Source organism: Rutidosis leptorrhynchoides, chromosome 8, assembly GCF_046630445.1.
Source record: "Rutidosis leptorrhynchoides isolate AG116_Rl617_1_P2 chromosome 8, CSIRO_AGI_Rlap_v1, whole genome shotgun sequence".
Classification (NCBI taxonomy): Eukaryota; Viridiplantae; Streptophyta; class Magnoliopsida; order Asterales; family Asteraceae; genus Rutidosis; species Rutidosis leptorrhynchoides.
The window spans coordinates 32794141-32866229 of record NC_092340.1 but is presented as its reverse complement, the minus strand read 5'-3'; the positions used below and the strand labels follow the sequence as shown (position 1 = coordinate 32866229).

General features: G+C 33.5%; 1 protein-coding gene across 1 annotated transcript; it reads left to right on the top strand.

The window, feature by feature from the left end:
- Positions 1-44066: 44066 nt before the first annotated feature.
- LOC139861247 (protein phosphatase 2C 37-like) lies at positions 44067-45760 on the top strand. Its single transcript, XM_071849564.1, has 4 exons — positions 44067-44609; positions 44709-45026; positions 45200-45305; positions 45398-45760. Exons 1-4 carry the CDS (start codon positions 44217-44219, stop codon positions 45727-45729), a joined length of 1149 nt encoding a protein of 382 aa, XP_071705665.1. The 5' UTR covers positions 44067-44216; the 3' UTR covers positions 45730-45760.
- The last annotated feature ends 26329 nt before the right edge of the window (positions 45761-72089 follow it).

Here is a 72089-nt window from a genome sequence, read left to right as displayed (position 1 = left end):
CACGCAGTCGATAACCTGGTGTATTCATTAAACAAAGTATTAAAACCTTGTTACAATTCGAATCCCCAATTAGTTGGAATATTTAACTTCGGGTATAATAATAATTTGATGAGGACACTCGCACTTTATATTTATGACTGATGGACTGTTATGGACAAAAACCAGACGGACATATTAAATAATCCAGGACAAAGGACAATTAACCCATGGGCATAAAACTAAAATCAACACGTCAAACATCATGATTACGGAAGTTTAAATAAGCATAATTCTTTTATTTCATATTTAATTTCCTTTATTTTATATTTAATTGCACTTCTAATTATCGCACTTTTATTTATTGTTATTTAATCGCACTTTTAATTATCGTACTTTTTAATTATCGCAATTTTATTTTATCGCATTTTTATTATTCGCAATTTCATTATCGTTATTTACTTTACGCTTTAATTTAAGTCTTGTATTTATTTTATATTTTACATTAGGTTTTAACTGCGACTAAAGTCTTAAAATCGACAAACCGGTCATTAAACGGTAAAAACCCCCCTTTTAATAATAATATTACTTATATATATATTTGTATTTTTATAAAAGTAAACTAATATAGCGTTGAGCTTTGTTTAAAGATTTCCCTGTGGAACGAACCGGACTTACTAAAAACTACACTACTGTACGATTAGGTACGCTGCCTATAAGTGTTGTAGCAAGGTTTAAGTATATCCATTCTATAAATAAATAAATATCTTGTGTAAAATTGTATCGTATTTAATAGTTTTTCCTAGTAAAATATAAGCTATTTTATATACACCTCGCATGACATCAAGTATTTTTGGCGCCGCTGCCGGGAAATTATCTTAAAAGCCGGAAGCGCAACGCTAATATTATATAAAAAAAAAAAGGATTTTTAGTTACTTTTATTAAAATTCGCTTTTGTAAAAATACGTTTTAATTATTCAAAAATATAAAAAGAAAAAAACAAAAATATAAGTATTTTTAAGATTTTGTTAAATATTTAAGTTTTATAAGTTTCTTTATTTTTATTTTAGTTTATAAAAATATAAGTTTTATTTTAAAATCTTTTATTTATATAAAAATTAAAAACATAAAACATAAAATAAAAAAAAAAATAAAGAAAAACGCGTAAAAATTGAAAGCTGTCAACTGAAATTCTGAACCCCGCGACTCGCGGGGTTTTCTTCTTTAAATACCGCAACTCGCGGAGACCATCTGACACGCGCACAGAAACCCTAATCCTGCATTAATTACGATTTTTAATTAATTATTATTAATATTTAAACCTAATTATTATTATTATTATTATTAGTTTTATTTTTATTTTTACTTTTTATTTATATATTTTAGTTAAATTAGTTTTATTAAATTGTAAAATTAATAGTTTAATAAAATAAATAATATAAAAATAATATTTTTATAAAATTGTACTTTTTACAACTTTTTGTATATTTTTATATTTTGTCCCTTTTTAATCGTTGTAGAGTAATATTTGTATTTTTAGCTCATATTTAATTTTAAACTTAGTTTTTGCTATAGTTATTTTTACTCCTAGATTTTTAGGCTTTGCCGTAGAATTCCTTAAGTGCTTTTTCTTTAGACTAAGATTTAGGTGCTTTAGAATTTTGCGACGCCTTTTTAAGTTTTAGTTTCTTTTTAAGTTATTTCTATTTGGGATTTAGTTTTTCCTGTAAGCTTTAATATTTTTATACCTTTTACTATGTACCAATTATCATTCCAATTAGTAATTTCAATTTGCGATTATAATTTTAAGTTAGTTGTAGTAATAAGGTTAGGTTAGTTAAGTATTTTTAAGTTTTTATAAGTTTCTTTTATTTTTCCGTCACCTTTTATTTTTCAACCATTTTTTCTTTTTCAACCTTTTTCGACGAACTCTTTTTCTCTCTTATTTCTCGCTATTCTAGTTTTTAGGACTTAGAATTTTTTTTTCTACTTCTTATCTAAATTTCTTAAAATTACGAAAATTTATTTTAAGTGGTTAAATTAATAGACATCAAAATTTTCTGGTTCGTAGTAATAGTTGGATTTGTACGTGGACCGGGTTATTGGAGCCAAACAGTCCTCAATTATATTGAGACCAAACGAATCCTGCCCCTCTGCTGCATCTTTTGGCAATTCGAAACGTGGGCAAAATCAGAAAAGTCTATTAATTGGATAACTTATTATAATTTTTCTTTCCTTTTTAAAAACTAATAGGATATTCAGTGAATGCACCGAGCAAGACGTTCGCCGCCGGTCATACGTTCACCACCTGTAACTCGATCAAGACATCGTTTAACGAATATCGCCGCCATTGATTTTTCTTTAGAATCGTCATCAAGTCGACCAAATCCTCAAACTCAAATTTCCGATAATCCAGTTTTTGAAACAAACCTCACAATTGAGAATCCAGAGAATATTCAGGAACGGTTCGTAGATCCTGAACCATTAAACTTTCCTCCGGAACCACCAATCATTCAAACAGAGATTGTTGAGGAACGAACTATTAAATCAGAATCATCTAGTGATACCGATTCAACAAATTCAATTATGGAGAATCTGGAACCTTTAAGTATGGAAGACCGAATGAGAGCTAAACGAACTGGCCAAGGTCACGCAATTACTCATCCAGACATTAATGCGCCAGATTATGAAATCAAAGGACAAATTCTACACATGGTGACTAATCAATGCCAATTTAGTGGTGCGCCGAAGGAAGATCCAAATGAACATCTACGTACCTTTAATAGGATCTGCACACTATTTAAAATACGAGAAGTGGAGGATGAACAGATATATCTCATGTTATTTCCCTGGACTTTAAAGGGAGAAGCCAAAGATTGGTTGGAATCGTTACCTGAAGGGGCGATTGATACATGGGACGTTTTAATTGACAAATTTCTTAAACAATTCTTTCCTGCATCTAAAGCCGTAAGACTTCAAGCAGAAATTGTTACGTTCACACAGAAACCAAATGAAACTCTATATGAGGCGTGGACAAGATATGGAAAGTTATTAAGAGGATGTCCGCAACATGGTTTAGACACCTGTCAAATAGTACAAATATTCTACCGAGGATGCGACATCACTACAAGAAAAGACATAGATATAGCAGCTGGTGGTTCTATTATGAAGAAAACCGAAACTGATGCTTACAAAATTATTGATAACACTGCTTCCCACTCACATGAGTGGCACCAAGAAAAAGATATCATTAGATCATCTAAAGCAGCTAGAGCCGATTCTAGCCATGACTTAGATTCCATTTCCGCAAAGATAGATGCTGTGGAGAGACGAATGGAAAAGATGACTAAGGATATTCACTCAATACGAATTAGTTGTGAGCAGTGTGGAGGACCACATTTGACAAAAGATTGTCTCAGTATTGAATTAACAATGGAACAAAGAGAGAATATTTCATACATAAACCAAAGGCCTGGAAATAATTATCAGAATAATTATCAACCGCCAAGACCAATTTACAATCAAAACCAGAATTATAACCGAAATATTCCATACAACAACCAACAAGGTCCTAGCAATCAACAAGTATCCAACAATACTTACAATCAGCAAAGACCTAATTTTCAAAATAAACCACCACAACAAACCGATGATAAAAAGCCGAATTTAGAAGATATGATGACAAAGCTAGTTGAAACTCAAACACAGTTTTTCACATCTCAGAAACAAACAAATGAACAAAATGCTCAAGCATTTAGAAATCAACAAGCTTCTATTCAAAATCTGGAACAAGAAGTAAGTAACCTAGCAAGGTTAATAGGTGAAAGAAAACCGGGAAGTCTACCTAGCGATACAAATGCTAACCCCCGGAATGAAACAGCTAAAGCTATTACCACAAGAAGTGGTACAACACTTAAACCACCTGAAATACCTGTAACTTCTGATGAAACTATTCCTACTCCACAAGAACCACAACCTGACCAAGATAAGGAAAAAGAACCGGTAGTTGAAAAGGTTAATGAAGATAACACAGTTAAGGATAAACCTTATGTTAAACCATACCAACCACCACTTCCTTATCCGAGTAAAATGAAGAAAGAGAAACTTGAAGCCGAGCAATCCAAATTCTTGGATATGTTTAAACAGATAAATGTAAATCTTCCTTTCATTGATGTGATTTCAGGAATGCCAAGATATGCTAAATTCTTGAAAGATCTAATCTCAAATAGAAAGAAAATGGAAGAACTCTCGGCTGTTACTATGAATGCTAATTGTTCAGCAGTGCTGTTGAATAAGATACCAGAAAAACTATCTGATCCAGGAAGTTTCACAATTCCATGTTTTCTGGGTAGTCTTAGTTCAATAGAAGCATTGGCAGACTTAGGTGCTAGTATAAATCTAATGCCGTATTCACTATACGCTAAACTAGACCTTGGAGAATTGAAACCAACCAGAATAAGCATACAACTAGCCGATAGATCAATAAAATATCCTAGAGGGATAATGGAGAACATGCTAGTTAAAGTTGGTACTTTAGTATTTCCAGTAGATTTTGTTGTTTTGGACATGGAAGAAGATTCTCAAGTTCCTCTCATATTAGGAAGACCATTCTTAAACACGGCTAAAGCAATGATAGACGTTTTCGGTAAGAAACTGACCCTAAGTATAGAGGATGAGAGTGTTACCTTTTCAGTTGATAGAGCAATGCAACAACCACAATCTGCAGATGATACATGTTATTATATTCAAACTGTAGATGCACATGCAGAATTATTAAAAGAATTTCCAGAATTACAAGGAACAGGAGAATGTTCTTTAGGAGAAGGTAATGAACCAATTGATGAAGCTGAAATGTTAGCTACACTTATAGCTAATGGATATGAACCAACAATAGAAGAAATTCAAATGCTAAAAGAAGAAGACAGATATCGATATAAATCATCGATAGAAGAACCTCCGAAATTAGAGTTAAAGCCACTTCCAAACCATTTGGAATACGCTTATTTACATGGTGAATCTGAATTACATGTAATAATATCGTCTTCTCTTACTGAAAATGAGAAATCACAACTCATTTCTGTGTTGAAAGCTCATAAACCAGCCATTGCATGGAAGATTCATGATATTAAAGGAATAAGTCCTTCGTATTGCACACATAAAATCCTTATGGAAGAAGGTCATAAAACGTATGTGCAACGCCAACGAAGACTAAATCCTAATATGCAAGATGTAGTTAAGAAAGAGATTATTAAACTGCTAGATGCAGGTTTGATATATCCAATTTCTGATAGTCCATGGGTAAGTCCAGTTCAATGCGTGCCTAAGAAGGGTGGCATGACTGTCATTACAAATGAGAAAAATGAGCTTATTCCTACTAGGACTGTAACAGGATGGCGTGTATGTATTTATTATAGAAAATTAAATGACGCCACCAGAAAAGATCACTTTCCCTTACCTTTCATAGATCAAATGTTGGAAAGATTAGCCGGAAATAGTTACTATTGTTTTCTAGATGGATTTTCCGGATATTTTCAAATTCCAATAGCACCCGAAGATCAAGAGAAAACCACATTTACGTGCCCTTATGGTACTTTTGCTTACAAACGCATGCCATTTGGACTTTGCAACGCCCCTGCAACCTTTCAAAGGTGTATGATGGCGATTTTTCACGACATGATAGAAGAATGCATGGAAGTATTCATGGATGACTTTTCAGTCTTCGGTGATACATTTAAATCATGTCTAGTTAATCTGGAACGAATGCTAATTAGATGCGAAAAATCAAATCTAGTACTTAATTGGGAGAAATGCCATTTCATGGTTAAAGAAGGCATCGTTCTTGGACATAAAATTTCAAAAGAAGGAATTGAAGTGGATAGAGCTAAAGTAGATGTAATTGCTAAACTTCCACATCCCACCAATGTTAGAGGAGTTAGGAGTTTTCTAGGGCATGCCGGTTTTTACCGACGTTTCATAAAAGATTTTTCTAAAATTGCCACTCCTATGAATAAACTCCTAGAAAAGGATGCTCCATTCATCTTTTCAGATGAATGTATCATATCTTTTAATATTCTTAAAGAAAAACTCACTAATGCACCGATCATGATAACACCAAATTGGAATCTACCATTTGAACTAATGTGCGATGCAAGTGATTTTGCAATGGGAGCCGTTTTAGGACAAAGGATTGAAAAACGATTTCAACCTATATATTATGCTAGTAAGACATTACAAGGAGCACAAACGAACTATACAACTACTGAAAAAGAACTCCTTGCTATTGTCTTTGCTTTTGACAAATTTCGATCATATCTCGTTCTAGCAAAAACGGTGGTCTATACAGACCATTCTGCTCTTAGATACCTATTTTCAAAACAAGATGCTAAACCAAGATTAATCCGTTGGATCTTACTCTTACAAGAGTTTGATATTGAAATCCGAGATAAAAGAGGAGCAGAAAATCTCGCCGCTGATCATCTTTCTCGTCTTGAAAATCTCGAATTAGAAGTTCTGAATGAATCAGCCATACAAGACAACTTTCCTGATGAATATCTATTGAAGATAGATTATAAAGAAATCCCATGGTTTGCAGACTATGCAAATTATTTAGTATGTGGATTCCTTGAAAAAGGATTATCGTACCAAAGACGAAAGAAATTCTTCAGTGATATAAAACACTATTTCTGGGAAGATCCACATCTGTTTAAAAGTTGTCCCGATGGAATAATACGCCGATGTGTATTTGGAGATGAAGCTAGTAAAATTTTAAACCATTGTCACACAGGACCAACAGGAGGGCATTATGGGCCTCAACTAACAGCAAGAAAAGTTTATGAAGCTGGATTCTATTGGCCTACAATTTACAAAGACGCACACCTTCTTTGCAAATCCTGTGATGCATGTCAAAGGGCCGGAAAAATAAGTCAACGTGATGAAATGCCACAAAATGTCATCCAAGTATGTGAAGTATTTGACATTTGGGGTATTGACTTTATGGGTCCATTTCCAAAATCTCATAATAATCTATATATACTCGTAGCCATTGATTATGTATCTAAATGGGCGGAAGCACAAGCTCTCCCAACTAACGATGCACGAGTTGTAGTCAACTTTTTAAAACGTCTTTTTGCAAGGTTTGGAACACCGAAAGCTTTAATAAGTGATCGGGGTACTCATTTCTGTAATAATCAACTTGAGAAAGTTCTTAAAAGATATGGAGTAACTCATAAAATCTCCACCGCATATCATCCACAAACAAGTGGACAAGTTGAAAATACCAACCGAGCTTTAAAACGTATTCTAGAGAAAACCGTATGATCAAATCCGAAGGAATGGTCCATTAAATTGGAGGATGCACTCTGGGCTTTTAGAACAGCCTACAAAACTCCAATTGGAACCACACCTTTTAGACTTATTTATGGAAAAGCATGTCATCTTCCAGTAGAAATTGAACACAAAGCATTTTGGGCTTTGAAGACATGTAATCTTGATTTACATGAAGCCGGACGTCTACGATTAAGTCAACTAAACGAATTAGAAGAATTAAGACATGAAGCATACGAAAATTCGTTAATCTATAAAGAAAGAACGAAGAAATGGCATGATAAAAGAATCAGAAGTTCAAAAGAATTTAAAGAAGGAGACAGAGTTCTTCTTTTCAATTCACGATTCAAGCTATTTCCTGGAAAATTGAAATCAAGATGGTCTGGACCATTCATAGTCAAAAGAGTTTTCCCATACGGAACGATAGAATTAATAAATTCAAATGGGATTGAATTTAAAGTTAATGGTCACAGAGTTAAACATTACATACATGGTCCGATGGAAGTCGACAATGAAGTTAATCACAATTTCGACACCACAGCTAACTAAGTATGGGGAGAATCAAGTCTTTAAGGATAATATGTATTTCTGTTAGAGTTAGATTGTCTGTTTTCGTGTAGTTCTCGAAAATGGAACACGGATGGTCTTTCCCTAGCAGACCCTAAAGAACTAGTCTTCTCCCCCCATTCTGAATTTTTATTTTTTTTTAGGTTTTTACAAAATGAAGACTGCCTGTGAACTAAACCATGGTCTAATGCTACATGCTTTGATCACTAAATGTAATAATGACATACTACTGAGCGAATTAGTATCAGTAATCAGAGAAAGAATGGACGGAGTTAGAAAAGAATCCAGATGCGAAGATAATAAGTTACAATTTGGTAAAGGAAAATCAAAATCCGCAGCGAAAAGAAGAGCACGACACCTAGAACGATGTCACAAATGCGGAAAATGGTCACATGGAGGTAAATGTTCAAATAATCAAACCTATTCAAATACCGAATTTGTTACTTTATGCAGAGACGGACCGTTCATATGTTTAGAAGAAAAGACACTGAATGCTCGAGGTTATGCCTATGTAGCCATGGAAAACCAATTAAACCGACTATCTTATGAATGGAATAGATCATATAACTAAGAAATCTATTTCACAGGTATGTCTGTACAGTTTTTATTTTTATTTTTATTTTTAACCTTTTGATAATAAACGCTAATTTGTTCGCTAAAAAGTATTAAATTGGTATTAAATAAAATTAGGTTTGGCGACCGAAATTATTGATATCATTCAAAAATTTATTACATCACTGCGAAATTTAACGTTTATTCTTAAGGTATAAATATCTTTAAACAATCAACCCAAAATATTTCAAAAATTCGTCATGAGTTAAATTAGGTCTTGGAACCGAAATTACTTTACCGAAAAGAGGGGCGCATATTTTTGATAATATTTGATTGATTAAAGTGGGATAAAAAGACAAAAAGATTTTTAATTTTATTTTTACCATGTTTTTAAAATTAATATTTAAATCTTAAATTAATATTGTAAACTTTATAAAAACAATATATTTAAAATTGTAAATATTTGAAAAATTAATATAAGTTTGATATGAATTTATAAATTTTTAAAATTAAGTTTGGTATAAATTTTTAATTTTTAAAATATTAATTTTTAATTTTATGCATTTCAAATTTTAAGTTTGGTGTGAATTTTTAATTTTAATTTTGAATTTTATATTTAAGTTGTGTGAATTTAAAAACAAAAATTTACTTTATCTCATTAAGTTAAAAATATGATTTTTAAAAATTCGTCGTAAGTTGAAGACTAGGTCTTTGAACCGAAATTGCTTTACCCAAGGAAGGGACGAGAACTTTTATTATCATTATTTTTAATCTTATTGATTTAAAGTATGCCAAAAATATTAAAAAAACCCAAAAATCTTAGCTTTTAAAACAATCGCTACAAAAAGACAAATTTTAAAATTTTGTCGAAGGACGGACTAGGACATCGATCCGAAACGACCTCGTCCTAAATAACAAGGGAAACAAAATTTTAAAATTAATTACTAAATTGTTTTAATAAGTTAATGATTATAAAAAAAAAAAAAAAGAGCAAACTCCGCGACTCGCGGAGTTTGAAAGGAAAATCTCCGCGACTCGCGGAGAGACTAAAAACCGGGAAAAAAATATAACTGAACAACAGATCAGTCCCAACTCCCCCACACAAAACACTGCGAAAAATAACAGCGAAAACCCACGAAAAAACCCGAAAAACACCCCCAAAAATCCCAATTTTTAACCGTTAATCACCAAATTTTTTGCTAAAATCATGTTGAGAAGGATGCTATCTAAGAATTACTCAAGAAAAACGGTAAATTTCTACACCTAAACACCATTAATTCGAAATTAGGTGTTCTTGAGCTATTTTTTTCCCCAATTTGATTTTGATGCTTTTTAGTGTAATTAGACTTAAATTGTTTATGTATTATGCTTGTATAACCTAGATTGATGCTGTTTAACATGATTAGAAGCCTTAAACTTCAAATTTTGAATAATCTAGGGTTTGTGTTCTTGAGCAAATTTGGGGTTTTTGATATAAACAGGTTATGGCCGATTTTTGTCATGAATTGTTGCTAAATTGAGTAGTGTAACATGTCTAGGTAGTTAAATGATCCAAACTTTGAGCCTAAACATGATTTTGAGAATTAAAGTGGACTTTTTCAAGTCTAAAATTCATGAACTTGATTTTTTAAAGATAATGCCATTTGAGACTTGTTTGATTGTTGGTAATGATTATTTTGACATGTTATTTGAGTTGAATGCTTATGAACTTGGCAAAAATTTTCGTATATGCTTATTTGAAAAAGTGTAGATTTGATAAAAATGTGAAAATAAGCTTAAGTTTGATATAAATTGATAATGTCATTGTAATTATTTTGATTGATGATTTTGCTGACACTAATGCATATTTGGATGCACAAAAATTGTGTTTGATGTGTTTTGCAGAATGAAAGGGGTGAATCTTCATCCCAAGCCCGCAATGCTCCTGCCGAGAATTTGGAACAACAGGAGGTGGATAACTACTACAAGCAGGATGTACCTCATCCAGTCATGACCTTTTCAGATATGCACTTGGAAGAGTTGCACCCGAACATGAGATTTGACAGACTTTGGATATATTATCCAAAATATCAACGGGGTTTGCATACTCTTCATTCCAAGGTTGTTGAGGTACCGAGGGTCATAGAATGGGGACCCTTAGAAGCTGTAGAATTGGCCGGGCCAATTAGGGAATTACTTGTACAGAGGTATGGTAATTCTTCTTTTAATGACTGGATATGTTTATTCACCATACGCAGACCTGTATATAAAGTATGGTGTGAAGAGTTGTTATGTAGTATAGAGTTGAATGATCGGGTAGCTAGTTTAACCGATCGTTCTTTTATTAGATTTTTATTAGGCGGTTCGATGCGCCACATGTCTTTACTGGACATGGCTCAGGCTTTACGTATATATACGCCTGAGGAGTTAGCGTCTGCCGATTGTAGAGGATTGATACTAAACGGTAGAAAGATAGATGAGAATTTTGATACACACGGTGTGTGGAGTCAAATGACAAGCCATCACCGTTTCAAAGGGGGAAACTACTCTTATTTGGATATAGATAGAGCCGAATTAAGAGTGATACATAGGTTTTTAGCTAATTCGATTACACAAAGGGGTAAAAACAAAGAAAAGGTAAATGAACAAGATTTGTTTTACCATATGTGTATTCGAGACCCACAGAGCGCTGTAAGTATACCATATTGTGTGGGTTATTATTTATCAGCTATGGTTCGGGGGATGCGACCACATAGCATAATAGGAGGTGGTATTTTTATTACTTTGATTGGTGAATATCTCGGTGTGGATATAAGTCGGGGGGGATTATTACTAGAAGAGCCGGAACCCCGCGACACTATAGGTTTAAATGTATACCATGGTGCGAAAGTTTTGAAGAGACGAAATAACGCCGCAGTACGATACCATGGTAGACATCCACAGGTGGAGAGAAACCAGCAACAAGGTAAAGAAGGAGGGGGGAATGAGATGCAAGAAATGCATAGGTTTATAGCTTCTCAGGAATACGAAAATGCTAGACAGAGAGCATTTGAAGATTGGCAAGTTCATCAGAACCAGATCATAGCTCATTGCCAACATATAGGTAGAAACTATATTCCTACACCGAAACCCGTCTTCCCTCCTTGGTCGATAGAGATGCAGCCACCATATCCTACGTATGACCCTGCCGAAGCATTCTATAGCACTTATGGTTATGCCTGGAACCCCTATTGGTACCAATATCATCCTTAGTTTACTTATTATTTTTTATTATTTTGTAATTTGTAATTATTGATACATTTAATATTTTTGTTAATATTGTAATCATTTTTATAATTATCTAACTTTTATTCTTAGATTTTAATAATTTTTGAATGTGGGGTAATAAACCAAACTTCAAAAATATGTATATATGTTTGCAGTTTATCTTATGTACACAACAGGGTAAACCAACGCATTTTCAAAGACTGGCATTAAGTTCAGCAAAAGCAACTAATTTTGACGACAAGATGCAAAATATATGTGAAATAACAACAAGACGGAATGAACAAATGATGTGCACCATTTATCATTCAGCAAACAAACGCCAATATATTTGGAAACTTTGGTAAAAATTTAATCATTTTCACACAAATCACCCTCAATAATTTAAATTGTTACTGATTTCTTGCAAATGAGGGCATTGCAAGATCTTAAGTGTGGGAAGGGGTTAAATTCTTTCGGATTTTAAAATTTTTATATTAAACACTTGGTTACCATTAAAAATACTAGTAAAGCAGTAGTTGTATTAGAATCTAGTGCTCTCTGATAAAAAAGAACAGCCCTAGTCTTATATACTGACTACCCAATTCTAGTAAAATTTTTCAAAATTTTCAATTAAATGAATTCAAAATCATGTTTATACATATTTATGAACGATAAAACTAGGTTTTAACACCGAAATTATTGTTACCTCGGAAAGGACATAAATTGAGAAACAAACTAAAATGTTAAAATTCATTTAAAATGGAATAGAGGACGATAAAAAGAAAAATAAAAAGCCAAGTGTGGGAAAATTTACCAAATTATTTTAAACATATGTCACATATATCTGTAACAAATAACTGAAAATACTTTTGCTTTGGACTAAACTAAACTGTTTTACCCAATGAAAGAAAAGAAAAGATGGATCTACATGATGAATCAATTTCATCATTAAAAGGAAGTAAAGTCTTCCGAAAAAGACACGCGCTTCTTGATTTAGGTCATGAAGTTGTCGTTCAGACCAGCTGTAGGTTGACGAAAAATCTAGAAAAGTCATCTCTAAAATCAGCAGGAAATCCACGGACCTCAGCATTAAACAGGGTCGCCAAGTGGTCAGATTTATCCTAACCATGAGAAGGATTTATCTCGTACAATGGGGGGGCACCATGCAAATTAGCTGGATAAGACTAATGAATCAGATCCCCAGAAAGGATAATCTCCTTAAAGATTAAAAATCAGCTTTTAAGACTGATATTACTCAATCCTAGAGATTGACCTTAAAGATTGAGAATTCAAGCTCATGGAATTCAATGATATCTAAACTCGAGCTTAAACGAGAAAATATTTTGATCAAAATTACAAACCGATTTGTTTTCTGAAAACCCTATTTTCAATGCGTTCATTACCATTGAACGTAAAATCCTAGGAATTCACCTGGAATTCATTAGGTCACCTGAACTAAATCGGGTGTCAATCGTAAGAACGGTGGTTGCATAGTGGTCAAAGACATGACCTTGTGCCAGACCGAAAAAATTATTAGGGTGAGCTTTACTATTGCTCCTACCAAGGATAGTAATTGCGTCCGACACGTTATAGACCATAATCAAAAGCATGTCACGGGACATTGCCTTAACAGTTGCTTGTTCAACGCTTTCCTTTACAACCGGACGGTAGTTTACCGAAAGGTAATATACGGGACAAGTAAACTGGACGTGTTGCTTTCCAAATACAAGGTTAGCAAGTGGGTGACACAAAACCGCAAGTTTTGAGCTAAAATTTTCAAATCTGAAACCCACCAAACCCACAAAAATATTTTGCAAACACCGGTAAAGGGTTATTCCGAAAAACTTATCTAGGGTAAAAACTAGATTTAATTTTCAAAAGATCAAATGTTTTCATAAAGATCCAATTTCCTTAATGGATCTAAATTTTTATAGTCATGTGGGACTGTAAACCATATCGTTACTACCATTGTTTATACCGCCGTATAGAAATCACTGATGTACAAAGTGTGAAGAATAAAGAAGTGATTCTAGTATTTCAAGACGATATTGCTTGAGGACAAGCAACGCTCAAGTGTGGGAATATTTGATAATGCTAAAAACGAACATATATTTCATAGCATTATTCCTCAAGAAAGACAAGCTTTTAGTTGCAATTGTTCTATTTACAAGTGATATTCGTTTAAATAATAAAAGGTGAAGACAAAAGACAGATTCGACGATTTGAAGACGCAAACGACCAAAAAGCTCAAAAGAACAAAAGACAATCAAAGAGGTTCCAATTATTGATAAGAAACGTCTCGAAATTACAAAAGTACAAGATTCAAAACGCAAAGTACAAGATATTAAATTGTACGCGAGGACGTTCGAAAATCCGGAACCGGGACCAGAGTCAACTCTTAACGCTCGACGCAACGGACTAAAAATTACAAGTTAACTATGTATATAAATATAATATAATATATAATTAATTATATTAATTATATATATATTATATATATATATTAAAAACCGTCGGCAGAGAAAACTCCAAGGACTGAGCTGTAATTTCTATCTCCGCGACTCGCGGAGTTTGAAGAGCATTTTGCCGCGAGTCGCGGAGCCCCAAAAATCAACTCTGGCTATAAAGCCAACCGAATTCTGATCAAAATTATCATCTTTTTTCTCCTCATTCATACGATATATATATATATATAATTTATATTTTAATTTTAATTTTAATTTTAATTCTAATAATAAGGGTATGTTAGCGAATGTTGTAAGGGTGTAAGTCGAAATTCTGTCCGTGTAACGCTACGCTATTTTTAATCATTGTAAGTTATGTTCAACCTTTTTACATTAATGTCTCGTAGCTAAGTTATTATTATGCTTATTTAAAACGAAGTAATCATGATGTTGGGCTAATTACTAAAATTGGGTAATTGGGCTTTGTACCATAATTGGGGTTTGGACAAAAGAATAACACTTGTGGAAATTAGACTATGGGCTATTAATGGGCTTTATATTTGTTTAACTAAATGAAAGTTTGTTAATGTTAATATAAAGATTTACAATTGGGCGTCCCTATAAATTACCATATACACTCGATCGGACACGATGGGCGGGGTATTTATATGTACGAATAATCGTTCATTTAACCGGACACGGGAATGGATTAATAGCCACTAGAATAATTAAAACAGGGGTGAAATTACATTCAAGGGTAATTGGTGTAATTGTTAACAAAGTAGTAAAACCTTGGTTTACACGCAGTCGATAACCTGGTGTATTCATTAAACAAAGTATTAAAACCTTGTTACAATTCGAATCCCCAATTAGTTGGAATATTTAACTTCGGGTATAATAATAATTTGATGAGGACACTCGCACTTTATATTTATGACTGATGGACTGTTATGGACAAAAACCAGACGGACATATTAAATAATCTAGGACAAAGGACAATTAACCCATGGGCATAAAACTAAAATCAACACGTCAAACATCATGATTACGGAAGTTTAAATAAGCATAATTCTTTTATTTCATATTTAATTTCCTTTATTTTATATTTAATTGCACTTCTAATTATCGCACTTTTATTTATTGTTATTTAATCGCACTTTTAATTATCGTACTTTTTAATTATCGCAATTTTATTTTATCGCATTTTTATTATTCGCAATTTCATTATCGTTATTTACTTTACGCTTTAATTTAAGTCTTGTATTTATTTTATATTTTACATTAGGTTTTAACTGCGACTAAAGTCTTAAAATCGACAAACCGGTCATTAAACGGTAAAAACCCCCCTTTTAATAATAATATTACTTATATATATATTTGTATTTTTATAAAAGTAAACTAATATAGCGTTGAGCTTTGTTTAAAGATTTCCCTGTGGAACGAACCGGACTTACTAAAAACTACACTACTGTACGATTAGGTACACTGCCTATAAGTGTTGTAGCAAGGTTTAAGTATATCCATTCTATAAATAAATAAATATCTTGTGTAAAATTGTATCGTATTTAATAGTTTTTCCTAGTAAAATATAAGCTATTTTATATACACCTCGCATGACATCAAACTCCGTCGTAGTATTTTATGTATACTAATAATATCTTGAAATAATACTAAGTAAATATATATATGTAATTCGATTGAGAGAGTTTAGAGAAATATATTTTTAAGTTTCTATAAAATAATGGAACCTATTGAATTCTATTTATAATAGATTTTTGAATTATTAAAGTGAATTATTAAAGTATGAATTATTAAAGTGAATTATTAAAGTATGAATTATTAAAGTATGAATTATTAAAGTGAATTATTAAAGTATGAATTATTAAAGTGAATTATTAAAGTATGAATTATTAAAGTGAATTATTAAAGTATGAATTATTAAAGTGAATTATTAAAGTTAAAGTAAAGTAAAAGTAAAATAAAGGTAAAGTTAAAGTATAGTAAAAGTATAAAAACTATGTATATATAATACGCGTATAAATATATATAATATTAATTTAAATCATTATATATATTTAATGAAATAAAATATAAATATCGTTATATTTATTATACTGGTTAAGTAATGAGTTGTCAAAAGTGATTCTAGATATTTATAAAAGCTATATACGTTTTAATAATAAAGTTCTTTTTAAACTGAAAACGTTCTTGTACGTTTGAAAATAGATTAATAGAATATTATGGAAACCAATTCTCCACTAACTTTTGTCTAACTTTCGTAAATGACACTTTTTATTTTTATTTATAAATAGCTTTACAAATTATTCCGAATATCGTTAAGAGGAATAGATTTTCTCAAATCATAATGGACCTCTCAACAGAGACTTGTAATCATAATTCAATGTTTCTGATAATTCAATCATTTAATATATTTTTTTTAATTTCGTCGATAATCATATTGAAACAAATACGTTCATATAAAGCATTATACGTTTAAATACTTTGTTGACATTTTCAATTTATAACATATACACATATACATACATATTCATATATGTTCATTTAATGGTTCGTGAATCATTGGAATTTGGTCGAGGTTTAAATGAATGTATAAACATAGTTTAAAATCCTTGAGGTTTAACTTAACAAACATTGCTTATCGTGTCAGAATAATATAAAGATAAAGTTTAAATTTAGTCGGAAATTTCCGGGTCGTCACATAAGGGAAAGGGCATAAAAATAGAGAAATCTAATTCCAACCCCGATGAACTTTATATGTATCGTCAACCCCCGAAGTCCTTAAGTTGTAACAATGACCCGGGAACCTCTAAACCACCAGGTTTTTCTAAACCAATGTGGATCACGACGGCTCGTATTAGGGGAACATCATATATCCCTAGAAACTTGGCAAAACGAACCAAAACCGAAGAAAAAGAAACAAGCGAGTCGGAATAAGATAGTTGTATTCGTGTGGTGTAATATATGTAATATAGTGTGCTTATGCTTTATGATATATGTAAAAATTGCTTGTATTAATAAGTATTTTTTTTTATGAATCTAACTCTTGTCTATTTTACAGTATAAAAACACAAAATGGATAGACAACCCAATATTTTAAGAGACCTACCCGGAGACATGATTGATGAAATCTGGTCTAGAGTCGGTCAGAATTCTTCGGCACAACTATTTAAGGCGAGATCAGTTTGTAAGACATTCGAAGAACGTTCCAAGAATGCCTTGGTTTATAAAAGGCTTTCGTTCGAAAGATGGGGGATATCACATTGGGAAATCCATAAGTTACGATGTGTTTACTTTGACGCATATATTGCGGGGAACCCAAATGCTATTTTACGCAATGGGTTAAGAAATTATTTTGACTCAATATATCCGAATATTGGACTTCGTGATTTAGAAAAAGCGGCTAACATGCAACATAAAGAAGCATGTTATGCTTACGGATTAGTAATGTTCGCTTCTCACCAAAGTGAGAACAAGAACATCGGGCTACAACTATTAAACAAAACGTTCCCACAAGTGACGGAGTCGGTAATTGGGGTAAGAAATGAGGTTTTTAGATTGTTACGGGACTGTTGGACATTACATAACCCTCATCCCTTTGACGACGTTACAACACGCTGTCTTATCAACGGCCATAACGGTTATGTTCCACAAGACCAAGGATGGGAAGTAATCCTAGTAAAACCAGAATGCATGACTTATTTCTGGACGTATGAATTACGTGTCTTTATTGCCTTTGCTGAACGACTTGTGTACTAGCTACAATTATCTTCACAACCATCTTGTATCAAATTTATTGTGTGCTATATTTCATGCTATATGTAAAATAAGCGGTATTGTAAGTTTGTAAAATATTGTGTAAAAGTTTAAACGCGAAATATTATTATAATCAGTTTTTCATATAGAATTGTAGTAGTTGAATTGTATATTAGCTACTAAGTATGAACTTAACGGGTAGGTACTACCCGAATTTAAACTTATAAAACGCTAATATGAAGAAAAAGCTTTTATAAATGAGTTCATATTATGCTACGAAATACTATTAACTACTCTTAATATTCTGTATGATTAACGTGTTCCATTTAACTATTTTGAAGGAAATGGCACCGACTACTCGACACACCGTGAATATAAATGAAGAGGAATTCCGTACTTTTCTAGCTTCAAACATAGCCGCAGTACAGGCTGCGCTACATACCAACAATTAACTTGGATCTAGCAGTACAGGAAATCGTGTAGGATGCACCTACAAAGAATTCACTGCCTGCAAACCTTTGGAATTTGATGGAACCGAAGGACCGATCGGATTGAAACGGTGGACCGAGAAGGTCGAATCGGTGTTTGCCATAAGTAAGTGTACTGAAGAGGACAAAGTAAAGTACGCTACGCATACCTTCACAGGTTCTGCGTTAACATGGTGGAATACCTATCTAGAGCAAGTGGGACAAGACGATGCGTACGCACTACCGTGGTCAGCATTCAAGCACTTGATGAACAAGAAGTACCGTCCCAGAACCGAGGTCAATAAGCTCAAGACAGAACTTAGAGGGTTACGAACCCAAGGATTTGATATTACCACGTACGAAAGACGATTCACAGAATTGTGCCTATTGTGTCCGGGAGCATTCGAAGATGAGGAAGAGAAGATCGACGCGTTTGTGAAAGGATTACCGGAAAGAATCCAAGAAGATATAAGTTCACACGAGCCCGCCTCCATACAACAGGCATGTAGAATGGCTCACAAACTCGTGAACCAGATTGAAGAAAGAATTAAAGAACGGACTGCTGAAGAGGCCAATGTGAAGCAAGTCAAAAGAAAGTGGGAGGAAAACGGTGATAAGAATCACCAATACAACAACAACAGCAATTACAACAATAATCGCAACAATTATCCCAACAATCCAACATCAATCGCAACTACAACAAACGGCCCAACAACAACAACAACAACAGCAACTACAACAATCATCCCAACAACAATAATAACCGCAACAACAACAATAATCAGAAGCAGCTATGCCAAAGGTGTGAAAAGAATCACTCGGGGTTCTGCACCAAATTTTGCAACAAGTGTAAAAGAAATGGTCATAGCACGGCGAAGTGTGAGGTCTACGGACCAGGGGTTAATAGAACGAAAGGAACAAATGGTGTCGGAACGAGTAATGGCGGAGCAAGTAGTGTCGGAGCAAGTTATGCCAATGTAGTTTGTTATAAATGTGGAAAACCGGGCCACATTATTAGAAATTGCCCGAACCAGGAGAACACGAATGGACAAGGCCGTGGAAGAGTTTTCAATATTAATGCGGCAGAGGCACAGGAAGACCCGGAGCTTGTTACGGGTACGTTTCTTATTGACAATAAATCTGCTTACGTTTTATTTGATTCGGGTGCGGATAGAAGCTATATGAGTAGAGATTTTTGTGCTAAATTAAGTTGTCCATTGACGCCTTTGGATAGTAAATTTTTACTCGAATTAGCAAATGGTAAATTAATTTCAGCAGATAATATATGTCGGAATCGAGAAATTAAACTGGTTAGCGAAACATTTAAGATTGATTTGATACCAGTAGAGTTAGGGAGTTTTGATGTGATAATCGGTATGGACTGGTTGAAAGAAGTGAAAGCGGAGATCGTTTGTTACAAAAATGCAATTCGCATTATACGAGAAAAAGGAAAACCCTTAATGGTGTACGGAGAAAAGGGCAACACGAAGCTACATCTTATTAGTAATTTGAAGGCACAAAAACTAATAAGAAAAGGTTGCTATGCTGTTCTAGCACACGTCGAGAAAGTACAAACTGAAGAAAAGAGCATCAATGATGTTCCCATTGTAAAAGAATTTCCCGATGTATTTCCGAAAGAATTACCGGGATTACCCCCACATCGATCCGTTGAATTTCAAATAGATCTTGTACCAGGAGCTGCACCAATAGCTCGTGCTCCTTACAGACTCGCACCCAGCGAGATGAAAGAACTACAAAGCCAATTACAAGAACTTTTAGAGCGTGGTTTCATTCGACCAAGCACATCACCGTGGGGAGCTCCTGTTTTGTTTGTCAAGAAGAAAGATGGTACATTCAGGTTGTGTATCGACTACCGAGAGTTGAACAAACTTACCATCAAGAACCGCTACCCACTACCGAGAATCGATGACTTATTTGATCAACTACAAGGCTCGTCTGTTTATTCAAAGATTGACTTACGTTCCGGGTATCATCAAATGCGGGTGAAAGAAGATGATATTCCAAAGACTGCTTTCAGAACACGTTACGGTTATTACGAGTTTATGGTCATGCCGTTTGGTTTAACTAATGCACCAGCTGTGTTCATGGACCTTATGAAACGAGTGTGTGGACCATACCTTGACAAGTTTGTCATTGTTTTCATTAATGACATACTTATTTACTCAAAGAATGACCAAGAACACGGTGAACATTTGAGAAAGGTGTTAGAAGTATTGAGGAAGGAAGAATTGTACGCTAAGTTTTCAAAGTGTGCATTTTGGTTGGAAGAAGTTCAATTCCTCGGTCACATAGTGAACAAAGAAGGTATTAAGGTGGATTCGGCAAAGATAGAAACTGTTGAAAAGTGGGAAACCCCGAAAACTCCGAAACACATACGCCAGTTTTTAGGACTAGCTGGTTACTACAGAAGGTTCATCCAAGACTTTTCCAGAATAGCAAAACCCTTGACTGCATTAACGCATAAAGGGAAGAAATTTGAATGGAATGATGCACAAGAGAAAGCGTTTCAGTTATTGAAGAAAAAGCTAACTACGGCACCTATATTGTCATTGCCTGAAGGGAATGATGATTTTGTGATTTATTGTGATGCATCAAAGCAAGGTCTCGGTTGTGTATTAATGCAACGAACGAAGGTGATTGCTTATGCGTCTAGACAATTGAAGATTCACGAACAAAATTATACGACGCATGATTTGGAATTAGGCGCGGTTGTTTTTGCATTAAAGACTTGGAGGCACTACTTATATGGGGTCAAAAGTATTATATATACCGACCACAAAAGTCTTCAACACATATTTAATCAGAAACAACTGAATATGAGGCAGCGTAGGTGGATTGAATTATTGAATGATTATGACTTTGAGATTCGTTACCACCCGGGGAAGGCAAATGTGGTAGCCGATGCCTTGAGCAGGAAGGACAGAGAACCCATTCGAGTAAAATCTATGAATATAATGATTCATAATAACATTAATACTCAAATAAAGGAGGCGCAACAAGGAGTTTTAAAAGAGGGAAATTTAAAGGATGAAATACCCAAAGGATCGGAGAAGCATCTTAATATTCGGGAAGACGGAACCCGGTATAGGGCTGAAAGGATTTGGGTACCAAAATTTGGAGATATGAGAGAAATGGTACTTAGAGAAGCTCATAAAACCAGATACTCAATACATCCTGGAACGGGGAAGATGTACAAGGATCTCAAGAAACATTTTTGGTGGCCGGGTATGAAAGCCGATGTTGCTAAATACGTAGGAGAATGTTTGACATGTTCTAAGGTCAAAGCTGAGCATCAGAAACCATCAGGTCTACTTCAACAACCCGAAATCCTGGAATGGAAATGGGAAAACATTACCATGGATTTCATCACTAAATTGCCAAGGACTGCAAGTGGTTTTGATACTATTTGGGTAATAGTTGATTGTCTCACCAAATCAGCACACTTCCTGCCAATAAGAGAAGATGACAAGATGGAGAAGTTAGCACGACTGTATTTGAAGGAAGTCGTCTCCAGACATGGAATACCAATCTCTATTATCTCTGATAGGGATGGTAGATTTATTTCAAGATTCTGGCAGACATTACAGCAAGCATTAGGAACTCGTCTAGACATGAGTACTGCCTATCATCCACAAACTGATGGGCAGAGCGAAAGGACGATAAAACGCTTGAAGACATGCTACGAGCATGTGTTATTGATTTCGGAAACAGTTGGGATCGACATCTACCGTTAGCAGAATTTTCCTACAACAACAGCTACCATTCAAGCATTGAGATGGCGCCATTTGAAGCACTTTATGGTAGAAAGTGCAGGTCTCCAATTTGTTGGAGTGAAGTGGGGGATAGACAGATTACAGGTCCGGAGATAATTCAAGAAACTACTGAGAAAATCATCCAAATTCAACAAAGATTGAAAACCGCCCAGAGTCGACAAAAGAGCTACGCGGACAGTAAAAGAAAAGATATAGAGTTTGAAATTGGAGAAATGGTCATGCTTAAGGTTTCACCTTGGAAAGGCGTTGTTCGATTTGGTAAACGGGGGAAACTAAATCCAAGGTACATTGGACCATTCAAGATTATAGATCGTGTCGGACCAGTAGCTTACCAACTGGAGCTACCTCAACAACTCGCGGCTGTACATAACACTTTCCACATCTCAAATTTGAAGAAATGTTTTGCTAAAGAAGATCTCACTATTCCGTTGGACGAAATCCAAATCAATGAAAAACTTCAATTCATTGAAGAACCCGTCGAAATAATGGATCGTGAGGTTAAGAGACTTAAACAAAACAAGATACCGATTGTTAAGGTTCGATGGAATGCTCGTAGAGGACCCGAGTTCACCTGGGAGCGAGAAGATCAGATGAAGAAGAAATACCCGCATTTATTTCCAGAAGATACGTCAACACCTCCAACTGCTTAAAATTTCGGGACGAAATTTATTTAACGGGTAGGTACTGTAGTGACCCGAACTTTTCCATGTTTATATATATTAATTGAGATTGATATTTACATGATTAAATGTTTCCAACATGTTAAGCAATCAAATTTGTTAAGACTTGATTAATTGAAATATGTTTCATATAGACAATTGACCACCCAAGTTAACCGGTGATTCACGAACATTAAAACTTGTAAAAACTATATGATGACATATATATGGATATATATATAGTTAACATGATACTATGATAAGTAAACATATCATTAAGTATATTAACAATGAACTACATATGTAAAAACAAGACTACTAACTTAATGATTTTTAAACGAGACATATATGTAACGATTATCGTTGTAAAGACATTTAATGTATATATATCATATTAAGAGATATTCATACATGATAATATCATGATAATATAATAATTTAAAATCTCATTTGATATTATAAACATTGGGTTAACAACATTTAACAAGATCGTTAACCTAAAGGTTTCAAAACAACACTTACATGTAACGACTAACGATGACTTAACGACTCAGTTAAAATGTATATACATGTAGTGTTTTAATATGTATTTATACACTTTTTAAAGACTTCAATACACTTATCAAAATACTTCTACTTAACAAAAATGCTTACAATTACATCCTCGTTCAGTTTCATCAACAATTCTACTCGTATGCACCCGTATTCGTACTCGTACAATACACAACTTTTAGATGTATGTACTATTGGTATATACACTCCAATGATCAGCTCTTAGCAGCCCATGTGAGTCACCTAACACATGTGGGAACCATCATTTGGCAACTAGCATGAAATATCTCATAAAATTACAAAAATATGAGTAATCATTCATGACTTATTTACATGAAAACAAAATTACATATCCTTTATATCTAATCCATACACCAACGACCAAAAACACCTACAAAAACTTTCATTCTTCAATTTTCTTCATCTAATTGATCTCTATCAAGTTCTATCTTCAAGTTCTAAGTGTTCTTCATAAATTCCAAAAGTTCTAGTTTCATAAAATCAAGAATACTTTCAAGTTTGCTAGCTCACTTCCAATCTTGTAAGGTGATCATCCAACCTCAAGAAATCTTTGTTTCTTACAGTAGGTTATCATTCTAATACAAGGTAATAATCATATTCAAACTTTGGTTCAATTTCTATAACTATAACAATCTTATTTCAAGTGATGATCTTACTTGAACTTGTTTTCGTGTCATGATTCTGCTTCAAGAACTTCGAGCCATCCAAGGATCCATTGAAGCTAGATCCATTTTTCTCTTTTCCAGTAGGTTTATCCAAGGAACTTAAGGTAGTAATGATGTTCATAACATCATTCGATTCATACATATAAAGCTATCTTATTCGAAGGTTTAAACTTGTAATCACTAGAATATAGTTTAGTTAATTCTAAACTTGTTCGCAAACAAAAGTTAATCCTTCTAACTTGACTTTTAAAATCAACTAAACACATGTTCTATATCTATATGATATGCTAAATTAATGATTTAAAACCTGGAAACACGAAAAACACCGTAAAACCGGATTTACGCCGTCGTAGTAACACCGCGGGCTGTTTTGGGTTAGTTAATTAAAAACTATGATAAACTTTGATTTAAAAGTTTTTATTCTGGGAAAATGATTTTTATTATGAACATGAAACTATATCCAAAAATTATGGTTAAACTCAAAGTGGAAGTATGTTTTCTAAAATGGTCATCTAGACGTCGTTCTTTCGACTGAAATGACTACCTTTACAAAAATGACTTGTAACTTATTTTTTTGAATATAAACCTATACTTTTTCTGTTTAGATTCATAAAATAGAGTTCAATATGAAACCATAGCAATTAGATTCACTCAAAACGGATTTAAAATGAAGAAGTTATGGGTAAAACAAGATTGGATAATTTTTCTCATTTTAGCTACGTGAAAATTGGTAACAAATCTATTCCAACCATAACTTAATCAACTTGTATTGTATATTATGTAATCTTGAGATACCATAGACACGTATACAATGTTTCGACCTATCATGTCGACACATCTATATATATTTCGGAACAACCATAGACACTCTATATGTGAATGTTGGAGTTAGCTATACAGGGTTGAGGTTGATTCCAAAATATATATAGTTTGAGTTGTGATTAATACTGAGATACGTATACACTGGGTCGTGGATTGATTCAAGATAATATTTATCGATTTATTCCTGTACATCTAACTGTGGACAACTAGTTGTAGGTTACTAACGAGGACAGCTGACTTAATAAACTTAAAACATCAAAATATATTAAAAGTGTTGTAAATATATTTTGAACATACTTTGATATACATGTATATATTGTTATAGGTTCGTGAATCAACCAGTGGCCAAGTCTTACTTCCCGACGAAGTAAAAATCTGTGAAAGTGAGTTATAGTCCCACTTTTAAAATCTAATATTTTTGGGATGAGAATACATGCAGGTTTTATAAATGATTTACAAAATAGACACAAGTACGTGAAACTACATTCTATGGTTGAATTATCGAAATCGAATATGCCCCTTTTTATTAAGTCTGGTAATCTAAGAATTAGGGAACAGACACCCTAATTGACGCGAATCCTAAAGATAGATCTATTGGGCCTAACAAACCCCATCCAAAGTACCGGATGCTTTAGTACTTCGAAATTTATATCATATCCGAAGGGTGTCCCGGAATGATGGGGATATTCTTATATATGCATCTTGTTAATGTCGGTTACCAGGTGTTCACCATATGAATGATTTTTATCTCTATGTATGGGATGTGAATTGAAATATGAAATCTTGTGGTCTATTATTATGATTTGATATATATAGGTTAAACCTATAACTCACCAACATTTTTGTTGACGTTTTAAGCATGTTTATTCTCAGGTGATTATTAAGAACTTCTGCTGTCGCATACTTAAATAAGGACGAGATTTGGAGTCCATGCTTGTATGATATTGTGTAAAAACTGCATTCAAGAAACTTATTTTGTTGTAACATATTTTTATTGTAAACCATTATGTAATGGTCGTGTGTAAACAGGATATTTTAGATTATCATTATTTGATAATCTACGTAAAGTTTTTTTTTAAAACCTTTATCTATGAAATAAAGGTTATGGTTTGTTTTAAAAATGAATGCAGTCTTTGAAAAACGTCTCATATAGAGGTCAAAACCTCGCAACGAAATCAATTAATATGGAACGTTTTTAATCAATAAGAACGGGACATTTCATTGGTCATATTAACTATCATCATTGTTGCTAATATACCACCGGGTGAACCTATATTCTATCCTGCCCTTGTGGTTTTATTATTTGTAATCATACCATTATTCTGTTGTTTGCTACTTATGAATTTAAAATGATCCTAATTTCATTTTATTATTTGTCTATGAATAAAAGTTGATTATGATTATAATTTATGTTATTCATCTTTTTGATAATAGAAAATGTCGAATTTGAAAAGGCTTAAATTTGCTCATTTAGAACAAGTGGGAACAACTACTTAACATGGGTTATGAATGTAGAAAAACATCTCGAATCAAACGGTATTTTAGAAACCCTGAATAAAAATAACAATTATTCCGAACAAGTGAAAGCAATAGTAAGTATTTTTCTTAGCAAACATATTGACGAGTCCTTAGAATCTACATATTATATGATCGAAGATCCAAGTGTATTATGGAAAATACTCAAAGATAGATACGATATTAATTATCAAAAAAAATAATAATAATAATAACGGTGATCCATGAAAGAATAAAATTAAAGATATTAGTAGACGCTCTTATAAGAATTCCGGAGATTCTTATTAATGATCTGGTAACGTGGATCATCAGTCTAGTATTTCTTGAATACATGAACATCTTGTTTAGCTCTACAAATAAGTCCCAAAAGAAAAGAAAATGAGAGTGAATCTGTTGACAAATCTTGATTAAATTAACCCTGAGCTACCTTGAGACTTGAATGGTTTGAATTTTCTAAGATGCCTAGTTTTTTTTTTTATATATCACTCATAAATAAATGGTTTTAGACCATAACGCATATGTTTTATTAAGTGTTATCTTTTATGTACTTCAGATTATAACTTGTTTGCAGATAATATAATTTGATTATCTTGCTGAAATATAACTCATTATTTGCTTATCTTATTTGAAGTTTTAGTATGAATCCTGCTGAAATACAACATCAATTAAATGGTAAAGACCTATGTATTGCAGATAGTAGTAACATACACACTATGATCAAATCTAAGAAATATTTCATTGATTTAAATCAAATGAAAGAATTATAAATACTATATCAGCTCTTGCAAACTTGATATAAAGAACGAAAAAGGCAAAATTTCATATTACCAAATGGTACGAATTTTTTGGTAAACAATGTCTTGTTTTCTCCCAAATCAAAGAGAAATTTGTTAAGTTTCTCTGATATATATCATAATGGATATGATTATCAGTCAATGATAATCGAAAATGAGAAATATCTATGTAGCACCGAAAAGCGCATAGGATTAAAAGCGCATATGATAAAAAGCGCATATGATTAAAAGCGCATATGATAAAAAGCGCATATGATGAAAAGCGCAGCGCATATAATTAAAAGCGCATATAATGAAAAGTGCATATGACGAAAAGCGAAGCACATATGATTAAAAGCGCATATGGTGAAAATGATATATGATGAAAAACACATATGGTGATTAACAAAAAACACATATGGTGATTAATGAAAAGCACATATGGCGATTAATGAAAAGCACATTGAGAAATAATCACCAATGTTTCTTGAAAGAATTCAAGGGTATATATATGGACCAATTCATCCATCATGTGGACCATTTTTCTAATAGACGCATCTAACGCATGGTCTCATGTTTGTGTGTTATCAAGCCGTAATATGGCATTTGCAAAGTTTCTTGCACAAATTATTAAATTAAGAACACATTATTCTGATTACACCATTAAAAGGATGAGACTTGATAATGCTGGTGAGTTAACATCTCAAGCTTTTAATGATTATTATATGTCTACAAGAATTGTTGTTGAACATCCAGTTGCTCATGTGCATACACAAAATTGGTTTAGCTGAATCAATAGATAAACGCTTACAACTAATAACTAGACAATTAGAAATGAGTACAAAACTCTCAATATTTATATGGGGACATGTAAATTTACATGATGTGACATTAATTCGCATTAAATCAAGTGCAAGTTATAAATATTCTCCATTACCAACTTAATTTTGGTGGAGACCAAATATTTTCCATCTTAGAACATTTGGTTGTGCAGTGTATTTTTAATTGAACAACCACAACAAATGGTTCCTCAAAGAAGGATTGAAATATATGTTAGATATGAAACATCTTCAATCATAAGATATATTGAACCCATGACGGGTGATGTTTTTACAGCAAGTTTTGTCGATTGTCACTTTAATGAAACATTGTTCCCTATATTATGAAAGGACCCATCCTAATCTTTCTGGACGAAGTCACCAACATCTGGTTCCATTGCGATGATCGACTCCAAATAATGTCTTTAAAATGAGCAAATGCACAGCGGAATGTTTCTTTCATACCTGAGAATAAACATACTTTCAAGTGTCAACCAAAAGGTTGGTGAGTTCATAAGTTTATCATAAAACAATAAAATTCATCATTTTGATAGACCACAAGATTTAAATCCTGCATGGTACAAATGGGCCCGAATCCTATACCCACCTGTAATGTACATGCGATATCTTTTAAATACAGTACACCTTTCTCGTGTACGCAACCATTTTTCATAAATCTTAGTAACCATACACATATCTCGTGTACAAAATATCATACACATAACCTGTGTATAAAAATCATTCTCTCGATACATAACATTCATTTCAATTGGTGGCAATTATCATGTCCACATAATTCAATGGTGGCAATTATCATGTTCACATAATTCAATGGTGGCAATTATCATGTCCACATAATTCAACAGTGGTAATTATCATGTCCACATAATTCAACAATAATCCGCAGAACTTCTGTCTGCATAATAATTCATTCGAGGAATGTTTTGCTTGTGTCTATCTCGTCAAACATTTATAAAAGCATTTCATGTATTCGCAGTTCAAAATATAATTCAAAAACATTTAATAAAGCAGTTGTAAAAACAGCGCATGTATTCTCAGTCCCAAAAATGTAAAGAGTAAAAGGGATCAAATGAAACTCACGCATATAAGTATTGTAAAACAGTTAATAAAACATTTGCATGTATTCTCAGCCCAAAAATGTAAAGAGTAAAAGGGAGCAAATGAAACTCACCATACTGTATTTTGTAGTAAAAATACATAGAACGACATTGAACAAGTACATGGTTGGCCTTGGATTCACGAACCTATATCATTTATATATATTAACACATATAATCACATAATTCTTTCTATATAATATTTATGTATATTAAGTGTTGTAGTTATATAAATATATATACTTTATTTATATTTTATATCTTCAGTTATATTTTTATATATGGTTATTTTGTAATATAATCAATATTCATACATATAGTTATATATATATATATATATATATATATATATATATATATATATATATATATATATATATATATATATATATATATATATATATATATATATATACACACACACCTTTATAGTTGGTATTATATCAAAAATCAATAATTTGTTATGTAATATTTATATAGATAAGTCTTAATATGTTTAATATAATTTTTTTTATGTAATCTTAATATAGATGTATAATATTTATTTGTTATATAAAAAAAATAATATTTGTAATAATAATAATAATGTATCTAGTGATAATAAAGATGTTAATAATAATAATAATAATAATAACATTAATAATAATAATATTAATAAAAATACTACCTCATGTAAGTAGGCTTTAAAAAGGAAAAGAATGCCATAGACAGGGCTCGAACTTGGGACCTCTTACTTAACCAACACCCATCAAACCGTCCCTCTGTTTCACCATTTCTATATTACCTTCCGATTTATATTTATTTATCCCCTTATACATTAATATAAAATCTGCAAGCCCAACACAAGAGAAAGGATTCAGCCCAACAGAAGTATACTCTCGGCCCATTCAGGAAATGGAACTATCTCAGCCCAGTCAATTAATCACGGCCCAACAACTAATAATAAATGGCTCGGTGATTTTATGGATTGTATAGCAGTGGGTTTAATATCATATTAATCATCAATATCGTTATCCATCACCAATCATATTTCACTTCCTCAACTTTATCAAAAAAAGAAAAATGAAGTGGCAGTTTATTAAATTGTCTCTCACAATCTGTTTCTATCTCTTGTCTCCCATCGATTCCTCAAAAAAAATATCGTATATATAGGTAAGGGAGTCGATTATTTATCAAAGAGTTGATATAATTGCACGTCCCAACATAAAAAAAATCATAACAGCCTGTTCAAAAGTTGGTTTGTGAGGTTTGGGTTTCTTTTTGAAGTGGGGGGTAACAATTAAAGTAATTCAATACATAAAATAAATCAAGTCCAACTGTCATTTAATTGATATGTTTAAGAGAAGAAAAAGGTAATAATTTCGGTATGCAAAAGAACAAACACATTCAAGTGGGGTTTACCAAACATGTTGGCCACTAGTGTTCCACATGCTCCCATACTTTCATTTCTTGAAAGTTAAAGCGTGTAAATAAAGAAAAAAACACGCAGGCTGTATAAACTCGCAACAGGAGTGCAAAGACGTGGTTGTTGGAGTGGTGATTTGGTTAAGAAAGGTAGCAACAATAGCGACAGAATTTGGGTAACATTAAGTGGTGGTTGATGATGGGGAACAAGGTGGTGATAGTCTCGGTTGGTTTGAGTTCGGTTTAAATATAACAGAAAACGAGAAGAATGAGAATCATAGAATGGTGGTGGTTTAACTATGTTTTATTGAAGGTGATGGTAGTTTCTAAAAGTGGTGGATGGTTTGGTTATAGTCGAACGATAGACAGGAACAATAAGCTTTGGTATGTGAGGGTATTGGTTTGATGGTATATAGCTTGACTTGGTGATTTGTTTAGACAACAAAATAAGAAGCATTCGAATAATAATAAAGGTGGTGGTGTACGGTTGAAGTGGGTATTCAATATGGTGGTTCTCGGTTGATGGTTGTTATGGTTTGATCGGAACAGTAATGGGAACACAACAATGGTAGCAACCATGTATCATACTTCTTTTGGGTTGGACTGTAACAGAGATGAACAACTGGGTGTTGGTTGGATAATTCTCGAAAGTTGGTGGTGGTTTTGTCGATGGAACTAGGAGGATGAAGGTGGTGCATGGAGGATCACGATGGTGGGTTATTGTGGTTTCGAAAGGTGGTTATCAGATGGTGATGATAGAAGTAGAAATCGAAAAATAAGAAATAATCAAATGGTTAACAGTTGGTGATGGTTTTGTTTAGTTCTCTTGTTCACAAAACTAAAGTTAGAAGTTAAATAGAAGTAGTAGGTGATTGAAGGAGTTGGTGAGTGAAGGTTGTCGGGTAATACCCAAGTATATGCCAAGATATCTAATTGAAAAGTGTTATCAATCAATAAAGTGGCATTCCACTAATACTAATAAAAACGTGTATGAACAAAATCCAGCTGCCATTCATTGGTTTCACTCTACCGACGTTTTATCCGGACTATTATATCGTACTCCGTTGTTCACTCAGTGGCGAATAAAAAGTCTTCAGAAAAATTCTATATTTTTATAATAATTATCTTTATTTATTTCAGTCATTATGGTATAAAATTCGATCCATAATTTGTTAATTAAAAATTACATCAATTGTCCCGCTCGATTCTGGGTAAAATATAAAAAGTGCTAAAATTTAATAACTAGATCCTAAATACATTTTTAGTAAGCCTAAAATTTATAGAACTCATTTCCGGATCACCGTTTATTTTAAATCATATATATTTTCAATATTCATATACACGTTGCGAGTTATTTATATATTTAATTCTAATAATTGGTATCCTATTTATATATTCAAATTATGTTATTTAAACAAAACATTTTCATAATCAAATTCTATTGGGTCGAAAAGCGTTTCCGCACGTTTTAAAAAAAATCAATCAAATATTATGAAATTCCATTTTCCACTAACTTTTGTCTAACTTTCGTTAATTGACACATTTGTTCTTACTTGTAATCACTTTACCAATTTTCGAATATCGTTAAAAAAAACAGATTTCTTAAATCATAGTGGACCTCATAGCAGAGACTCGTAATCATAATCACATTGAATCTGATAATTCAATCATTTGATATTATCTTTTAATTCCGTCTATAATTATATTAAATATATATTGAAACAAATACGTTCATGTAAAGTATTATTCATCTAATACTTTGTTATCGTTTTTAATTAATATAATTATATATTGTATATACATATCTATATACACATAATTGTTCGTGAATCGTCAGACATGGTCAAAGGGTATTTGATTTCATGAATATAGTTTTCAAAATTTTTGAGACTCAATATTACAGACTTTGCTTATCGTGTCGGAAACATATAAAGATTAAAGTTTAAATTTGGTCGGAAATTTCTGGGTCACTACAGTACCTACCCGTTAAAGAAATTTCGTCCCGAAATTTGAGTGAGGTGGTCATGGCTAACAATAAAAATGTTTTCATGACCTATATGAGTTGATAATTAGAGGTTTTATCATCATTGAATAATAATGATAAAATAATTCGATTATTCTAAGGATACGAATGAAGCTATCACAAAAGAGTGAATTGAAGAAAAATAAGATTTTCCTTAGTTTTTGACGTAAACAGGGTTGAATCCCAAAATTCAAGGGATTTAAGAAAATCTTCGAAGTTTGAGAGATTTGATTCTTCGGCGAGTAAGGAAATTAAGATTTGATCTGCCTCGATTACTCGATCTGATATTTCCATTATAAATTAAACTCTTCCGTTCTAATATTCCCACCATTCTTATACTTTCTTTCTTAGTTCATACATCCAAAAGATTGTGAAAATTAATCCAGTTCTAATCTTTGATATTTTTCTAGTTATCATTTCTGTCATCCTTCTTTTCAATCTTCCACCAGAAGAATCTGTTTACTTCTATTATTACCTTGGGGTGATACTATTCTTAATTCTACCGTGTCTTTATATCGCTTTTCGTATTAATATCCACGATTTGTAATTTCTGTATTATTGTTGAGCTTTATATTTCTTTTTATATTTCGGAGCTCCATGCTCTTGCTTTCTCTTCCCGGCTTTAAGTCAACCGGATAATGGTCCAGAATTCGTAATTATGGAGTTTCGAAAGAACTTAATGTTCTAAACAAGAAAGAACGTAATCGCACGATTTGATTTGTCAAATTACCCGAATCGCTGAGAATATAACTATCAAGAATATGCTTTCTTGATATGTTCAGAAGTTAAACAGAATGAAATAGTTATGTAACATGGCACATGATGACGTTATGATCTGTGAATCATCATGTCCCATTAGAACTCAGCATGACTTACTGTAATATAATCACGTTGATCAAGTGTCATTATATTATACTAACTCATGCATCAGTTTCCAACATTACTTCAAAAACATTCATATTTTAAGCTCGAAAGTTTACAGAATATAGAAACTAACAGTTTCTATGTGATGTAACACTGATAGCACGAAGAGATTAATGATTTCAGATAAGATTAGTTATGAAAATATATTCAGAAATATCGAGGATATTTATAATGAAAGATACGATAATATCTCGGAATATCTAAGATCAGAGGATGATAGAAACTATTGTCCGCAAGGGTTTAGAGTAAGGAGCAAGATATTCGCTAAAGACTTTAGCAGGCATTGAATCATTTGGATTCTTTGAAGTCAAACTTATTCTTTGTGATTTGTCCACGGCTTCCTTCATAGTTTCGCATAATCCGCTTTTCGGTACTAAATTTTCTATTGAATGTTTCCAATACTCTATTCTTTATCATCAAAATTTCGACGGTTAAGGTCGTGTACAGTTTTTACCGCTGTATTCAGCTTTTTCAGAATTTGTGGTATTGATTTGTAGACTGGGTGCTTTTCAGAATTTCAGAACGAAAGATCATAATTCTAAGAGATGAATGTTATACATATAACTGTTGATGTAGATATGCTGTGAGTTTTCAAAGTACTGATTGCCGATTCCCGGTAATTGGTATGTCAGTTCTCCTTACAAGATGCGGATGAGTATATGATAGGGTTTTAATGAATAAATATAATGATTTATCAGAGAGATTTAAGTCAAGAAGTAACGAGGTTGCTGGTACGTCTGCTGGTAATATGGTGGAATATAAATGGTTCCCCGGTAACAATAAAATATCACGCATATATATCAAGATGTTAATAAGGTTGTTTCGAACAAAAAATCGAAGTTGACTTGCTGGAGCTGTGACAAAATTTGCTACTTTGAAAGGAATCACCAAGTTATTTTGGGTAATAATAATACTAAAGGAATTAGCACAGATACGTGTTAAACGTTTACTCAGGTCCTGAGTGTTTTCAGGTGCATAACTATATGCATCGATATTTTCTTCTGTAGATGAAGTGTGGTTGGTTCATCCTCGCGATTGAGGTGTTTTCAAGAATCATGAAGGATTTTAACGCAGATTGTATCGTCAAAATACAAATGATGTTTAAGATGAAATCAAGTGGCAAACTTGAAGAGATGTTTAGTTTCATATGTTATAATCAATATTTTAATTCATTTTAATTGTCCAATGTTTTTAGTCCACAGACGATAGTCCACAATTACAGTCCAATAATTCATATATAGTTTAATATATAATATTCGAATTAATTAATAAATATCGTGACCCGTGTACATGTCTCAGACTCGATCACAACTCAAAGTATATATATTATTTGAGAATCAACCCTAACGCTGTATAGAGAACTCGATCATTACTGCATATAGAGTGTCTATGGTGATTCCAAATAATATATATAGATGCGTCGATATGATATGTCAAAACATACTTGTCCCGATATTTAAAGTGCGTAAAATAAATAACAGAAATTAAATGGCGATAAATTAAATTGGGATAATTAAATTGCGATAAATAAACTACGATAAATAAAATATAATCAGTTAGCTAGGAACAGTTAGCTAGGAACAGTTAGCGTGGATTCTTAACAAAATTCCTCATAGTTAATTTGTTTGTTTCTAACAAATTTTATTTTTTCAAATGTTTTCTTCATTATGCCACCTGTTGGATTCTGATAAATCAAAATCCAAATATGAAATTAGATGAATCTGGTTATTCTGTGGTGAATGGATTCGTATAACTGTGGATGTAAATAGGATAGTAAATGACTGTTGAATCAGATTCGAAGAATGTACAGTCTAACATGTTAATATGAAATCTAAATATTCCTCGGGTATTACCTACCCGTTAAAATATTTTCACCATTAACAGTTTGTACTAAGAATTTCTAATTACAATCCTTATGAAAATATATAAACATATATATTTTCTTCAGATGTAATCATGGATTTAATGAGTTATTATGATTTTAATCTCATTTGATTCATCATTAGAACAAGAATACATAATCTCTAAAACATTTAGAGATTACTTAATCGCCATGAAGAACGAAGATAATTGATGTAGAACAATACGTAGAACGAAAATTAATCGATGTAGAACAAGGTGTAAAACGAAGATTATGCTCGTGGTACAGAATGAGATGTTGAGGCATGGATTGTTGATGGTACTGGTGCTATTACTGATGGTACTGTTGGTGCCAGTGATGTTGCTGAAGTTGGTAAATTTTGCACCATATTCTCCCAATTGATTACTTGAGCGCGAAGTTCATTGACTTCTTTTATTATTCCGGGATGATTGTCGGTCGGAATGAGCGGATGAATAAGGTTCAGAATTGTGGATAGAATGTAATCGTGTCGAACTACTCTGGAACTGAGGCTGAAAATGGTGTTTCGGATAGATTCGCCAGTAAGTGCTTCAGGTTTCTTTCCAAGAGGTAAATTCGGTTGGTGGCAGGGATCGCCTTCTTCCCGTCTCCATTGATTAAGTCGGCTACGAACTCATCAGGTGAATTGGTTGATTCATTCTGGTGACACTGCTTTCGAAGCTTAGGTGAAACTCCATGTGGGAATAGCTATCGGAATTCGAGGGACTTGAACTGGTTGAGGGATTCATCTCGTACGATCAGATGAAGGATTTTCGATAAGAATTAGATTATAGGATGTAGATTAGTACCCTGCAATACATAATTTACATATGCATATATAATACTAAAATCCCATAAGTTACGGAGGAATCTACGGAAGTTGTCAGGCAAGGTTAACAATAACAGATACGCTAAGATATGATTTAGCAGGTACGATAAGATATGAATTTTTGTCTATACACTATTCATGGAATCATTGTAGTATGATGTGTCTAGACTAAGAATGATAATCAAGTGATTCCTTGAGTATGATAAGCAGGTAATTTTTCGACACTAAAAGATAAGCAAATCTTTTGACATGTAGACTCGGTCAAAGTCCAGACTTACTAATGCATCCTAACGACTATCAGTTAGACATACTAATGCAAGACCTGGTTCGCTAAGACCACCGCTCTGATACCAACTGAAAGGACCCGTCCTAATCTTTCTGGACGAAGTCACCAACATCTGGTTCCATTGCGATGATCGACTCCAAATAATGTCTTTAAAATGAGCAAATGCACAGCGGAATGTTTCTTTCATATCTGAGAATAAACATGCTTTCAAGTGTCAACCAAAAGGTTGGTGAGTTCATAAGTTTATCATAAAACAATAAAATTCATCATTTTGATAGACCACAAGATTTAAATCCTGCATGGTACAAATGGGCCCGAATCCTATACCCACCTGTAATGTACATGCGATATCTTTTAAATACAGTACACCTTTCTCGTGTACGCAACCATTTTTCATAAATCTTAGTAACCATACACATATCTCGTGTACAAAATATCATACACATAACCTGTGTATAAAAATCATTCTCTTGATACATAACATTCATTTCAATTGGTGGCAATTATCATGTCTACATAATTCAATGGTGGCAATTATCATGTCCACATAATTCAATGGTGGCAATTATCATGTCCACATAATTCAACAGTGGTAATTATCATGTCCACATAATTCAACAATAATCCGCAGAACTTCTGTCTGCATAATAATTCATTCGAGGAATATTTTGCTTGTGTCTATCTCGTCAAACATTTATAAAAGCATTTCATGTATTCGCAGTTCAAAATATAATTCAAAAACATTTAATAAAGCAGTTGTAAAAACAGCACATGTATTCTCAGTCCCAAAAATGTAAAGAGTAAAAGGGATCAAATGAAACTCACGCATATAAGTATTGTAAAACAGTTAATAAAACATTTGCATGTATTCTCAGCCCAAAAATGTAAAGAGTAAAAGGGAGCAAATGAAACTCACCATACTGTATTTTGTAGTAAAAATACATAGAACGACATTGAACAAGTACATGGTTGGCCTTGGATTCACGAACCTATATCATTTATATATATTAACACATATAATCACATAATTCTTTCTATATAATATTTATGTATATTAAGTGTTGTAGTTATATAAATATATATACTTTATTTATATTTTATATCTTCAGTTATATTTTTATATATGGTTATTTTGTAATATGATCAATATTCATACATATAGTTATATTAATATATATATATATATATATATATATATATATATATATATATATATATATATATATATATACACACACCTTTATAGTTGGTATTATATCAAAAATCAATAATTTGTTATGTAATATTTATATAGATAAGTCTTAATATGTTTAATATAATTTTTTTTATGTAATCTTAATATAGATGTATAATATTTATTTGTTATATAAAAAAATAATATTTGTAATAATAATAATAATGTATCTAGTGATAATAAAGATGTTAATAATAATAATAATAATAACATTAATAATAATAATAATAATAATAATAATAATAATAATAATATTAATAAAAATACTACCTCATGTAAGTAGGCTTTAAAAAGGAAAAGAATGCCATAGACAGGGCTCGAACTCGGGACCTCTTGCTTAACCAACACCCATCAAACCGTCCCTCTGTTTCACCATTTCTATATTACCTTCCGATTTATATTTATTTATCCCCTTATACATTAATATAAAATCTGCAAGCCCAACACAAGAGAAAGGATTCGGCCCAACAGAAGTATACTCTCGGCCCATTCAGGAAATGGAACTATCTCAGCCCAGTCAATTAATCACGGCCCAACAACTAATAATAAATGGCTCGGTGATTTTATGGATTGTATAGCAGTGGGTTTAATATCATCTTAATCATCAATATCGTTATCCATCACCAATCATATTTCACTTCCTCAACTTTATCAAAAAAAGAAAAATGAAGTGGCAGTTTATTAAATTGTCTCTCACAATCTGTTTCTATCTCTTGTCTCCCATCGATTCCTCAAAAAAAATATCGTATATATAGGTAAGGGAGTCGATTATTTATCAAAGAGTTGATATAATTGCACGTCCCAACATAAAAAAAATCATAACAGCCTGTTCAAAAGTTGGTTTGTGAGGTTTGGGTTTCTTTTTGAAGTGGGGGGTAACAATTAAAGTAATTCAATACATAAAATAAATCAAGTCCAACTGTCATTTAATTGATATGTTTAAGAGAAGAAAAAGGTAATAATTTCGGTATGCAAAAGAACAAACACATTCAAGTGGGGTTTACCAAACATGTTGGCCACTAGTGTTCCACATGCTCCCATACTTTCATTTCTTGAAAGTTAAAGCGTGTAAATAAAGAAAAAAACACGCAGGCTGTATAAACTCGCAACAGGAGTGCAAAGACGTGGTTGTTGGAGTGGTGATTTGGTTAAGAAAGGTAGCAACAATAGCGACAGAATTTGGGTAACATTAAGTGGTGGTTGATGATGGGGAACAAGGTGGTGATAGTCTCGGTTGGTTTGAGTTCGGTTTAAATATAACAGAAAACGAGAAGAATGAGAATCATAGAATGGTGGTGGTTTAACTATGTTTTATTGAAGGTGATGGTAGTTTCTAAAAGTGGTGGATGGTTTGGTTATAGTCGAACGATAGACAGGAACAATAAGCTTTGGTATGTGAGGGTATTGGTTTGATGGTATATAGCTTGACTTGGTGATTTGTTTAGACAACAAAATAAGAAGCAGTCGAATAATAATAAAGGTGGTGGTGTACGGTTGAAGTGGGTATTCAATATGGTGGTTCTCAGTTGATGGTTGTTATGGTTTGATCGGAACAGTAATGGGAACACAACAATGGTAGCAACCATGTATCATACTTCTTTTGGTTTGGACTGTAGCAGAGATGAACAACTGGGTGTTGGTTGGATAATTCTCGAAAGTTGGTGGTGGTTTTGTCGATGGAACTAGGAGGATGAAGGTGGTGCATGGAGGATCACGATGGTGGGTTATTGTGGTTTCGAAAGGTGGTTATCAGATGGTGATGATAGAAGTAGAAACCGAAAAACAAGAAATAATCAAATGGTTAACAGTTGGTGATGGTTTTGTTTAGTTCTCTTGTTCACAAAACTAAAGTTAGAAGTTAAATAGAAGTAGTAGGTGATTGAAGGAGTTGGTGAGTGAAGGTTGTCGGGTAATACCCAAGTATATGCCAAGATATCTAATTGAAAAGTGTTATCAATCAATAAAGTGGCATTCCACTAATACTAATAAAAACGTGTATGAACAAAATCCAGCTGCCATTCATTGGTTTCACTCTGCCGACGTTTTATCCGGACTATTATATCGTACTCCGTTGTTCACTCGGTGGCGAATAAAAAGTCTTCAGAAAAATTCCATATTTTTATAATAATTATTTTTATTTATTTCAGTCATTATGGTATAAAATTCGATCCATAATTTGTTAATTAAAAATTACATCAACTGTCCCGCTCGATTCTGGGTAAAATATAAAAAGTGCTAAAATTTAATAACTAGATCCTAAATACATTTTTAGTAAGCCTAAAATTTATAGAACTCATTTCCGGATCACCGTTTATTTTAAATCATATATATTTTCAATATTCATATACACGTTGCGAGTTATTTATATATTTAATTCTAATAATTGGTATCCTATTTATATATTCAAATTATGTTATTTAAACAAAACATTTTCATAATCAAATTCTATTGGGTCGAAAAGCGTTTCCGCACGTTTTAAAAAAAAATCAATCAAATATTATGAAATTCCATTTTCCACTAACTTTTGTCTAACTTTCGTTAATTGACACATTTGTTCTTACTTGTAATCACTTTACCAATTTTCGAATATCGTTAAAAAAAAAAACAGATTTCTTAAATCATAGTGGACCTCATAACAGAGACTCGTAATCATAATCACATTGAATCTGATAATTCAATCATTTGATATTATCTTTTAATTCCGTCTATAATTATATTAAATATATATTGAAACAAATACGTTCATGTAAAGTATTATTCATCTAATACTTTGTTATCGTTTTTAATTAATATAATTATATATTGTATATACATATCTATATACACATAATTGTTCGTGAATCGTCAGGCATGGTCAAAGGGTATTTAATTTCATGAATATAGTTTTCAAAATTTTTGAGACTCAATATTACAGACTTTGCTTATCGTGTCGGAAACATATAAAGATTAAAGTTTAAATTTGGTCGGAAATTTCCGGGTCACTACATATTAGGGGGAGAAATGAAATATAAATAAAATGATGTTTCATGGTGTGAACATCAATTAAGGAATATTGATCATCGCACAAAAGAATGCGAAAAGAAAGTTCAAATATAATGCATATGCAAGAACTTGCAAATTAATTACTTTATGCATTTAAAGATACAAAAAAATAAGTGACTAAATCATATATACCAGCAGTAAATGCTTCAGCTAGAATTGAAATTACAAAAGCTGGCAATAATGTCACTCATGAGTCTTTGCTACGGCAGAAACGTGGGAGACCAATTAGTTCCAAAGATAAAAATCCTCGAAAAGGAAAATCAGCTGATAATGAGGTAAAAGAAAGTGTTCAAGAAGAACCACAAATCAATACTCCTTCTGCAAAGGATATTGATAAATGTAAATACATAAATTGCAATAAATTATGCAATATTATGAAACTGAAATGAAATGAAAAATCTTGATGAGATATTTTCATATAATGTTACAATGACATCATGAATAAAGATGATGATCTGGAACCAAAATCTGTCATTGAATATCAAAATAGACGTGATTGAACTCAACGGAAAGGAGCAATACGAGCTGAATTAGAATCGCTCAATAAAAGAAAAGTTTTTGGATCAATCGTTATCACTTTTAAAGATGTGAAACAATGGGATACAAATGAATTTTTATCCGAAAAGAAATGTGCAAATGAAGTTACAAGGCAAAACTAGACTTGTAACTCAAGATTTCCCACAAAGACCAGAAATGAATTAGGAGAAACACTTATCCTCCTATAATGAATACAATTACTTATTAGATACTTAATCAACCTGGTAGTTATTTAAATGCATCTCATGGATGTTGTTACTACTTATCTGTATGGATCACTTAATAGTGATATATATATGAATATACCTGAAGGGTTAAGGTATCATAAGCATCTAATGCAAAACTCAAGGGAATATATTCCATTAAATCACAAAGATTTCTAAATGGGTTTATATAATCGGGACATATGTGGTATAATCGATTAAATTATTACTTGATAAGAAAAGGGTATACATATAAACTTATTTGCACGTGTGTTTTATAAAAACAATGTTCGGATATGTGATTATAGCTGTTTATATCAATTATCTTAAATAAAGAAATCTATGAAGCCATTCAACTTCTAAAGAAAGATTTTAAAATAAAAAAAAATCAAGTATTACGTTGATTTACATATTGAGCATATAACTAATGACTTACTTATACATCAAACAACTTATACCGAAAAGATTTTAAAATATTTTAATATGGACAAGACAAAAACCATTAAGTACTCATACGGTTGTTAGATCTTAATATTGATACGAATCCATTTCATCCTCTAGAAGATCATGAAGATCTTCTTGGTTCAGAAGTTCCATATTTTAGTGCAATTGGGGCTCTTATGTATCTTACAAATTATACAAGATCTGACATTTCTTTTGCAGTTAATTTATTGACAACGTTCAGCTCAGCCCCTACCAAAAGACATTGGAATGGGATCAAACAAATAGTTTGATACCTTCGGGGAACTACTGATTTATAATTATTTTATTCTAACAACTCGAAACAAGATTTGTTTGGTTATACAGATGCAGATTATTTATCTGATCTACATAAAGCAAAATCTCAAACTGGATATGTATTCTTAAATGGAGGCACCGCAATATCATGACGTTCTCAAAACAAACACTTGTTGCAACATCATCAAATCATGCCGAAGTGATTGCATTACATGAAGTTACTCGGGAATGATTTTAGTTAAGATCAATGATACAAATCATTATTGATTCTTGTGGACTAGAACGCTATAAAAGCCCAACAACTATCAATGAAGATAATACAGCTTACATAGTACAAATGAAAGAAGAGTATCAAAAATGACAGAACAAAACATAAATGCTGACGAGGCGCTAAAGCTATAAACGGTCTTAACGGTCATAAGTTTGATGAAAAAGAATGGTATATTGGTAAGGCTCAGAAAAAGACTGAAAGGGAATAGGAATTGAAACAACAGTTTGAGCAAACCATGAAGGAGACTGTAGACAAATCACATGGGTCAAACTTGTACATAAAAGATTTAGATAATACAGTTTCAGATGAAAACCTCAGATTCTTCTCATATACTCAAGATCTCGTAAAAGACAACCAGATTAAAATGAGATACGTTCAATCAACAACTCTGCTGATCTTTATACCAAAGCACTGTCAATCGCTGTTTTCAAAACATACGTTCACAATATTGGCATGAGGCAAGTTCAAAAGATGTGACGACTCAGCGTTGTCTACTTGAGGGGGAGTCAACTCTATGCTGCACTCTTTTTCCCTTAGCTAAAGTTTTATCCCACTGGGTTTTCTTTAGCAAGGTTTTTAACGAGGCAGTATTAATTGCTCTTTAAAAAAAAAAAAATTACCATCCAAGGGGGAGTGTTGTAAATTTAGTAGTTAAATATGGATGGTAATTAGTCAAATATGGATAGTAAAATTTGTACTATATATATGTGCATAATGTAAGTTACAAAAACACACATATACATTAAATACATCACACATCTCTTCAACCTCTTTCTCTCCTATATCTTCTACAACACATCTCTCTTTTATTGGTTCTTTCAATTTGAATATATTGAACCAGACCACTAAAGGTAGTTATAAGCCTACTGAAATATAACAGTATGTAAATATTAACATGTATTTTCCATAACTTGTGATTTATGTCTTAAATAATACTACATCCGTCCCATCTTAAGTGTCCATTGTTGACTTTTTAAAGTTTTTCTTTGTCAACTTTGACCGTAAATATTTTTATTTATGCTATATAATATTTGATGTAAATTATATGAATGAACTGAGTTTTAAATGTGTTTTCATTTCATATAACTTTTATCAAATATTATATAACACAAATAAAGATATTTACGGTCAAAGTTGATAAAAAAGACTTTGAAAAGTCAACAGTGGACACTTAATATGAGACGGAGCTAGTATACGTTTATTGAATAATTTACAACTACCGGAAACGAAAAATAGGAATATCCCGGATATCATATGATAATATGTTAGAAAAAGTCATAGATTTTGAAGATATAAGATGGGAAGAAAAAAAACGGGTATAAGCTCGGGTCGGGATTACATATTGTAGGCGTATTTAATTGAAAATTGTTTCTTTTTCTGAAATCGTGGTGTGTTGTGATTGGGCCACATAATAGTCACAAGGTAACTAACCACGTGTATGTTTAAGATTTTAACAGCATATAAATTTGAACTAAAAGCAACGGCTGAGATTCGATCATGGTGTTGAGATTTCTACGTCATACCAACTATACATGTCGGATGAGTCTTCCCGTGACGGTGACGGGCAGCTGTCCGTCCCCACCTCTCTTTCCAACAGGTATAATATGGTCTCTTCCCCATAACCCTTCTCACAAAAAAATTTATTATTTTCATTTTTTAATTAAATATCTAAAAGATTTCTCGTATATATCTCAATTCTTTCACTTCAGCTCTTTGAGAAGAATTAATTGGAATTATTAAAAGCTGTTGAATTAACATAATTAATAAATTGATTAATTAATATGGCTGGTATGTGTTGTGGTGTCGTTGGAGAAACAAAAACACAATCAACGGTTGAACCTAGCGGTGGTCGTCAAGTGAGACGACGTCGTATGGATATACAACAACTTAAATTCCTCGCCGCTGCTGCTTCTGACGTCATCATGCCTTTGTCTGATCAAACCACGCCAACAAAACGCCGAAAATTTGAAACGATTAAAACCGAAGATACAGCCGACGTCTCCGAAAACGCCGTTAGTACTTCTTCACAAGCCGTACAAAAAGAAGATTCTAGATTCGGTTTAACCGTTGTTTGCGGAAGAAGACGAGATTTAGAAGACGCCGTTGCTGTTAAACCGTCGTTTTGTAATGATCTACACTTTTACGGTGTTTACGATGGCCATGGATGCTCTCATGTAATTATTCACTTAATTAAAATTAATTAATAATAATAATTTAAAATTAATATTATTGTAAGGAAACTGTACTGAATTATAAATTGCGGTTAATAACAGGTGGCAATGAAGTGCAAGGACGGAATGCATGAAATAGTAAAAGAAGAAATTGAGAAGAATAACGTGAGATCAATTGAATGGAACGAAACGATGGTAACGAGTTTTTCGCGAATGGATAAAGACGTAACGGAATGGAGTAACGGCGCTTCAAGCTCCGATTGTAGATGTGAGCTTCAAACTCCACAGTGTGACGCCGTTGGCTCAACTGCCGTTGTTTCCGTTGTAACTCCTGATAAAATCATCGTCGCAAACTGCGGTGATTCACGTGCAGTCCTTTGCCGGAACGGTGTTGCTATTCCCCTCTCCACCGATCACAAGGTATTATTTATAACTGAAAATCTCCACCAACCTCGCCTTGCCTTTCAAAAAAAAAAAAAAAAAAAAAAAAAAATTTATAACTGAAAATCCGGTCAGAATTAATATTTTACTAAATTAAATTAATTACTCGTATATCTGTTTTTATATTTACTGACGAAACTGTTTGCATGTAGCCCGATCGACCCGATGAACTCGAACGAATCGAAAAAGCCGGTGGCCGAGTTATTTATTGGGATGGCGCAAGAGTTCTCGGTGTGCTAGCTATGTCTCGAGCTATCGGTATGATTTATTTTCCATTAATCTTCACCTTTTTATTAATCCGTGTAATTAACTTAACCTATGGCTAATTGTTTGTGTTTAATATGTTTCAGGTGACAACTATTTGAAACCTTACGTAATACCGGAACCGGAAGTAATGGTAATGGAACGAACAGCCGAGGACGAGTGCATAATCCTCGCAAGTGACGGACTTTGGGATGTTGTATCAAACGACGTCGCGTGTAGTGTTGCGCGCATGTGTTTGAGTTCGCAAGAGGTTCCGTCGCCCCCGAGATCTCCTGGGAGCGAACTGAACGTCTCACGCGGTGAGAGCTCGGACAAGGCGTGTTCGGATGCGTCGATTTTGTTAACAAAATTAGCGTTGGCTAGACGGAGTATGGATAACGTTAGTGTTGTCGTGATTGATTTAAGAAGAAATTTTTGACAACTATTTTATACTCAATTTATTTTTTATATTTTGAATGTTTAATATTAATATGGTTTTTGTTGTTGTGTTTTGCTAAAACATTGGTTCATCAAAAATAATGGGTTTGATGTATTATTATTATTATTATTATTATTATTATTATTATTATTATTATTATTAAAGATTAAAGATTAAAGATGTAATTGTAAATAGGTGGGAAATTAATAGACGACACGTTGCAGTACTTTTTAATCTTTTTCTAAATTAATTTGTATTTGTATGTTTCTTGAATGAGTAATTATCTTTTCGAACAAGTCTAAAGAGAGGAGTGATTCATACCCAGAGTGATAGTGACACGAATCGAATCGAAAGATATTTGGAGGACCACGTAGATTTGCTTATTGATCGAGGTGTCTTTATGAAAGTTGTTTGTATGAATCGAATAAATCTGATCATATAAAATTCAATAAAATTATAATTTGAAAGGGTAGTCAAATTATATACAGATTTCGGATATTTTTTGGATAGTGCGAGTAAAGAACTTAGGTATTTAATTTAATAATTATAATTTCAAGTGTATATTGTTCTTTTCTCACAAACTAACATTAAACAAGAGTTCATAAGTACTCCGATAATCTTCTTTCACTACTATGGAGTACAAAAAAGGAGATTGAGAACCGGTTTTTAGGGCCTGCTGATCGCTTGAACCGATTTTAAAACAGATTTCTATATGTAGGTAGGGGTTTTTAAATTAGAAACCGATTTTTAAACCGGTTTCTTGTATTTAGAACCTGATTCGGTAAAAAATAGAGGTTTGTATACTGAATAAAAGAAACGTGTTTTGTACAAAAAAAAAATAAAATAAAAAAAAATCGGTCTAAAAAAAATAAAATAAAAAAAAATCGGTCTAATCTCCATTTTAGAATATAAAAAAATATGTTGAAGATGAATATCACTAGCTAAGTATTGCGAGCTGTAAATTACGTAGTACATACCGTCTATACAGTCATCATTCACACACACTACTCGTATTCAAGTAAACTATAGAGATTCACTATCCATATGCATTACACATGTTTTAACTATGAGTATTTAATTATACATAGATAGATGTTTGCTAATGAAAAAAAAAAAAATAATAAAAAAAATCTTAACATACTTCACTACATAATCGAGTTTAACATAATCTAATTGAACATTAGCTCTACATCTCGGGTTTGACCTTCATTTCTCCATTTGGTAATATGCTTTGGGCTTGTAAAAGGCCCATAGATTCCTGCACCATGCACCAGATGATTCAAAATAGCAACTTTTTATGAAAACTTCAAAAGCAAAGGGACCCACTTATAGCTAAGTTGAATATAATTTATACTACCAGAAAACAAGATCAAAGCAACGATATAAATCAATAGATTGAAACTCCTTGAAGGCTATAGGGACTCACAGCTGCAGAAGATGCATGGATCTCTATAATATTCATCTTTATCAGGAAAAGCATGTTCAAGTTCTTCAAGAAGATGCCTTCGGAAAGCCTATATATAAGCATAAAAAGAAAGTCATACATATGAATACACATTATATGCAGATAGCATCGAAGATGAAGGTAAAGATATGATATGACGAAGGTGAAGGTAAAAGAAGAGAGATGGAAAAAATTGATCGTGGGTTATGATTTTTGGTTTTGACATTGTGCTGAATTTATTTGATTTTTCATTTCCCGCTCAACTTTTGGTGCACAAATTATGCCATTTTATTTTAATGGAGGTTTCTAAAGTGAAAACCGATTTTTAATAAAGAACCGGTTTCTTAACAGACATTAGGACTAGTTTTTTCACCGGTTTCTCATTTCCTCCTAAAATAAAACTGATTCCTTTTACCTTTTTGAACTTGTTTTTAATTAGTACCTTTAAAACCAGTTTCTAAAAAGGGTTTCCATACTCATTTTTGTAGTAGTGTTTAGGCTCTCGTCGTTAACTTGAGAAGAGATGTATATCGATATTACTGATATTATTTTTTGATGATCCATTACAAAGCATATTCTCACCAATATATAGAACATGAACACATAAACCTAATGGACTAGACATAATGGGCCCTTATAGATTGGGCTAAGAAATATAGGCTAACATCCCCCCACAGTTGGAGCGGGAGTACTACGGACGCTCAAACTGGATCTGAACTCGTCAAATAAGGCATACGGTAGACCCTTAGTGAAGATGTCGGCAAACTGGTATCTGGACGGAACATGTAAGACCCGTACCTGTCCCTGGACAACTAGATCGCGAACAAAGTGAATATCAATCTCAATGTGCTTGGTCCGCTGATGTTGAACCGGATTATTAGAGAGATAGACAGAGCTGACATTGTCACAATAAACCAGTGTTGCTGAAGTGAGGGGACAGTGAAGCTCTCGCAAAAGATTACGAATCCAACAAGTCTCGGCAACGGCATTGGCAACTCCGCGGTATTCTGCCTCTGCACTTGAATGGGAGGGCGTGAGTTGCCGCTTGGACGACCATGATAGAAGGTTGTTGCCGAGAAAAACACAATAGCCAGATGTAGATCGTCTAGTAGTGGGGCAACCAGCCCAGTCAGCGTCAGAGTAAGCGACCAATGTAGTTGGAGAAGATGCATATAGCTGTAGACCAAGGCCAGTGGTACCTGAATGTAACGAATGATCCTCTTGAGAGCGTGCATGTGTTGCTCTCGAGGGTCATGCATAAAGAGACAGATCTGCTGAACAGCATAAGAGATGTCTGTTCGTGTAAATGTAAGATACTGTAGTGCACCTGTGAGGCGGTGATAGAGAGTGGGGTCCTTAACAGGGGGACCATGACTAGTGAGTTTGGCACCCAGTTCGACCGGGGTCCTGCAAGGATGACATGAGGGCATACCAGCCAGCTCAATGATCTCGGAGGCGTACTGTTTTTGTGAGAGGAACATTCCAGATGCAGTAAGAGTAGCATGAATGCCAAGGAAGTAGTTTAGAGGGCCCAAATCGGTCATAAAAAATTTCGTATGTAAGGAAGCAATAATCCGCTGGACTAAACCTGCAGAAGATGCAGTCAACACAATGTCATCAACATAAAATAACAGGTATGCTGTATCTAAACCCTGACGATAGATAAAAAGAGAAGTGTCACATCGGCTCTGGTGAAAGCCAATCCGTTGAGCATAACCCGAAAACTGCTGAAACCATGCACGGGGGGCCTACTTAAGGCGATATAAAGATTTCTGCAAGAGGAAAACGTGATCCGGGTACCTGGAATCCCGAAATCCTGGTGGCTGGTGCATATAGACAGTCTACGAAAGCTGTCCGTGAAGAAAGGCGTTCTTGACATCTAGCTGATGAACTGGCCAGTGTCGAGATATCGCCAAACTGAGTACAACGTGTATCGATGCCGGTTTAACAACCGGACTGAAAGTCTCATCACAGTCAATACCAACCTGCTGGCTTCGACCGTTAGCTACGAGTCGAGTCTTATACCTGCTCAAATTACCATCTGCATTAAACTTGTGCTTAAATAACCACATGGAGCGAACTATGTTCGTGTCATGGTCGAGGCACAAGTGTCCAAGTACTGCTGTTAATTAAAGCATTATATTCATCAGTCATAGCTTGTTTCCAATTAGGGTCATGAAGGGCCTCAGGATAAGTACGGGGAACAGGAGAAATGACAGTGGTGTGAAGGTTGAGAAGTTACACATGTTTGGTGGTTCCAAGGCGAGTATAAGTGATCATGGGGTGAGTGGAGGTGGATGTAACCTCAATAGGAGGAGGCTGTGTCTCCGGGGTAGAATTTTTAGGAGGTACGGTAGCCTCAACAGGAGGAGGCTGTGTCTCTGAGGTTGGCGTAGGTGCACTGACGGTAGCCTCAGTAGGAGGAGGCTGTGTCTCCGAAGATGGATTAGAGAGAGTGGAGGAGAGGTGTAATGATCGGGAAAACAAATTTGGTGAAGGATCCAGAAAGTCATAGGATGGTGGTTGAGTGGGTGTCATGGATCCAAATGGAAAAGAAGACTCATCAAAAGTGACGTGCCAGGATATGATGATTCTGTTAGTGGTGAGGTCAAGACATCGGTAACCCCGATGGTTGGAGGGGTACCCAAGGAAGATGCAGGGAGTAGAACGTGGAGCAAGTTTGTGAGGAGTGGCGAGGTGATGGTAGCAGAGGAAACCGAAGACTCGGAGAGTGGCATAGTTAGGTTTTTGATTGTAGAGGCGGAAGTGCGGGATGTCATGATTGATAGCAGAAGATGGAAGAATGTTAAATAAGTAAGCTGCCATGTGAAGGGCTTCCACCCAGTAAGTGGGTGGGAGATGAGCTTGAAAGACTAGGGTGCGAATTACATTGTTAATGGTGCGGAGCATCCTTTCGGACTTTCCGTTTTGCTGAGAGGTGTGAGGGCAGGAGAATCGAAATTGTATACCGTTAGTTTGAAGAAGTTGATGGAAAGCAGTGTTATCGTATTCACCCCCATTATCACATTGAAAAGCTTTGACTTCTTTGTTAAATTGAGTGCGAACAAATGTACGAAATTGTATGAATGTGGTAAGTGCGTCAGATTTATTGCGTAACGGAAAAACCCAAACGTAATCTAAAAAATGATCAAGAAATATAATATAATATTTTAAACCACTAAGACTAGAAACGGGAGATGTCCATAAATCCGAATGGATAATATCAAAAGTAGCATTAACTTGAGAACTAGAAACGGAAAAAGGGAGTCGCACATATTTGCCAAGCTGACAGGCATGGCAAAGAACGGGCGACGATGATTTATTACAAATAATATATTTATTAGAAAGGAGTTTTCGAAAAGTATCATGTCCGGGATGTTCGAGACGCTGATGCCATATAACCGGACTGGTGAGAAGAGCCTCCTAAGAAGAGTGAGAGGTGGGTGATGTAAGAGGGTATAGATCCCCGGTGTTATCACATCAGAGAAGCAGATGATGCGTAAGATAATCTTTTACAGAAAAACCAAAAAGATCAAATTCAACGAAAACTAGATTATCACGGGTAAATTGACGAACGGATATGAGGTTTTTAACGATGTTGGGGGTTACAAGTACATTATGTAGATGTAATAGTTTGTGGACATTGGGTAACAAGCTATGGCCGGTGTTAGTGACGGGAATGGTACCAACGGCTGCTGATGGATATTTGCAATTATTAAAAACAGTAATAAGATTATTAATACATGAAGTAAGATGTGAAGATGCACCCGTGTCCATGTGCCACCCGAAAGCACTATAATCTGTATTGTATGCACTAGGAGGAATAGTCTCCTGAGTAAAAGAAGCGGGCTGGGTTGTGTAAAAGCATTGAGCTTGCTGTTGGGCCTGCTGTTGAACCTGTTGTTGGGTTTGCTGTTGGACATGCAGTTGGGTCTGAATAATATTTAATAATTGGGCTTGAGATTGTGAATCCCAATAAGTTTTCTACATAATTCCACATTGCTTCTGTGTAAATAATCTTTTTTAGACTCTCATCTTCTATTAATTGCCCTAACCTTTTGACGACCCGGAATATTTCGACTAATTTTAAACCAAACTCTCGATACGATTTAATATTTTTGACACGATAAGAAAAGTCTGTTAGGTTGAGTCTCAAAAATTTTGAACTGTTTCATATATTCATTTGACCTTCGACTATTCCCGACGATTCACGAACCACTATCTGTAAATATATATATATATATATATATATATATATATATATATATATATATATATATATATATATATATATATATATATATATTAAATTGAAATAGAAGCTTATATGATTTAATTCAGTTGTGTAAATAAAATAATATATGATATTACTATAAATCTATATATATATATATATATATATATATATATATATATATATATATATATATATATATATATATATATATATATATATATATATATATGATTTAGAATTTATTTAATAAACGCTCGTAGCACTCGTTTGTCATCTTGATAGTTATTAATCAAGTTAAAAATGAGCTTATGTGATTTTAAAATAAACGGTGATCCGAAAATGAGTTATATAAATTTTAGGCTTATTAAAAATATATTTAGAAGCTAATTAATAAATTTCAACACTTTTTATATTTTACCTGAGATCGAGCATGGAGAGTGAGTTAATTTTTATTTAATAGTTAATGATCGAATTTTATACCATAATGACTGAAATAAATAATTTTAATTATCATATAAATTTGGAATTTATCTGAGTACTTTTTATCCGCCACTAATTTATCAACGGAGTACGATAATGCAGTTCGCGAAAACTGTCGGTAGAATAGACAAAATGGTGGCTGCTAATGTATTAATTTATGAATTATTGCTTCTGCACGTTCTTTCTCTCTTTTGATTAATAATAATTATTATTATAATATTTAATTATTCTTATCATATAATACATATATGTATAGATGTATGAGACCCAGATAGTTGATCAACCAAAAAAAAAAACCCACCATTCAATCGCCACTTCTGCATCTTTTCTTTTCTACTTCCGTTCGAGTGAAACCATGGACAATCACCACCATAACCAACACCCTTCATCACTTTGGCTTTCACCACTTTTGCTCAAGAACAAAGCTAGCGTATTTTTTTTCCTGATATTACATACTCCGTATAAGGTGTTACTCTTCACACACTTTCATGGAAACAACCGATCACTTCCACCTTCTTCCTCATTGAATACTCGACAACCAAACCTACCACCTTGTCCTACTCCTTCTCTTCTCTTGTTTCGGCAACCTCACACACCCAAAAGACACCACCTCGGATCACCAGGAAATCACGATGCCACAACCTGCTACTCGTTCTGTTTTGGCCAAGAACCACCAAGCAAACACCACCATTTAAACCCGTCACCGTTTATGTCTTAACTATTTTTTTTTACACCGAACACCATTCAACCATTACCATCGTTGTTTTATGTTTTCCTGCTCAAATATAATCAACCCGTCACCCCATCATTTTTTTCTTTTCTTTCACCGTTGTTGTGGCCGAATAAACACCATCACACTCATCACTAGCTACCACCATCACCTTGTAAACCCTTGCGTGATATTTTTTTTATTTCTGTTAACGAGCTACACCACCAAGACACTCACCATTGATGCCAATTGCTACTGTTGACTGTATTATGAACAAACAATGAACTCACCAACATTTAGGTTGATACTTTTAAGCATGTTTATTCTCAGGTATGAAAGAAATCTTCCGCAGTGCATTTGCTCATTTTAGAGATATTACTTGGAGTCATTCATGGCATATTTCAAAAGATGTTGCATTCGAGTCGTTCAGTTCAACAAGATTATTATTAAGTCATTATAGTTTGGATATATTATGAAATAGGATGCATGTCTGTCAACTTTCAATGAATGAAAGTTTGTCTTTTAAAAACGAATGCAATGTTTGTAAAATGTATCATATAGAGGTCAAATACCTCGAACTATTATGTAACGTTTATAATCGATATGAACGGGGCATTTCAGTTGGTATTAGAGCGGTGGTCTTAGCGAACCAGGTCTTGCATTAGTGTGTCTAACTGATAGTTATTATGATGCATTAGTGAGTCTGGACTTCGACCTAGTAGTTATTAGGATACATTAATGAGTCTAGACTTGGACCTTGTCTGCATATCAAAAGTTTTGCATATCATTCGTTGTCGAAAAATATATACTTATCATTTTCAGTCTCGACACGTCTTATTGCAATTAATGCATAGATGGTGTACAGACAAATTCATATCCCATCACATTAGACCTTGTCTGACACATTTCCTTAATTCCCTCCGTAATCTACGGGATCTTCTGTATTATATATAGGTATTAGGTATTCTATTTAATTAGAATATCATCTGATATTCAAAAATCATTACATATCAAAAATCATTTCTCTGGTTGTACAAGATGGATCCAACAACAAGTTCGAGTCCCTCGGATTCCGACAGCTATTCCGATATGGATTTTCACTTGAGCTCCGAAAGTAGTATAACTGGAATGGAACAACCAATCTGCCATCATCAATTCTGGATGAATTGGAGATGGGTTCGTAGTCGACTTAATCAATGGAGACAAAAAGAAGGTGATCCTTTCCATGAACTAAATTGCCCTCTTGGCGATGAACCTGAAGCACTTACCGACGAACCAGTCTGAAACACTATTTTCACTCTCATTTCCAGAATATCTCGCAATGATTATATAATATCTCGAATTCTAAATCTTATTCATCTCCTCGTTCTAACTGCCAATCATCCCGGAGTAATAGAAGAAGTCAACGAGCTTCGCGTTTGAGTAGTGGCTTTGGAGAATATGGTGCAAAACTTACAAGCACAAGCAGCATCACCGGCACCAACAGTACCACCAGCATCGGCACCAGTACCACCAGTACCACCAATAACACAAGCCTCAACATCACACGCCTCAATATCACCATCTGTACTTCGAGTATGATCTTCGTTCTACATATCGTTCTACATCGATTATCTTCGTTCTACATATCGTTCTACCTCATTTATCTTCGTTCGACATGGCGATTATGTAATCTCTAATGTTTTAGAGATCATGTACTCTAGTTCTAACCGTAAATCAGATGAGTTTAATAGCATATTAACTCATTAAATCCATGATTACATCTGAAGAAAATATATATGTAAGTATATTTTCATAAAGTTTGTAATTAAAAATTCTTTTGTACAAACTGTTAATCGTGAAAATATTTTAACGGGTAGGTAATACCCGAGAAATATTTAGATTTCACATTAATAAGTTACACTGTACACTCTTCAGTTCTGATTCAGCAGTCATTAACAATACTGCTCAAATCCGCATATATACGTATCCGTTCACCAAAGAACAACTATTTTCATTCAAATTCAATTTCATATTCGGATTTTGACCGTTCAAAATCCAAGTCAAGATTTGACAAGTGGCATAATGAAGAAAATAATGGAAAAAATTAAATTGATTAGTAACCAATTAATTAACTACGTAAAACTTTAGATCTATACTAACCAAATCCTAGCTAACTGTTCCTATACCCGTTATGATTATTTCCTTATTACATTTTATTTATTGTCATTTTAATTATCGCAATTTATTTATCGTAATTATCGCAATTTATTTATCGCAATTTTAATTATCGCAATTTATTTATCGCAATTTTATTTATCGTCATTTAAATACCGTTATTTATTTTACGCATTTTATTTATCGTCATTTAATTAATGTTATTTATTTTACGTACTTTAAATATTGTCAGATAAATTGGGACACATGTACACAATACGTCGAGATTACTTCAAAGACAATAGCGGTACAATGGGTCACGATACGTATTAATTAACTATATTATATATTGAACTATTGGACTATTGGACTACTAACATTGGACTACTAACCTTGGATAATTAAAACGTATTAAAAGAGTAGGAAATATTAATTACAACATATTGACTTAAAATATCGTTAATAAGTTACACCTACTACAGTTAAATAATTCCTCAAGTTTTCCACTTGATTTCATCCTAAACATTCTATGTATCTTGATGATTACATTCTGCGTTCAAATCCTTTGAAATTCTTGAAACACCTCGGATTGATAACCACTGATTCAGATATGATAACTTTGAATCCTGATGAAGCAGTAAAACTGTATATGGTCTTAATGGCCAAATGTTTGATGATAAAGAATGGAGTGTTGGAAACACTCAATAGAAAATTGGTACTGGAAAATGGATTGAGCAAATCAGGAAGGAGACTGTGGACAAATCACCAGGACTAAACCTGAACTTACTGAATCCAGATGATTCAGTATCTGCTGAAATCTTTAGCGAATATCTTACTCCTACTTATTCTAAATTCTTGCCAAAAAAAATTTCTTCAGCGTCTTTCAAGCTTAGAAACTCTAAAAATATCATCGTATCTTTCGTTATAGATATCTTCGATATTTCAGAAGATACCTTCATAGATATCTTTATCCGAAATTGTCTATATCTTCGCGCTATCTGTATTACATCATAAAGGAAACTGTTTAGTTTCTATATTCTCTAAACGTTCGAGTTTAAATTATGAATGTTTTTGAAGTAGTGTTGGGAATTGAAGCATGAGTTAGTATAATATAATGACACTTGATCAACGTGATTATATTACAGTAAGTCATGTTGAGTTTCTAATGGAACGTGATGATTCACAGACCATAACGTCATCATGTGCCATGTTACACGATTCTTACATTCTACTTAATCTCCAAACATATCAAGAATATAATTTCTTGATAGTTCTATCTTTTCCCGTAACTTCTGGTAATTTAACAAATCAAGATTGTGCTATTACAATTTATCTCTCAGAACATTAGATATGTTCATTTCAAATTTCATACCTACGAATTCTAGACCATTACTTGCTGTACTTAAAGTCGAGAAGAGAAAACAAAAGCATGAAGCTTTGAAATAGAGATAGGAGTATAAATCACAGCAAATAAGAGAGATCATTAACCATGGATGTCGATAATTATGGGAAGACAGATGCAAAGAAGGATTATAAAAATCACCACCCCAAGAGCGAAATAGAAGTAAACAGATTCCTCCTGTGGAAGTTGAAAGAGGAGGATGATGGTTACGATAGTCAGGAAAATGTCAATGATCAGAACTGGATTAAGCATTCTCACAATATTTTGGAAGTATGAAGTGAGGAAGAAAGTATGTAAGTGGTAAAAATAATGGGATGGAAGAGATTAATTTATAGCGAAATATCAGACGTAGTAATCGAGGCTGATTACCGCATTTAATTAAAGTGGATCCTAAATTTCCTTAATTACCGAAGAATCAAATCTTATATAGATTTCGAAGATTATCTCTAAATTTCTTGAATTCCGAAAATCCACCGTGACTACGTCAAAAGTTAAATCTCTATTTCAATCTTTTGTGATAGCTTCACTCATACGCTTCGAGTAATCGAATTATTTTATCAATATTACTCAATGTTGATAAAACTCTATTTAACAACTCGTAATCGTCATGAAAACATTTTTTATTGTTAGCCATGACGACCTTGATCAAATTTCGGGACGAAATTTCTTTAACGGGTAGGTACTGTAACGACCAGGAAAATTTAGACTAATTTTAAACCAAACTCTCGATACGATTTAATATTTTTGACACGATAAGAAAAGTCTGTTAGGTTGATTCTCAAAAATTTTGAACTGTTTCATATATTCATTTGACCTTCGACTATTCTCGACGATTCACGAACCACTATCTGTAAATAAATAAATAAATAAATAAATATATATATATATATATATATATATATATATATATATATTAAATTGAAATAGAAACTTATATGATTTAATTCAGTTGTGTAAATAAAATAATATATGATATTACTATAAATCTATATATATATGAAAAGTATATTGAAGATATATATATATATATATATATATATATATATATATATATATATATATATATATATATATATATATATATATATATATATATGATTTAGAATTTATTTAATAAACGCTCGTAGCACTCTTTTGTCATCTTGATAGTTATTAATCAAGTTAAAAACGAACTTATGTGATTTTAAAATAAACGGTGATCCGAAAATGAGTTATATAATTTTAGGCTCATTAAAAATATATTTAGAAGCTAATTAATAAATTTTAACACTTTTTATATTTTACCTAAGATCGAGCGTGAACAGTGAGTTAATTTTTATTTAATAGTTAATGATCGAATTTTATACCATAATGTAACATCCCATGTAACACGTTCCTCGTAGCATGATATTGTCCGCTTTGCCCGTAGGCGTACGAATTTTTCTTGGAGACCAAACACGACGAGCACTTTCCCAGGAGGTCACCCATCCTAGTAGTGCTCTCGCCTGAGCACACTTAACTGCAGAGTTCTCATGGGATCTGCTGCGATTGTGGTCCCAAAACGCGTCATGCTAGGAAAGGTCTCCACACCCTTATAAGGCATGCTTCGTTCCCCTCTCCAACCGATGTGGGATGGATGTAACAAGGGTGTTACAATCCTTCCCCCTAATGGGACACAGCGTCCTCGCTGTGCACATTTGGTCCAGGGCCTGGCTCTGATACCATCTGTAACATCCCAGGTAACACGTTCCCCGTAGCATGATATTGTTCGCTTTGCCCGTAGGCGCACGAATTTTTCTTGGCGACCAAACACGACGAGCACTTTCCCAGGAGGTCACCCATCCTGGTAGTGCTCTCGTCTGAGCACGCTTAATTGCAGAGTTCTCATGGGATCTGCTGCGATTGTGGTCCCAAAACGCGTCATGCTAGGAAAGGTCTCCACACCCTTAGAAGGCATGCTTCGTTCCCCTCTCCAACCGATGTGGGACGGATGTAACATGGGTGTTACACATAATGACTGAAATAAATAATTATAACTATCATAAAAATTTGAAATTTATCTGGGTACTTTTTATCCGCTACTGATTTATCAACAGAGTACGATAATGCAGTCCGCGAAAACTGTCGGTAGAATAGATAAAATGGTGGCTGCTAATGTATTAATTTATGAATTATTGCTTCTGCACGTTCTTTCTCTCTTTTGATTAATAATAATTATTATTATAATATTTAATTTATTCTTATCATATAATACATATATGTATAGATGTATGAGACCCAGATAGTTGATCAACCAAAAAAAAAAAAAAACCACCATTCAATCGCCACTTCTGCATCTTTTCTTTTTTACTTCAGTTCGAGTGAAACCATGGACAGTCACCACCATAACCAACACCCTTCATCACTTTGGCTTTCACCACTTTTGCTCAAGAACAAAGCTAGCGTATTTTTTTTTCCCTGATATTACATACTCCGTATAAGGTGTTACTCTTCACACACTTTCATGGAAACAACCGATTACTTCCACCTTCTTCCTCGTTGAATACTCGACAACCAAACCTACCACCTTGTCCTACTCCTTCTCTTCTCTTGTTTCGGCAACCTCAAACACCCAAAAGACACCACCTCAGACCACCAGGAAATAACGATGCCACCACCTGCTACTCGTTCTGTTTTGGCCAAGAACCACCAACCAAACACCACCATTTAAACCCGTCACTGTTTATGTCTTAACTATTTTTTTTACACCGAACACCATTCAACCATTACCATCGTTGTTTTATGTTTTCCTGCTCGATTATAATCAACCCGTCACCCCATCATTTTTTTTCTTTTCTTTCACTGTTGTTGTGGCCGAATAAACACCACCACACTTATCACTAGCTACCACCATCTCCTTGTAAACCCTTGCATGATTTTTTTTTCTTTCCGTTAACGAGCTACACCACCAAGACACTCACCATTGATGCCAATTGCTACTGTTGACTGTATTATAAATAAACAGACCCAAACCCATTATGATACCGTTATGATCAACCCACGCCACCATTTCACCACTTTAAATCACCATCATTATCACCCTCAACCCACCTTTAATCTCTATGTTTCTATCGAGCAAGAACCTTCCATGAACACCATCCTTGTAATCACATCGAAACTAAATCTTTCTGCGTTACTGTTCCTGTTTACTTCGAACATCACCACCATCAAAAACCCTACTGCAGATACGTCATTTTCCTGTAATTGTTTACTGTTACAGAGATAACATATGGGGATGACAATGATTAATTAAATTGATAACGAATTTATAAAATATGATGATAATTGCACGATTTCTTTAATTTCTCTTTTTGGCCGACATCTTCTAACCCTACCTCTCCCACTTGTTCCACTTGTGTTTCCTATCTCGTTTTTTTTCTCCCGTCGACCTATTAGTTTTGCAAAGATTAAACAGATAATCTAATTGGGCCGAGAATTACTTGTGTATTGGGCCGTGATTTTTCTCCTTGTCTTGGGCCGAGACTAGCTCTTCTCGTTGGGCCAAATGAATGTCTCTTAGGCCGTAAACTATTGGACTAGTTAAATGGGTTTTATGAAGTTGAAGAAGAAAAAGGGAAACACAAAGAAAACGGGTTATATTTAAATGAGTTACAATTTAATCCCGAAAAATAGTCTTTGACTGATGGTTAAGGGTGTTAGCGGGGGAGCGAGAGGTCTCGGGTTCGAGGCTGGGCGTTTGCAAAAATTTTTAAAGCTTTGTTCTTCAAAGGTTGTGCTTCATTTTTAGTATTATTATTATTATTATCATATCTATAAGTATTATAATCATTATTATCATTATTATTATAAGTATTATTAATAATATTATTATTATTTTTTATCATTTTAGTATTATTATCATTATTATGATTATGATTATGATTATTATTATTATTATTATTATTATTATTATTATTATTATTATTATTATTATTAATATTAAAAGCATGATAAAAATAATTAAGGATATAACTATAATTATAATGATATAAAGATTATGATTCAAGTATTTAATAGGATTATGAGATAATTATGATTAAGATAATATAAAGATACGGTTATGAATATAATTCTAAGTAAGTCATGATTAAATAGATTATCATTATTATTAAAAAAAATATATCATTCTTTTTATTAAACTTACTATTATTATTATTATCATTTTTATTATTTTTATCATTATTATTATTATTTTTATTATTACTATTATTATTTTAGTATTATTTCAAATATTATTTTACCAAACGAATGATATCTATATAAAAATATATTACAAGTAAACTAATAATACATACTAATATGTTTTTAATATGCTAACTAATATATTAGTATCTATATTGCTATAACATTAATTAAATTATATATATATATATATATATATATATATATATATATATAGTATGACAAATTATAAGTAATAAAGTAATTAAATATATATAACGATATTAATCTTAATACATTATAAAATATAAATAAATTTAGTTGATTAAATATGATGCGTTAATATATATATACTTGATATAGGTTCGTGAATCCGAGGTCAACCCTGCATTGTTCAGTTTCGTCGTATGCATATTTTTACTACAAAATATCGTTTCGTGAGTTTCATTTGCTCCATTTTAAATGCTTTTGCAATATATTTGTTTTTGGGACTGAGAATACATGCGGCGCTTTTATAAATGTTTGACGAAATAGACACAAGTACTAAAAAAAATTCTACGATTGAATTTATGAATACACCGAATATAACCTTTTTTTGATTGGTAGCCTAAGAATTGGTGTTTATTATAATTGCCACCAATTGACGCGAATCCTAAAGATAGATCTACGGGCCTTGACAAGCCCCAGTCAGAGAATTTGAACTGCTTTAGTACTTCGACATTTAGTGTACAACCGCCATCTTTAAAAGGAATGGCCTGTTTGTAAGGTGTATACAACCGTCATTTTTAAAAGGGATGGCCTGTTTGTATGCTGTGAGCATAACGACCGTGTCGGAATGCTGGGGGATATTCTATATGCATTTTGTTAATGTCGGTTACCAAGAATTCATCGGCTGAAGGACTTTTATACACAGGTTATGTGTATTAGTTTGTACTCGGGTTATGTGTACGATTAAATATTTGAAATCTTGTAGTCTATTAAAAAGATGTAAACGAATATTTATGATAAACTAATGAACTCACCACTTTTAGGTTGACACTTTTAAGCATGTTTATTCTCAGGTATGAAAGACATCTTCCGCTATGCATTTGCTCATTTTAGAGATATTACTTGGAGTCATTCATGGCATATTTCAAAAGACGTTGCATTCGAGTCGTTCAGTTCAACAAGATTATTATAAGTCATTATAGTTTGGATATATTATGAAATGGGATGCATGTCTGTCAACTTTCGATGAAATGAAAGTTTATCTTTTAAAAACGAATGCAATATTTGTAAAATGTATCATATAGATGTCAAATACCTCGCAATGAAATCAACTATTATGTAACATTTATAATTGATATGAACGGGCCATTTCAAACCTCTAGTATCATCTTCGACCATTAGCGGCTCCGGTCACAACCTACAGATAAATGAATAATGCAACTACTCGATCTTGATTTCACAACATTATCAATGGTAATTGTAACCACCATATCTGATTTTTTATTTGTTGGTTTCAAAATATATTTATATTATTCGGGTTATTGAAACTCCTAAATCGATTTGAATAAGAAGGAACTTAGCATATCTTTTACTATAAATGTGATAAATGATGCTTTGTGTGAACAATTATGGCATTTTGGCGACATAAGATGTGAATATGAATATGTAAGTAACTACAGGGGGGTGAATAGTTACTTAATACGTTTTTAACACTTTTTCGATTGATCACCAAATTCGATTAACTTTGATCAAAATGATAAATGAAGTAATGTAAAGAACATAGACACAAGGATTTATAGTGGTTCGGGTGGATGTTAACTAATCCACCTTAATCCACTCCCCGATTACACTAATCGGGATTTGTTGCTTCAATAAGCACTTTTCTCCAAACCCGGTGGAGATCCGATTTACAAGTCTTCAACTTCTTTGGCAGATAACAAACCTAATCTCTCTATCCCTTTGAAAGATCAACTCCAACCTAGATCAACTTGTCTTCACCTTGGACAAGTATTAATGTCCAAATAAGATTAATCAACTTCCTAAGTCCCTTTAAGGAAGTAGATCACTAAGCTAGCCTATGCTTCTACTAATTGAAGTTATAAGACTTATACACTTTGTAATGATGATCCTAAGACAATACTAGGACATACATTACATTAAGTAAACTCACAAGATAAATGATTTTGATTAGTAAGTTTACAACAACCCAATTCTATATCTATGAGATCATAGAATCTTATCTTGCTTGATCACATTTGAGTAGTAATTGATGCACTTGTGATCACTGGAAATAAGCCTTTGAAATATGCAAGGGGGTCAGCTTCAAATGCTCATTAAAGTTTGCCTTTTATAGTGGGATTCAAAAAGTAGCCGTTGACACACGGTTGCCATCACGGTCGATCGTGGTTCGACCGTGCGTACTCCAGTCCAAATTTAGTATCCGTTGTATAGCCGTTTGACTCAAATTTAAACACCACATTTTGGTACCTTTACTCCTTCTAGCACCTGCAAAAGAACTCAAACATCCTATACAAGTACTATATGCATTAAGTGTGTGATATTTGGTCTCATTGCATGAAAGTGACCTAACATTCCAAAAGTGGCAAACCCAACATTCTTGGAGAAGTGTCTTGATTGATATTTAGGGAAATCTCAGTTTAGTCAAGACTTGGTTAGTCACATTAATGCCTTTGGTTCAATTCTAAAGACTAGTCACCATGTCATTAACTTCCTAGTTTCAATTAATCACAAGTTATGTTCCACTTAAGTTTATATAGAGATTAATTGAATAATGTCTTTATAAGATAATCATGAAGTATGTAGAGACATTAAAGTTAAGTCATTCTTGAATAAGCAATCACACTTAGTTACTTAGACTAGACCAAATAGACAATTCAATATAATTTCATTGTGAACCATTTTGCAGTTAATCTATTGGAGTGGGTTAGTTACTTGAATTCTAACTAGTGAGCACATAGCAAACATATTAATCAAGTTGACAAGTTTATGAGTATTAAGCATATTGGCAAGTAGCAAGTAATACTCACATATTGTACAATAACATATTGATTGATTAATGTGTAAGCACACATTAATGTCCAACACATGCACAAGGGAAGAGCAATCTCTATTTGGGACTTGGTGACCATCCTAAATGTATCTAAGTGTGTTTTAGGATTACAAGTCATTACTAGTTAACCTTGAGAGCATTGTTCCTCATTTAGCCTTAATTAATCACTAAGTCGTTTCTAATAGTAATTATTGTTCTAGTGACATTGGCTTAAGTGTGTTGGTACTTGATGATCATACTAAGGATATCTAGATAAGAATTAAGATCACAAGTTGTGGATTAACACTTATGTGTTATGCCTAATCTTGGTTAATTTATCATTAAGATGTCATTAGGCTTAATTAACCACAATTAGTATTTTTATGACCAAAACTCAATTGAATATGAAGAAGGCATCTATTCTAAGCATGATGAGAAAGGTTTCATGAATTAAAGATGTCGGGAACTAGTCAAACTTTATTTAGTTAAAATTGTTAACAGAGAAAATTGCGGTTGAACTGCGGTTGACCGTGGTGACGACCGTACAACTTGTTTTCATAAAACTGCATTGCAATTCAGTTTGGGGTTATGCCGCTAGCTGTGCGGTCAACCATACCTCGACCGTGTGTTTAGCTGAACTTTTAATTTCATTCTTTAACCTATGTTTGACTTGGTCGTTTGCAAGATAAAGTATGGATTAGTGACCTTGCGTGTTTTATGTTAAGATGTCAGTCATTACTTATGTATATGTATGTGTCATCATCAAAACATATTCTTTGATTAATCATACTTATGTTTTTTGTTTAGTTCATTAACCAACATTCAACCAACATTCTCCCCCTTTTGATGATGACAAACATGCAAGTTATGAGGGACATTTTGCTATAAATATGCAAGTGTTAACAATCACTTGTATCCATCTTTCTCCCTCTTTTGTCGAAGCAAAAAGGTTAACTTTCCCTAGAACTAAGTTCGCCCTTAGAGCAAAACTCCCCCTTAAATTGTGAACGTTGGAAAATATATATTAAAACATAACAAGCACACAGTTTATTCAGATCACATAAGAAGCATGCATATATGAATATATGCATGGAAGATACACAAAAATCACATAAATTAGATGTATAGGTAGGCATTCTTCAAATTGCATTGGCCTATTTCTTGAGGTGAATGTAGTGATGAGTGTCTCTTATAATTCCTTTTAGTTTGTTCAGATGTCGTCCGATTTTTAGAACATTCTCATGAATGACACTGCTTTGTCCCATGGTTGAAAGGAGGTTAAAGTTTGGAGGGTTATCAAGAGAAGGTTCAACAAATGGTCTAGTTGAAGCTCTGCATATCGGGTATGATGAAACTTGAGCAACGTAGTTATAAGAAGTCATTAATTTGAGATGAGCAAAGAGTTTAGTTAAGTGAAGGCCATAAGGTAGTTTTAAGTAGGGTTCTTGAGCTTCCTGTTGCATTATGGATGCCATCAGAAATGCAATGTTTACCTTAAGTGAGTGTATGAGACACCACAAAAGAGTAACCTCATTTGCATTCATTCTCCAAAGTATTTCACCCTTTCCATATACGTTTATGGAGATGATCTGTTGCCATAGATCATATGTTGAAGCAAGGTGATGCACTAAGAAACCCTCTTTGTTGACGGACTTAAATTTGAGTGGTCCTTCACTCAGTGTTTCAAGAACACATTCTTTTTCTAACCATTCCAGAAACTCATCAAATGAGTTTGGGTTAAGAAAGAATTTGATTCCGTTACTTGGAACATCCACGATGCTTCCAAAATCTTCAAGTGTTAAGGAATAGCTTTTGCCATCGAGAGTAAATGATATCTTCATATCATCATGGAAATGGAAATTTGCACAGAATTCATTTACATGAAGAGGATATAGAGGTCCTCGAAGATTGATAAAGACATTCCAATTCACACTAGAGAAGTGGGCCAGCGAATAAGTTGAGAGTTGATGTGTTAACACTTCTCTTCCTTCTGCAATTCGTCTCATCATTTGATTGTGGGTTTTTAGGGATTGTGATGGTGGGTATGAGTTTAGTTGAATGAACTAGTTTTTATAAAGGTTGATTAGGTATCACTTTACTTTTTCAAAAGAGGGGTAGGTCAAATGAGTAAAGTCTTTCGATTGACCGGTCAATTCTCACTTGAGAAAAGTTATTGGGCATAACAAGACAGAATGGTTCGTCAGTTTATGTATGACTCGTCCTGCGGTTGAATCACGGTCGACCGTGAGTGCAGCCATGGTAAATATGACATGCTTGGACTTTTAATTAAATACATTTAGTAAGCAGACACGAATACTAATTAAACACACATACCAAAGTTTTTCAAACATTATTGTCTTAAACACTCAACCATTAAACAGTAGAACACATTCATGAGAACAAGTTAGAATTCTTCACTCGAATCATCATCTTCCTCATTTCCTGACCTACAAGCCAAGCTTCTGATTACTCCTTTTAGTAATTTCTTCACCTTTGATTCCTTCTTCAGACTTTTGGTTTGAGTTTGATAGGTCTTATCCATTTTGGCATTAACCCCAAGATCTCTCACATGTTCATTCCCTTCTTCATTTTCACTGTCTGATATCTCAATAGATCATCTGCTCGTTCCCTCCTCATTGGTAGTTCTTCTCACCTTGGAGGTTGATCCTCCTGTTGTTTTTGGTGGAAGAATCGGTTGATGAGTGAGTGGAAGAGAGTCATCACTTGTGATGTTGAGGTGCCTAAACAGTTTGTTTAGATGCATTCCATAAGGCAATCCTCGAGTTATTTCGGTGATGATTCCACTCATTCTGGTTGCCATCAGATAGGCAATATTTACTTTGATTCCATTTTCCAAGCACCACAAGAGAGCAAATTGAGTAGCATGAATGTTTGAGTGATTTCCTGATCTGCAGTATATGTTGTAGTTGTAACGACCCGCACTTTTTCGATCATTCTATACTTATAAGATTAATATTTACATAAATTAAACCTTGCCAACTTGATAAGCAATCCAAATTGTTGAGACTTATGTTTCCGAAAAGAGTTTTACACAACGTTTGACCGTCTAGTTTGACCGATGATATCACGAACTATACAATATATGATAATTATACGTTTGTGTATATATATGTATATATACATATTTAACATGATTAAAGAATGTTTTAATATCTCATTTTGTATTAATAACAATAAGTTACAAGTATATTTTGAAACTACTAACTTAAGTTTTCAAAACGATAACTATACGTAACGTTATTTGACATAAATACTTAAGACTTATAATGTTATACATATATTGTATAAGTAATGTATTTAATCACTTTTAAAGACTTAAATACATAAAACCATGTAAGTGTATTCACAAAAGATAGCTATATTTGAATCCTCTTTCCATTTTTCACAAAATTTCTATACGTATACCTAGAGTATTTGTACTCGTATCATACCTAGCTTCTATACGTATTTACTATTGGTATATACATGTCAAATCACCACCTAACCAGCCCTTTATACTGCCCTTGGTATAAGGTAATTGAATTTGGAAGCTTATTGACTAATTACACAAGATTACAACTTGAAAATTTGTCCATGTCCCCCTCATAATCACGTTTTTAAGGAGGTCATGGGATCCTCATTTTGATTCAAGTATTACTCTCATTTTTCTAGCAAAACACACACTCTTCCATAGCCTTAAAACCCTTAATCAATTCAGCAAAGTTTCCAAGAAGATCTAGCTTCAAAAACCATACTAAAACACCATAAGAAAACCATACAAAAACACTTCAAGAAAACCTTCCAAGAACACCAACTTACTTCCAATCTTTCATCCACTTCTATCACCCTTTTGATTCTAGCTTCTTACTCCTCTTTTACAGCAATCTTATCCAAGGAACTTGAGGTAGAATTTATGTTCATAACCTTATTCGATTCATATATATATAGCTATCATATTTTGTGGTATACAAGTTTAACAACAAGAACATAGTTTGAATGTTTTCAAACTTGTTTGCAAACTAAATAGATCCTTCTAACTTAACTTTTAAAATACTTCAAGACCTGTAATATAACTTATGTATATGCTAATTTAACAAGGTAAAACTTGGTTTTTCAAAGTATAAGTATTTTTAGAAAAATGGTCATTAAATGATTTTGTTGTAACAAAAATGTTTAACTTCATATGTTTCACTAATGTTTCACTTATGCCGTATGATTTTGAATACAAACCAAGGTATTTACAGTTCATAGTCTTAAAGAAGAACTCGATCCAAGAAGATGGCAATTTGAATCAACGAAAACGGATTTGTAACGAAGAAACTATGACCGAAACAAAATTGGTTATCCTAGATCATTTCAACTACGGGATCAATTGGAAAAAAATGATATAAATCACATATTTCTAAGATAACATGATATTTTATATATATGTACTTATAATTCAATTTTATATGGTTCAGGATCACCCGTAAACAACACGAGAAGATTAATCATAAGATCCCATGATTGTACGCAACACGTCATTTGACAACACCGGTACTTTATGTACGCAACACGTCATTTGACAACACCGGTACCATGGGTCAAGATTAATCTCGACCAACACATATACGATGGGGTTTTATTGATTTCGTTGGGGGTTTTATTTATTTCATTGCGGGTATATTAAACATCTAAAAATGAACCATTAAAATTGAATTACTAACATCGGACTGCTAACTACGGACTAAGGAATTATTCAAAGTATTAAAAGTATAACAAGTATATATTTATAACGTTTGTTTAAAAATGAAAACATATTGATATATTATATATGGATAGGTTCGTGATATCAACCGGAAGACCGAGTCAAATTATTTATATCATCAAGACAAGAGTGAGTATATAGTCCCACTTTTAAACTCTAAATATTTCGGGATGAGAATACATGTATTTTATGTTTTACGATATGGACACAAGTAACTGAAAAATATGTTCTACGTTGAGTTGTACCACTGGCATACTTCCCTGTAGCTTGGTAACTAATATTTACAGCGGTATCGTAAACGCGAATCCTGTTGATAGATCTATCGGGCCTGACAACCCCAACCGGACTGGACGACCAGTATTCAACGGTTGCACAGTACTTCGTTTTGTGACTACACTTGGTACGGTGTAGTAAGATTTCATATTAAAGGGAATATGCGACGTGAAAATGTTAAGTATGGTTACCAAGTGCTCAACCACTTAGAATACTTTTATTAAACTGTTTATATACGAAATCTTGTGGTCTATATATATATTGCTGCCGGCATTAAACCTATATCTCACCAACTTTATGTTGACGTTTTAAACATGTCTATTCTCAGGTGATAATTAGAAGCTTCTGTTGCATCATGTTGGATCTAACCAGGATCTTGCGTACGCATGTTTGTGTCAAAAATAAAACTGCATATCCGAGATGTTGTATTGTAAAATATGCTAGAAACCGTGTTGTTGTCATCATTTGTAAAGTTTGTAAGTCGAAGATTATCGCTAAACGTTAATCTTCTTTTTATTGTCTTAAGCTTGTAACAAAAATAATGGTTATGGTTTGTAATGTATAATATATGCAGTTTTCTTTCAAAAATGTCTCATATAGAGGTCAATACCTCGCAATGAAATCATACGTTATCTAACGCGTTCTTATGGTTAAGGACGGGTTATGACATGTGGTATCAGAGCGTTGGTCTTAGCGAACCAGGTTTGCATTAGTGTGTCTAACCAAGAAGTCGTTAGGATACATTAGTAAAGTCTGGACTTTGACCGGGTCTGATTTTAAAAAAAAAAAAAAAAAAACCATTGCTTATCACTGTTGGTTAAAATTTATGTGTAAATATTATGTAAGTACTAATGGGTTAGTTGTTGTGTGATAGATGTCGGGCTCGAAACTTATTATCACATTCAGCGACTCCGAATCAGAACCTTCAGATTGTGTTTCAGTCATTAACATATCCGATGACGAAAGTGGTATTTTTGGGGAAGACTCACAATTTCCGGATGAACCAACTATTGAAATATCGGAAAGTGAACCCGAGGAGGAAAGTGAACCCGAAGAGGAAAGTGAACCCGAAGAAGAAAGTGAACCCGAGGAAGAAATACTAGAAATTACGAAAGAAAAATTCGATCAAGGAAAGAAACGAAAAGCGAATGAATTAGAAAATTCAAATCCCGAACTTAGTGAGAATGACGTGGCACCAATTCCACTCAACACTACCACCCCTATTCCCGCTATTCCTATTAGTGCTATCCCGGCGTCTAGTTCTTCGGCTCCTCAGCCAAAACGTAGGCAGACAGCTAGGATAAGCGTTAGGCCATTCATTGGAACTAAACGCCCTAGAAAATAGACCGAACGATGCACTGCCGTATTAAACCATGGAATCAAATAATGTTTTGTATAATATTATTAGTGTGGTTTGCTTAAAGTTTGATGTAAGATAAGCATATGTAAAATAGCGAAGTATGAAATGCAATAATTTTCCATGGTTAAGTATTATTTAGATTGTAGTAATTGGTTCTGTACTAAGCTATTAAGTATGAACATTAACGGGTAGGTACTACCCAAGATATAATTATAAAACGCTAATAAGAAGAAAAGGCTTTTATAATAATACCTGGTTCATATTATTAACAAGCTATAATGTACTATAAATACACACTACATCTATAATAATCCATGTGAATAATTATTTTTTTTCATTAGGAAATGGCGCGATTGAATCGAATGACGGAACAAGAACTCGAGGAACTCATCAATCAACGAGTGAACGATAGAATGTTATGGGTCGAAGCTGCAAGAGCTGCTGCAGTTAATCCAAATCCTCGTGTAGGATGTACTTACAAGACTTTCCAAGCTTGCAAGCCCTCATCATTCAGTGGAACAGAAGGACCGATCGGTTTAACCCGATGGATAGAAAAAATGGAGACTGTGTTTAAAATCAGTGGTTGTGTTGAAAAGGACATGACCAAGTATGCATCATGCACTTTACAAGATAGTGCACTCACATGGTGGAAGAATTATGTGAAGGCGGTAGGAGGAGATGTAGCTTATGATACTCCATGGGAAGAATTCAAAACAATGATAATCACCGAGTATTGTCCAAGGAATGAGGTTATTAAGTTAGAAGATGAGTTACGAAGTTTGAAGGTGGTTGGTACTGAAATCACCAACTACAATCAGCGATTCATGGAATTGGTTTTACTATGTCCTGAATTGGTTCCAACCGAAGCACGGAAGATTGAAATGTACAAAGGTGGTTTGCCCAAAAAGGTCAAGGCAAACGTTACAGCATCGAAACCTAAGACAATTCATGAAGCTATAACCATGGCAAACGAGCTAATGGATCAGGTCATTTTGGACAAGAAAGCATTCAATACTGAGGTGAAGGTATTGGGGAACAAGAAAAAGTGGAATGGAGGTTATGATCGAGGTAACCCACAACAACCTTATAAGAAACAAGAAACCACGAAAGGTGCGGGTAGCGGTTCAGGCTTTGGTTACAAAGGACAAAGTCCTTTATGCAACCGTTGTCACAAACATCACTTTGGTTACTGTAGTGTGTTGTGCACCAAATGCAATCGACAGGGACATCTTGCTGAAGATTGTAAGGCTCTCGTTACAAATGCAAATGGTAACAAGACTCCTGCCACCAACGCAAATAGAACTGCTTTGGCTAACATTACTTGTTTTGGGTGTGGAAAACAAGGTCACTATAAGAGCCAGTGCCCGAATCAGAATGGTGGACCTGCACGTGGAAGAGCGTTTGTTATTAATGCTAGAGAGGCACGAGAAGACCCGGAGCTTGTTACGGGTACGTTTACCATTAATAACTTATCAGCATCTATTTTATTTGATACTGGCGCCGATAGAAGTTACGTGTGTATAAATTTTTACACTAAATTGAATTGTCCATCATTACCTCTGGATGCTAAGTACTTGATTGAGTTAGCTAATGGTAAACTAATTAAAGCCGATAAAATTTGTCGTGATTGTGAAATAAATCTAGCCGGAGAAACATTTAAAATCGACTTAATACCCGTAGAATTAGGAGGTTTTGATGTAATAGTCGGCATGGACTGGATGTCCAAAATAGGAGCGGAAGTTGTTTGTGCCAAGAAGGCAATTCGTATTCCTGGTAAGGATAAAATACCGGTGATGATTTATGGAGAGAAGGGTAATTCAAAGCTAAAACTCATTAGCTGTTTGAAAGCCAAGAAGTGTTTAGAAAAGGGATGTTACGCTATTTTAGCACATGTTAATAAAGTCGAAAAGAAAGAAAAGTGCATCAACGACGTGCCTGTGGCAAGAGATTTTCCTGAAGTTTTTCCGGAAGAATTGCCGGGATTACCTCCATTTAGATCGGTAGAATTTCAAATAGATTTAGTACCAGGAGCTGCACCAGTGGCTCGTGCTCCATATAGACTTGCACCGTCCGAGTTAAAAGAACTTCAAAGTCAGTTAAAAGAATTACTGGACCGTGGATTCATACGACCGAGTACTTCACCGTGGGGAGCTCCAATTTTGTTTGTTAAGAAGAAAGATGGATCTTTCAGGATGTGTATAGACTATCGTGAATTAAATAAGTTAACTATCAAGAATCGATATCCACTACCGAGAATTGATGACTTATTTGATCAACTGCAAGGATCATGTATTTATTCGAAAATCGATCTAAGATCGGGCTATCATCAACTACGCGTTAAAGAAGAGGACATTCC

What these genes read in the sequence shown, in the direction of transcription:
- LOC139861247 (XM_071849564.1), top strand. Translation starts at nt 44,217, where the DNA reads ATGGCTGGTATGTGTTGTGGTGTCGTTGGAGAAACAAAAACACAATCA. An exon ending in ATGGCCATGGATGCTCTCAT is followed by an intron (nt 44,610 to 44,708) that starts GTAATTATTCAC and finishes GGTTAATAACAG; the next exon opens with GTGGCAATGAAGTGCAAGGA. An exon ending in CCCTCTCCACCGATCACAAG is followed by an intron (nt 45,027 to 45,199) that starts GTATTATTTATA and finishes GTTTGCATGTAG; the next exon opens with CCCGATCGACCCGATGAACT.